Here is a 71,654-nt window from a genome sequence, read left to right on the forward strand (position 1 = left end):
CATATAAAATAGTTATTTTTTTATTTCGATTTTCAAATTTTGCGCCGTGTCGATGTTACCTTCTACTCTTTTATATACATGGCACACAATGTCACCCAACGCAAATATGAACGGCGTAACCGTATATAAAAAAGATCTAAAAGATACATATCAGGATACCCATAACATTTCACGATCTAAAAATTAATTACGGTTAGTGCATTTCTCCGTTCATATTTGCATTAAAAAACACGAATACACTCTCTTTAGTTGTATTGTTAACGATAATAAACAAACCACTGTTGCTACTTTTACTTCCTACTGATTATAACATTAACTGACTTTGTTTGTTTAAATGGACCAGCTGGTCAAACAGCGGCAACTATACCACAAAATTGAAAGACGGCCACTATATGACTGTTATAAATTCACTGAACCTTAAAACACTCTAGAAAACACTGTCGAACGGGCGAACAGAAAGGAGGCCAAATGAATGAAAATGTATCTTAGACACCCGGAAAAGGGCTTTAAATACGAAGGTTGTATGTGAAAACGGTGCATTCAATAAAAGTACGTTCAACGGGACACAAGTCCCAAATTCAGTAGTTTTATTATTATTTGGAACAATGACAAAAGTCTGATAGCATTTCAAAATAAGTTACTTATTCTTTATTTGCCCGGTCGTAAATTAGAGTATTGAGCTTCCAAATTATAAAATAAAACAAAACAAGCAAAAAACAAAAATTGAAAAAGACGAAAAATTCAAATTCAAAATGAAAAGTGCGCCTGAGAAAAAGTGTGAAACGGACGCACTTTTTCTATTTGACATTAAAGACGCACTGTATATTGCCTTTATCGAATGGGTTTAAAGGTTGGGTAAACTTAAATCCCAATTCAAATGATTGTTCAAATTAGTTTGTTATACTTCTTCTTTACAGAAAAAAACAAGGCATCAGAACAGTCGGAGCGTTTGCTGCGACTTAGCCCCGTACGACCCGTAATCCTATTTCGTCCGTAACCTTATTACGTCCGTAGCCGTAATACGCCCGCAACCCTAATACGTCTACAACCCTCTAATGCGTCTGTTACCAAAATGCAAGTCAAGTTGGGCATGGTCAAATTTACTGAAAGTGTTCATTTTTAAAATTGCGCATAGCGCAATTACGAAAGCCCGTACGAAGTACCTCTCAAATAAAACCAACAATTTACGATATTATTTTAGAAACCCAAAATTTTTTGCCAACTTTCCATTGGGTATTCAATTACCTCTCAAATGAAACAGAAACTAGCAAAATCGGTTGAGATTACTCAATTTATGTGCAAAAAGCACTTAGCGCCGAGTAGCGGCCTTAGTCCAAGGGCCCAAATTTGAAACTTTTTTCGCCACGTTCTTTTCGGTATTCAATTACCTTCCATAAAAAACTAAATCTAGCAAAATCGGATGAGATTTACTCGATTTATGTGCAAAAAACACTTAGGGCAGAGTAGCGGCCTTAGTACAAAGGCCCAAATTTGAAACTTTTTCGCCACGTTCTTTTCGGTATTCAATTACCTTCCATAAAAAACTAAATCTAGCAAAATCGGATGAGATTTACTCGATTTATGTGCAAAAAACACTTAGGGCCGAGTAGCTGCCTTAGTGCAAGGGCCCAAATTTGAAACTTTTTTTGCCATCATTCTATTCGTCATTCAATTATCTCTCAAATGAAACAAAAACTAGCAAAATCGGATGAGATTTACTCGATTTATGTGCAAAAAACACTTAGGGCCGAGTAGCGGCCTTAGTCCAAGGGCCCAAATTTGAAACTTTTTTCGCCACGTTCTTTTCGGTATTCAATTACCTTCCATAAAAAACTAAATCTAGCAAAATCGGATGAGATTTACTCGATTTATGTGCAAAAAACACTTAGCGCCGAGTAGCGGCCTTAGTCCAAGGGCCCAAATTTGAAACTTTTTTCGCCACGTTCTTTTCGGTATTCAATTACCTTCCATAAAAAACTAAATCTAGCAAAATCGGATGAGATTTACTCGATTTATGTGCAAAAAACACTTAGGGCCGAGTAGCGGCCTTAGACCAAGGGCCCAAATTTGAAACTTTTTTCGCCACGTTCTTTTCGGTATTCAATTACCTTCCATAAAAAACTAAATCTAGCAAAATCGGATGAGATTTACTCGATTTATGTGCAAAAAACACTTAGGGCCGAGTAGCTGCCTTAGTGCAAGGGCCCAAATTTGAAACTTTTTTTGCCATCATTCTATTCGTCATTCAATTATCTCTCAAATGAAACAAAAACTAGCAAAATCGGATGAGATTTACTCGATTTATGTGCAAAAAACACTTAGGGCCTAGTAGCGGCCTTAGTCCAAGGGCCCAAATTTGAAACTTTTTTTGCCATCATTCTATTCGTCATTCAATTATCTCTCAAATGAAACAAAAACTAGCAAAATCGGATGAGATTTACTCGATTTATGTGCAAAAAACACTTAGGGCCGAGTAGCGGCCTTAGTCCAAGGGCCCAAATTTGAAACTTTTTTTGCCATCATTCTATTCGTCATTCAATCATCTCTCAAATGAAACAAAAACTAGCAAAATCGGACGAGATTTACTCGATTTATGTGGAAAAAACACTTAGGGCCGAGTAGCGGCCTTAGTCCAAGGGCCCAAATTTGAAACTTTTTTCGCCACGTTCTTTTCGGTATTCAATTACCTTCCATAAAAAACTAAATCTAGCAAAATCGGATGAGATTTACTCGATTTATGTGCAAAAAACACTTAGGGCCGAGTAACGACCTTTGAGCCCTCCCAACAAGCCCACGTTGCATCTTACCCAAAAACAATGTTCAGCAACTTTGTTCTACTCGTCAATACCTTTCATTTGATATATCACAAGCAGCTATTGCGTGCGTATTTCGGTAGATATCGTCGAAAGACTGAAAAACACCAATAGGGCCCTAGCTCTGGAAGGGCCGACCCTACCATGCCCATTTTCGAACTTGACCTTACTTTTGTCGATACCAATCGGGGAAAAAAAGAATTTTGAAAAAAGGTTGTGATTTACTCTAGCTAGAGGGGTCACGGACGGACGGACGGACGGACGGACGGACGGACGGACGGACGGACGGACGGACATTTTTTTTATTACGGATTCGTCATCTATGAACATAACCAAATGCTTTGCCCTTACTGTCTGCTTCCAATTCGACGTGTTACAAACGGCATATTAATCTTATAAGCCCCCAGTACTTCGTACGGGGCTAAAAATTAATTGCCTAATATTTTTTGTTCTAAATTTTAATTTTTTTCCCATTTTGGTTTTAAAAATGTCTAATTTTTCAAGCCGTTTTAAGTCGCCTGAGCCGGTTTTATTACAACCTTGTCGACTGGCGGCTCGACTTGACCAAAAAGGCTCGACTTCGGCTTGACTGGCGGCTTATTTTCGACGGCTCTCATGTCTGGCACATCATCAGCAAAAAGATGTACCTTCGAGTACTTATCAGCTTGCGGTAGGTCGTCAATGAAAGTTGAAAAGAGGAGCGGGCCGAGAATTGAACCTTGGGGGTTGTGGTAGCACAAAAACGTAAGAACAACAACGGATTCCGCGCTGTTGTTCATCAAAAAATGAAAACCATCAAGAAAGACGCACATCCCTACTCATCCGAGGAGTTTGCGTCATCACCGAGCACAACTAGTCCATTTAAACGCATTCGTCACCCACTTCTACAGAGCAAAAAAATGGAAAACAGTCCATAAATCAGGGCCGACTGCAAAATCAGCGACGTCACGGAAAGAACGTTGGTGGTTGTTTCTTCGCCGTTTGTCGATAACGTTGGCGCTTTTTCCTTGGACTAATCGCGGCGTAAAATAAATAAACAAAGGGGCTTCCTTTACGACATTTCTAACCTTTGTTGAGCTCTTCATCAGGCAAAAATTAAAACAAAAATAAAAGAAAATTACTCATTCATCACACCTGACCATTGATGACATTGTCATGGAAAGAATTGTTTCTTTAACAAGTGAGAATGTCCAGTTAACAAATGCCAAAGAAAAACTGGAAAGAAAATGAAAACCCTGTTGTTCCGAAACCGAAAGACATCCTGCAAGGGAATGCTCCTTTGAAGAAAAGTTTCTCCACTACGCAAAGAATGACAGATACGTGTAAGATTTCATGATATAAAGAAACAAACAGCAAATGACCGCCAAATCGTGAAACCGCGAAATTTCGACAACAAACTCTTTCTTCAGTCATCTGCCATATTAACAGAAACATTTTGGTATCATGCCCGCACGTTAGTTAGCGGGCGTGACGCAAGTCCACTACCAAAAATATTTTAAAAAAAATTTTTTGAGGACGGCGGAGCATATTTACAGCAACTTTTTGACTTCTCCCCCTTAACTCCAACTACCCCTAAACTAGGATATCGGGAATCTTCGAATCCATACGAGTTCAACGAGCTATCACACGTTACTGCAGCTTCAAAATTGGCCGATATATTGAACTTCGAAATATTGATGTTTGTTTGAAAATAAGCAAAATTTCATATTTTCAGATAACTCAAATTGCCTACGTTAGTTAGTTAGTTAGTTAGTTAGTTAGTTCCTATGAAAAAGGACGATTTCGTAACTCCTAAACGTTTCTTACGATTTTCCTGAAATTTTGGTTATAGGTCAATCTCGGGCCCTAGATCAAAATAAGATACAATGCCATATAACAGCGTGTGTTGTCTGTGTGTGTGTGAAAAGAAATAATTTTTTTTCAGCTAGTAATTATGAATTATGATTGGTAAATGTTGGAAAAGGTGTTTTGATGGATTTGCGCTATTTTCGTCATGATTGATGTGTTCCGAGGTTGGTTCCTAAATTTTGGGATGACAGATGATTTCTCTGGCACTTCCTAACTTCCAACGGATTTTTCGATAGATTTTGGTTATTTTCGATATAAGTGAGGTGTTCCAAGGTTGGTTCCTAAATTTAGGGATGACAGATGATTCCCCTGGCACTTCTTAACTTCCATCGGATTTTTCGATGGATTTGGGTTATTTTCGATATAAGTGAGGTGTTTCGAGGTTGGTTCCTAAATTTTGGGATGACAGATGGTTCCTCTGTTACTTCCTAACTTCCAACGGATTTTTCGATAGATTTTGGTTATTTTCGATATAAGTGAGGTGTTCCAAGGTTGGTTCCTAAATTTTGGGATGACAGATGATTCCCCTGGCACTTCCTAACTTCCACCGGATTTTTCGATGGATTTGGGTTATTTCCGATATAGGTGAGGTGTTCCAAGGTTGGTTCCTAAATTTTGGGATGACAGATGATTTCTCTGGCATTTTCTAACTTTCATCGGATTTTTCGATAGATTTGGGTTATTTTCGATATAAGTGAGGTGTTCCGAGGTTGGTTCCTAAATTTTGGGATGACAGATGATTCCTCTGGCACTACCTAACTTCCATCGAATTTTTCGATGGATTTGGGTTATTTTCGATATAAGTGAGGTGTTTCAAGGTTGGTTCCTAAATTTTGGGATGACAGATGATTCCTCTGGCACTACCTAACTTCCATCGAATTTTTCGATGGATTTGGGTTATTTTCGATATGAGTGAGGTGTTCCGAGGTTGGTTCCTAAATTTTGGGATGACAGATGATTCCTCTGGCACTTCCTAACTTCCATCGGATTTTTCGATAGATTTGGGTTATTTTCGATATATTTGAGGTGTTTCAAGGTTGGTTCCTAAATTTTGAGATGACAGATGATTCCTCTGGCACTTCCTAACTTCCATCGGATTTTTCGATGGATTTGGGTTATTTTCGATATAATTGAGGTGTTCCAAGGTTGGTTCCTACATTTTGGGATGACAGATGATTCCTCTGGCATGTCCTAACTTCCATCGGATTTTTTGATGGATTTGGGTTATTTTCGATATAAGTGAGGTGTTCCGAGGTTGGTTCCTAAATTTTGAGATGACAGGTGATTCCTCTGGCACTTCCTAACTTTCATCGGATTTTTCGTTGGATTTGGGTTATTTTTGATATAAGTGAGGTGTTCCGAGGTTGGTTCCTAAATTTTGGGATGACAGATTATTCCTCTGACACTACCTAACTTCCATCGGATTTTTTGATGGATTTGAGTTATTTTCGATATAAGTGAGGTGTTCCAAGGTTGGTTCCTAAATTTTGGGATGACAGATGATTCCTCTGGCACTACCTAACTTCCATCGGATTTTTTGATGGATTTGGGTTATTTTCGATATAAGTAAGGTGTTCCAAGGTTGGTTCCTAAATTTTGGGATGAAAAATGACTTCTCTGGCACTTCCAAACTTCCATCGGATTTTTTGTTGGATTTGAGCTGTTGTCGAGATGAGTTGCTTACAAAACTAGTTATCCTTACACCTAAACTTCCAAAAGAACTGATATCCGCCAAAAAACCCTAAGGGGTAAAAGTGTGACGCAAGTCCTTGTTTCTACTTACAAAATAACTGATATCGCTGAGGGTGACAAAAAATTAAACCAAAAAATTTAAGATAGAAAATTTTAGAAAAAAATTGCGTCACAAGTGGCAGATGTTGAGGAAAATAGTCCAAATAGAGAAAAATATGTCCTGAATCATCTGCCACTTGTGACGCAATTTTTTTCTAAAATTTTCTATCTTAAATTTTTTGGTTTAATTTTTTGTTGATTACACTTTTGCGTTGAGGCGCAAAATGCGTCACCCTCAGCGATATCAGTTATTTTGTAAGTAGAAACAAGGACTTGCGTCACACTTTTACCCCTTAGGGTTTTTTGGCGGATTTCAGTAAGCACTATATTTGGAACAAAAACATCGTCGCATCCAGGTATTAATTTACCCATCAGTGTATCCGATATGACACGAATCAAGAGTTTTTCTTTTGACCGGACATGTGATGAAGCTACATACAATTGGCCATGTGCGAATGGAGCTTTCCTCAAATACACACCAACGTGCTCGAACGTTTGACCTTGCGATTTGTTTATGGTCATTGCAAAGGCTAATTTGAATGCAAGTGTCGTACAACTTAGTGATGATCAGTCTCGTACCGTTACACAATCCTTCTTCAGGATTAAGGTTACATAAAAGCTTCACTATGCACCCCACATTCAATCGTAATTTGAGTGGCGCTAGATTCGGTGGAGTCAACGTATTAAGCATAGATACATCGTAAGCGTTGTCATCATTCTGATGTGAGCCAAGTACACTGTCATTCCTGCTAACCGTTCACCCTCAATCGTACCATCATTTTGATTGATGTTGCGGCTATCAAATGTATCATACAGAATTAGAGTCCGGTTTTCTTTCGTTACTTGGCAGTAAAATCGTTCATAAATTTCAACTTTTCCAAAACTCTAAGGTTGAGCAACATCCCGTCTGAATCAATTTTCACCTGATTAATTTGTATATAAACAGGGACAAATGGATTAAAAACAAAATCGCTACAATTTTCAGATTCAGACAATTTTTATTTTCCTCTACTGGACTATACACATTTCGTGTGTTACGCAGACATAATACATTAATCTAGCCTAATAATCAGTCTCATGTGTAATGAAGTATTTCACACCTATACCAGATCAAACAGAATGGACTGCACACTCCCGTCATTCTGATTCATAAGGCTTTGTCCATCTTTCAAGCTCTTGACTATATGTATTTTCTCCACACACTCGAACACTTTCTTGCTTTTACTCGACACTTTTTTAATAAGTTTCAGCTTAGTTGTGTCGGTGGAATGTTCTATCATGTGTCTAGCTACACCACTACGGAGATCCGCTTTTCTTACACACTCCATGTGTTCGCCGTGACGTATTAAGAGATAGCGTTGTGTCATTCCTTTGTAATTGTATGGGCATCCAGTCAGACGGTTCTTAGATCTTCGAAAGATGGTGGTCCTTGCCGCCGCCGAAAAAATGGCTTAAGAACATTAGTTAGATTTTGGTTCAGATTTGGACTTCGTAGAATTTCGTCCACTTCCATTAGCTTGTGAAGTTGCATATACCTATATCATTGGTCGTATATTTGATTTTGTTCGTGCTAGTGCTGTAACTACCGACGTGCGCTAAAATCACCCGTCTGGAACACCACCAAACTCTCACTTCTGAACTTTCTTGAGATTTGTGTATCGGTTAGAGTAAATAGCGTCTTTGCAAACATTACGGATAATTGCAAAAAAAGCAAAATTTCGTATCCGGGTGGAAAGTAGCGATATTTTTGTGGAGATGAATGAATTGTCCACCGTAATTAAGCCGGAAATGATTTCGTGTTTGACTCCGACGTTACTATTCGTAGAATATGTATGTGTGTTGCTTGCATTAAACTATTTAGATTGGAATAGATTCCCTCTGCTTGATATCACTTTTTTGATGATTTGACTCGACAAACAATGATTGGGTTGTGGATACAATTTAATTCTCAAATTGCAATTTTCGTCGACCTTTAAATTTGAAAATTTATCCGGCTGAGCCGCTGATTTAATCATGCTAACCGCCGCCGAAACCTGGAAAGTATGTTATTGTTCTTGCTTGAACGGTATATATATCTTTTATTGATAAGACTGCACTCAAAAATTCTCTAAATAAAAGATCGTCTTGAAATAACGAAGATAAAAACGAAGAAATTGATTTTCGTTTTCGTTGTACACCCGATAAACTGAGATGGAAATGTATCTGTTTTTTAACAGATTTCACACACAACATCTTGGGAATTGTGTTCCTTCGAAAGTGAAGTACTAGAAGTCAGGACATGCGCCAGTTGTGTTTAACATCTAGTACTTCAAAGCACACATTGGTTGATGTGGAGTGGATAATTTTTATTTGAATACGATAAAAAGGCCTCCTCAAAGTTTCCTCATTTCCCACTTTTTTACCACTTCCAATAATTGTATCAAATGACATTTCAATACTCCCTCTAGCAACGGTACGGCTCGGTCTTCTAATCAAAACAAAAAATATTTTTTTAGTTCAATCCAATTTAATTCTTACATTTGATGTATTTTAGAGAAAACGATACAAACTTGGATAAGTGGAATAGATATCTCGTCACTGCTAATTTTGCGGTGAGCACGCTAGAGGAAATAAGGTATGACAAATTTACCAAGAGGTAAAACGTGATTTCTCTAAAATTGTATTTGTTCTTCAGGAACCTAATCAGTGAAGTAGAGACATTGAACGTTTCCACTGCAGAAGCTACTACATCATACACGATGACACCACCGACTGATGTAAGAACAAGAAAAAAACTGTTCTCAGGCCGCGCCGAAGTAATTTATAACTTTAACACGGCGATCTGTGAATTCCTGGCTGTAGCGCGTACAACAGCGACGTAAGTAGTATTCTTTCAATCGTATCGTCGTCCTTTGATCGGGCTTTACATTAGTATGTCTTGTATCAACTCAGAAAAACACTTTCATATCCTTAAACAGAATAGAAAATGCGTGTCGATCGCGAGATTTTATTTTTGGCTATCAGAGAAAGTTGAAGAGAATAGAAAGAATACTGCGCTAACTGCAATTAACGTATCAGAGTAAAAACATGTCCGTATTCTTAACATGAATAGAAAGAGTAATACAAAGGGTTTTGTGAAAGAAAATCTTTCGAGAATTTGTAGTGATTAAAGAAAAATGCAACCAGCAGGTATGAATAGAGATATTTTTCCCTTTATACTTGCTTGAGCAATAATTTTGGGAAGTTTTCAAAATTACTCCAGAGATTGATTAGATAGTAGAATATGTACGCAGTTTGTTGTGCCGCAGTTCTTTGAAGAAAACATCTGAAACAAGTTTACATCCGCTTTTACTATTAGTCTCCAAATGCAATAGCTTTATTTCAGAGTTCGAATGTCTAAAGTCTTTTCTGTTACTTCTGTTCTAAAGACCTAGAGCGATTGACTCTTTGGTCTTCAAAAAGTAAATTCCAATACTTGGTCGCTCTAGGTCTCTTAGAACAGAAGTTATAGCCAAACTCTGTTCTCGAAGGTGCCCCTTTGACATGAGAGCGACGGTATAATTCAATTATATAAAATATGTTTATCCTTTCAGCCGTTCGATCTACCCGAATGCTACGAAGCCGATCAGTCCAGGTGGAAGAACAGACCTACAGAGAGTTTTCAAAAAGGCTGAATTCTACTTAGGCAAAATTAAAATACACCGGTAAGCTCCATGTAACAGAAAGTTATTATTCAGGGAATCAGGGAAGCCCACTAAGACAACGAAATAATTGAGAGACCGGTACCCAAATTTTGTAAGGAAAGGGCTGGAGAGTTGCCTTGACCAACAATTATTTTATTTGAAAATCCACTGCGCAAAAGTTAAAAAATTAATTTTACCTTACCGAAAACACATGAAATATTGGTTCGGAAAAGTGTGAGACACCATTTCATAGGTGTTGAAAAAATGTAGGATGGCTGCAGCTGAAAATTTCTTTCTTTAACATTGCACTGTGTGTGTACGCATTTAAACTAGCTAGAAGTTTCCCAAATTTATTTTTTACACGAATTAAATTCGAATAATTTACAAACAATTACGTCGTGAAATTTCTTATTTTCCGAACGTTTTTTTTTTCTTCTGCACTTTCTTCTCTCCAATGAGCTTTGTGTTAAACTTTATAATGAGAGAAAATTAATTAAATTCATGTACAATCAGACGCGATTACCAGGTTAATATATGAATGAATGTAATTGTTTGACTAATAAAACAATGAGCTAATTGTATTCTGTTATCATGAATTCGATATGTGGAAATTATGAGATTCTGGCACATAATGCGTTTCTAATAGCATGACAGTAGTTTTTGTATCGATTTGCACAATGTTCCCATACTTTAAGCTTTTGTCAATGGAAGTTTCAATGTCAAGTGAAACAATACAAGTTATTCCCGGTGTAAACTATCCGACTCTGACTATCCTGCACATCGAGTCGTGAGATATTTTTATTATTTATATCAATATTGGTTTTAAACCAAAATAAATGTCGTGTAGCGTTCGAGTTTTACGAAAACTTTTTATTTCAATTTCATTCAATATAGTCAAGCTTTTTCACTGACAAAAACTGCAGTGCACACTCTCAATGGTTTTTTTTTTATTATTCTGACTGAATGTATCGATAGACCAGACAACAATCCTGTCGCCAGAGAATATATGTGTCGTTCGGCACTTTTTTTAAATCATTTATTTATCATCCCTATAATTGAGTTAATCCTATTACGAAATGATCGTAATATTAATTTATATTGGATGTTTTGAAAGTAATTCGTTGCTTGAGGTGACGACTTTTGGATGAAATCAAGCACACAACTGTGTTTTTTGAGAAATAAACTTCAGTAACTGTGCGACAATTGTATGTCGGCGAAACAGTTACGAAGCAAGCTGTTCGAAAGCGCAAGAATGAGTCGGTTTTTGTCATAAAATTGGTCTCGAATTGACGAATGACGTAGCTACATCCAATGTATTCTGATTTATTGCCTCACTCGTGAGAAAGTTGATTTCAAAATCAAATACACGAAAATTGAACCCAAGGGTGTTCTACATGCAATGAATCATTTTCGCAGGGGCTATGTAATGTTCAATTTTCGCATGGGACAGTGAAGCAATTCCGCGATTTTTATTGCGTACCAAATTTGAGAAAATATGTCTTTGTTCGATTGTTGATCTCATGCTATTGTCGTTAGTCACATGAGCATGTGACCAGAAACTACTTTATTTAACAAACGAGGGTGATGCTACGCAGCAGGTATAACTTGCAGGAAATCTAATTAGCAAAATGTATTGTCTGTAGGAATTTTTGAGGATTGGTTGTTGAACAAAAGGCAAAAAAACGTTTCCTTCATGTTTCAAATTTTGAAACGTAATTTTTTCTTCTCAACAAAAACAAACTTCGTCTACAGTCTTTCCGTTAGAAATTTTTATCGAACGACCCGTTGTTAGTCTAACGACCATCAAACGACCAATTTAATTTCTCGTCGATCGACCCAATGAAATTCTTGTCGAACGATCCGCGACCAATGGAACTCTTGTCCAACGACCAATGTAGTACGTCGAATTCCCACTCCAATATGAGTTGGGTTTACGTATCACATTAACATCTCCTGACATCTTCAGGATTTGATACTCCCACCATTGTCACGAAGTGTAATATAAATAATCCTGAATGCCATCAAGGACTTCAACAGATTGATCAACCAAAGCTTTGTGTTGACCAATAAATTTAATGAATCTGATTGGGTTTATGTATGACTACGTAACTCTCTTTTATGACCATGGCTCAGTTTTTTGCTTGAGTGACCGACCATGGATGTGTTGAATTTACTTCCCGAATTTATTCTTCGACCGGCCAAGTGAAACTTTCGTCAAACGACCTCTGTCATTTTCTTTTCATCGAATGACCTCGTAGAGTGAAAACACTCTTTGTTTTAGTCGTTCGGGATTTAGCAAAATATGCCAATGAATATCACTCATAGAAATTCTTTTTTAACAATTTTTTTCATTCACTTTCCAGAGAAACGATACAAAAAACTATTCATAAGATTGATGGCAACCACAGCACGCATGCTCGGAATAACACTCAGAGACAGAATGACGAATAAATGGATTCGACAACAAACCAGGGTCGTTGATGTCATGGAAAGAATAGCATCTCTGAAATGGAGCTGGGCGGGACATATTGCAAGAAGGACAGACGAACGTTGGACCAAAAAGATCATGAACTGGCGACCATATAAAAGACGAGGTATAGGTAGACCACCAGAGAGATGGACAAACGGAATTAAGAATATTGCAGGTACAAACTGGCAGCAAATGGCAATGGATCGTACGAAATGGAAAGAAGTTGGAGAGGCCTACATCCAGCAGTGGATAGAAACAGGCTGAAAAAGAAGAAGAAGAAGAAGACAGCACGCATCGGAAACTCGTCATCTCGGCTGAAGACAGGAATATTATTGATGTGGTTCGTACCAAAAATTTTAACGTAGATGAAGTTCAAGAAAGAATGTCAATTGCTGCCGATGAACTGGACCTGATTAACTACGTACGAGCTAGCGATATGAACGCAAGTGGCGCTAAATCGATCTTAGAGTCTCTTAATTTTTAATTGAGTTACAAACAAATTTTTTTTTATTTTTTATCGATGGAGAACCTAATTATAAGACACTTTGTCTCGTATCATATGCCAAAAACACGAAAATTCGAATCGAAATACAAAAATTTTTGAAGACATACTGTATTTCTATTCGAATTTTCGTGTTTTCAGTGACTTTCAAAATGATTTATAAAAAAAGTTTTAACTTTTTTTGGCATATGATACGAGACAAAGTGTCTTATAATTAGGTTCTCCATCGATAAAAAAAAAAAATTGTTTGTAACTCAATTGTTTATGATAAAAATTGTTTGACAACGGTTAAAAACCAGATAAACGAGCCATCAGAACAGTCGGAGCGTTTGCTGCGACTGAGCCCCGTACAAACCCGTATATCTATTGCGTACGTGACCCTAGTGCGTCTGTCACCCTACTTTGACCGTAAGCCTATTGCGCCGGTTAATGTAGTTAAAGTAAAATTATTATGTAATATGTACATCTTACAAATTGCGCATAGCGCAATTACGAAGCCCCGTACGACGTTCCTTTCAAATGAAACAAAAATTTCAAATCGCCCTAAAATTTTATTTTTTTGAAGGGCCTAGTATCGGCTTCAGTCCGAGGACCCAAATTTAAATTTTTTTTCAACTACATTCTATTCGGCCTTTGATTACCTCCCAAATGAAACAAAAATTACGAAAAACGGATGAAATTTGCTCGAGTTATATGTAAAATACACATAGGGCCCTAGTAGTTGCCTTAGTCCAAGGACCCAAATTTAAATTTTTTTTCAACTACATTCTATTCGGCCTTTGATTACCTTCCAAATGAAACAAAAATTACGAAAAAAGGATGAAATTTGCTCGAGTTATATGTGAAATACACATAGGGCCCTAGTAGCGGCCTTAGGCCAAGGACCCAAATTTAATTTTTTTTCAACAACATTCTATTCGGCCTTTGATTACCTTCCAAATCAAACAAAAATTACGAAAAACGAATGAAATTTACTCGAGTTCTATGTAAAATACACATAGGGCCCTAGTAGCATTTCACTTCTAAGGCCCTAACTCACGGTCCACTCACCCGATTTAAAAAAACTTTTTTTTCCTGGATTGGTATTGACAATACCTATCATTTGCCGTGTCATTTACATTTCCATCGTTTATTTTGCCATAAATATCACCAAAAGACCTTAAATCACTTAGGTGGCCCTAACTCACGAAGGGCCGACCCGAATATGCCCATCTTCGAACTTAGCCTCACTATTTCGACTATCTTTCAGGGAAAAAAAAATTTTTGAAATCGGATTTGATTTACTCAAGATATCGACGTGACAGACGGACAGACAAAATTTTTATTGCAGATTCGTCATCTATGAACATAGGCAAACACTTTGCCCTTACCGTCTGCTTCGAATTCCACCAATTACACACGGCATCGTAATCCTATAAGCCCCTTTGTACTTCGTACGGGGCTAAAAATATAAAACTGAAGGAGCAAGGAATAAATTTGACGAACTAAAATTTTCTTAAAGTCTCTGTCCTACAGATGGGGTGAGGTGTAGATAGCAAATTTAAGAAGATGCATTTTTTGTCATTTGCAACAAATTGTGGAAACCGACCGTCCCTTCGTTGACGATGAAGTTTTAAACTTACATTTTTTTTATCGAAATAATAGCCAAGAGTCGCGAACAGTAATATTCAAAAGTTTCAGAATATCGACTGCGGGTGGGCAAGGCACTTGTAGAAAAAGAGCTTTGTGTTTTATGGATCCGCCAAAAAACCCTAAAGGGTAAAAGTGTGACGCAAGTTCTTGTTTCTACTTACAAAATAACTGATATCGCTGAGGGTGACGCATTTTGCGCCTCAACGCAAAAGTGTAATCAACAAAAAATTGAACCAAAAAATTTAAGATAGAAAATTTTAGAAAAAAATTGCGTCACAAGTGGCAGATGATTCAGGACATTATTTTCTCTATTTGAACTATTTTCCTCAACATCTGCCACTTGTGACGCAATTTTTTTCTACAATTTTCTATCTTAAATTTTTTGGTTCAATTTTTTGTTGATAACACTTTTGCGTTGAGGTGAAAAATGCGTCACCCTCAGCGATATCAGTTATTTTGTAAGTAGAAACAAGGACTTGCGTCACACTTTTACCCTTTAGGGTTTTTTGGCGGATAGAAAATATGTTTCAGATAGAAAACATGTTTCAGATGAAAAACATTTTTCAGATGGGAAGAATGTGTCAGATGGTGAACATACTTGAGATGGGAAACATATTACAAGTGGGAAACATATTACAAGTGGGAAACATATTACAAGTGGGAAACATATTACAAGTGGGAAACATGTTTCAGTTGGGAAACATGTTTCAGTTGGGAAACATGTTTCAGATGGAAAACATGTTTCAGATGGTAAACAAACTTGAGATGGAAACATATTTCAAATGGGAAACATATTTCAGATAGAAAACATGTCTCAGTTGGGAAACCTCTTTGTTCTTAGTAACATAATATACAGTATTTCGACACAAAAAATGATTCCCATCTGAAACATGAATGCGAAACAATTCTTTTCATATAAAATAGTTATTTTTTTATTTCGATTTTCAAATTTTGCGCCGTGTCGATGTTACCTTCTACTCTTTTATATACATGGCACACAATGTCAGCGAACGCAAATATGAACGGCGTAACCGTATATAAAAAAGATCTAAAAGATACATATCAGGATACCCATAAAAATTCAGGATCTAAAAATTAATTACGGTTAGTGCATAACTCCGTTCATATTTGCATTAAAAAACACGAATACACTCTCTTTAGTTGTATTGTTAACGATAATAAACAAACCACTGTTGCTACTTTTACTTCCTACTGATTATTACATTAACTGACTTTGTTTGTTTAAATGGACCAGCTGGTCAAACAGCGGCAACTATACCACAAAATTGAAAGACGGCCACTATATGACTGTTATAAATTCACTGAACCTTAAAACACTCTAGAAAACACTGTCGAACGGGCGAACAGAAAGGAGGCCAAATGAATGAAAATGTATCTTAGACACCCGGAAAAGGGCTTTAAATACGAAGGTTGTATGTGAAAACGGTGCATTCAATAAAAGTACGTTCAACGGGACACAAGTCCCAAATTCAGTAGTTTTATTATTATTCGGAACAATGACAAAAGTCTGATAGCATTTCAAAATAAGTTACTTATTCTTTTTTTGCCCGGTCGTAAATTAGAGTATTGAGCTTCCAAATTATAAAATAAAACAATAAAACCTAAAATAGAACACTTTCTGTAGCAAAAAACAAAAATTGAAAAAGACGAAAAATTCAAATTCAAAATAAAAAGTGCGCCTGAGAAAAAGTGTGAAACGGACGCACTTTTTCTATTTGACATTAAAGACTTTAGTAACTGTGGATTTACATAGCAACGTTGCATCTGTCACTTTTACGTTGCTATGTAAATCCACAGTAACTCTAAAAAATCTTTACGACGTTCTAATTTAGTTTGAACGCACTGTATATTACTTTATCGAATGGGTTTAAAGGTTGGGTAAACTTAAATCCCAATTCAAATGATTGTTCAAATTAGTTTGTTATACTTCTTCTTTACAGAAATAAAAAAAAAATTAATTGCCTAATATTGTTTGTTCTAAATTTTAATTTTTTTCCCATTTTGGTTTTAAAAATGTCTAATTTTTCAAGCCGTTTTAAGTCGGCTGAGCCGGTTTTATTACAACCTTGTCGACTGGCGGCTCGACTTGACCAAAAAGGCTCGACTTCGGCTTGACTGGCGGCTTATTTTCGACGGCTCTCATGTCTGGCACATCATCAGCAAAAAGATGTACCTTCGAGTACTTATCAGCTTGCGGTAGGTCGTCAATGAAAGTTGAAAAGAGGAGCGGGCCGAGAATTGAACCTTGGGGGTTGTGGTAGCACAAAAACGTAAGAACGGATTCCGCGCTGTTGTTCATCAAAAAATGAAAACCATCAAGAAAGACGCACATCCCTACTCATCCGAGGAGTTTGCGTCATCACCGAGCACAACTAGTCCATTTAAACGTATTCGTCACCCACTTCCACAGAGCAAAAAAAATGGGCAACAGTCCATAAATCAGAGCCGACTGCAAAATTAGCGACGTCACGGAAAGAACGTTGGTGGTTGTTTCTTCGCCGTTTGTCGATAACGTTGGCGCTTTTTCCTTGGACTAATCGCGGCGTAAAATAAATAAACAAAGGGGCTTCCTTTACGACATTTCTAACCTTTGTTGAGCTCTTCATCAGACAAAAATTAAAACAAAAATAAAAGAAAATTACTCATTCATCACACCTGACCATTGATGACATTGTCATGGAAAGAATTGTATCTTTAACAAGTGAGAATGTCCAGTTAACAAATGCCAAAGAAAAACTGGAAAGAAAATGAAAACCCTGTTGTTCCGAAACCGAAAGACATCCTGCAAGGGAATGCTCCTTTGAAGAAAAGCTTCTTCACTACGCAAAGAATGACAGATACGTGTAAGATTTCATGATATAAAGAAACAAACAGCAAATGACCGCCAAAATCGTGAAACCGCGAAATTTCGACAACAAACTCTTTCTTCAGTCATCTGCCATATTAACAGAAACATTTGGTATTTAGTGTTGCTGTGGTGAATATTTTCGCGTACGTCGTTGTGTTCAGGGTCAGCTACTGTGCCTACACACAACCACGCGACATTAGGACAAAAGAAAAATTTCGTATCTGTCACATTCGCATCGCTGTTCGAAGGCACAGTTACTTTGAACACCGTGCATGGTTATAAGTTCAAATTTTTCTTTTTCTTTTCGGTCGCTCATACCAAATGCAATAAATATTTATTTACGTTTCTGTTGTGGACGGTATATTTTACGCAATTTCGTGAGTTGTAGCCCGAACGAAGCGAGGGCGACAAGCGAAAGTGTCTAACATAAACCGTCCACAACAGATGCGTATACAGCTGTTCATGCTGAGGGCCTAAATTACGAGAAAAATCCGTAATTTATGCCCAAGGCATGAAATGTATGTTATGTAATTAGGAACAAAAAGTAGCGTTTTTGAACCAGGTGGTGAAAGCATCCCAGGAGCTGCGTACTCTGTCTCTGATAAATCAACAATTAAATCGTGAGAATGTGTGATTGACCTTAATTAATGAGAATTCACCACATGCGTTTGACTGAATTTCTTCGAACCGCGTTTTGCCTCACGAAATTCGTTACATTCGCATTTTCATTTGAATTCAAGTTTTTCGATCGAACAACGATAACAGGCTATCAGTACATTTTCCGCTCACGTACACCACATTCTTTTTGCTTTGTCGACAAAATTTTGGAATTTTTTTAAAATCCCTTTACTGTGCCCTCATAAACTCATTAGCATTGCAATCGTCGTCTCGATTCTTGCTTCGTCACTTTTCGCAGCATTTTTTTCTTGTCTTCACATAATGGACAAATAACAGATATCACACACACACACATCCTTATTTTATCTCTCACTCATATATGTACAGGTGTAGTTGTTTCCCTTTCCCTTTATCATTTGGAGAAATAAATTTGTCTTCTGAAAGGTATATCGTTAGCACTTCATTTCTCGTCAAGATCGCCAACAGTGTAGTTGATTTCGTGTCAGTCAGTGTTAAAACTAAAAATGGATTCGGTAAGTTAATTTTTGTAAATTTTTAATTAAATTTAACTAAACTCGCTTCGCTCAATTTGTTAGTCTTCTTTAAATTGCATTTCTGCTTATATGTTTTTACAAAAATTCTTTTCAATAAATATATGACCACAAACGTGTCAGCTTTCAATGGAAAGAGGATTTGTTTGTGACGCGGGCGCGGCTGAAAACGATTTTAAACGATTTTTTGTTGTATTTTACCAACGCACTGTCTAGCACCGAAGCTGACTTTGACATCACTCAATTAGAAGGCCAAAAACACACCTGTTGAAGATTGGTGAAAGAAACAATACGATCGAGTTCATAGATTAATATAATCAATATAATTAAATAAATCACTAAAACTCAATTTTCGTTGATGGTTAATATGTTTGTCGAAATGGAGATTTTCGTCCGACCCAATACGACTTGTATTATTTGACTCGTTCGATTTGGACTCCGTCAACCACAATATTCAAGTCCGGTAAATTTTGCGAACGGTCAAACGGTCTTTCCGGTGTTCGTTGTCAGCTTGTTTCGATTAAGCCACTCATGTAAGAGAACGCCATCTCTCTGCATTAAATTCTGGTGATCATCGAACAATTCAGGTGCGTAGCACAGAGCCGCATAAAGTACCATTGAACCAAGGACATTCACTAGCAACAGACAGCTATGTAGATGATTCTAGTTCCGATCCTAGTGGCCGTACGTCAATTACGCATGTACCCAAACATAAGTTCAGTGGCATCATCTGAAAGGCCGATTCGTTGCTAGTAGGATCAGCAGTGTCAAAGGCACGCCTTGAGTTAATGAACATACAGGCAACGGCAACATACTTCTTCCTAAAATTCAGTCTGATCACCGTGAATGCTGCCCGAAGACATCTCATTGTCTTTCGTGTAAATTACCTATCTATTGTGAACTCTGACGTCCCAATGCCCGTATGCAAATTTCAATTGGTTTTTGCTTTTTTTCCACAGATAAACAATCTCAATATGGAAAACATGGATATGGATTTTGCAATGGAGAGCGCAGATATGGAAGTGGATATGGATTTTGACTTACCTAAAACAACAACATCGCTGCTCAGACTCGACGACATGGTTTTATCGAAAATTATGGAGCACCTTTCTGTCGACGATCTAAGCAATTTGGCTGAAACATGCGTGAGGCTGGCCGATCTTTCCGCGGAACACTTTCGAAAGCAACATGGATCCTTAACGTGGAAGAAAAATTCGAAGATCAGCTTAACTTCGTCGGAAAGGGTATGGGCTCGCTTTGGTGAGCACGTCAAAGACATCAAATTGTATTATTTTGACAGTGAAGAGCTGAACACGATCTTAATTATGCTTGCAAAACATTGCAAGAACGTGGAGGTCGTAACGTTGAATTGCGTAGACATGAAAGATCCTCACGTATTCGAGGAAAGTTTATTTGCTGAACTGTTCTCTCGGCTAAAAAAGTTTGAATTGGTCCAGTGCAGTTGGACGCGATGGTGTCCGTTGAGTTTGTTTTTCGGTGATGACAACTCTGCGTTGCAGCAGCTTTCAATAATAAGATGCTGCAAGAGTTCATCCGAAAAATTCCCGCTATCATTGTCAGGATTTACATCATTGACCAAATTGAATGTGCTCCATTCGTGGAATGTGCTGTCCAATGCGGAATTGGAAGAATGTTTTTCGTGCAATAAAATTGCATCGCTCGCCGTCAGTGATGTCGGTAACGTAAATTTATTTAACAGCGACGACGGTTTAATTGATGCGCTAGCCAATACGCTAGAAACGCTGGTCATCGACCATTATATTTTTGACTTTAGTAAATTATTGAGATTGAAGCGACTAAAATCTCTTACATTGCATTGTGGCACCAACACCAACATCGACAGTCTTCTACAAACATTTAAATGTGATAACGTTGTCGAAGAGCTTGTTTTTAACCGAATAATCATCACAGAAGCGACGGTAAAAGCATTAAGCACGTTTAAAGGTCTGATTAGTTTGCGGCTCAATCGTTGTCAAAATGCAGTTGATGAGAGATTCTTTCGATCGCTTCCGTCAATGTTTCCGCAACTGTATCAATTTGTGTATGCACACAGTGAAAACAAGGACGAAAATATCCTTCATGTAGTCAAGTCAATGCCAAAATTAGGTCGCTTGAGTTTGTACGGAGGTAGCGCGTTAAAAACAGAAACTTACTTCGAAATTGAGAAGATTGTAAATAGCGACTGGTTCCGGCCGAAGCTGGAATTAATTCCTCCTAATTTCAGTACATTGAAAGAACTGCGCGACATTGAGAGTATTCGAAAAAGTATTTTGCTCCGTATTGACGTCTATCACCGTTTGAATGCCCTTGTAAAAGTCTAATCTCCCATTATTCCGGCTGATGTTGTTGGTGCGTGATAATCTACAATTTACCATTTTATTCGGTTGGATTGGCTCAATTCAATGTACCCTTTAAAAGGCCAAAGTGTAATGAAGCACTCAAATTAAGAAGAAATTTTATTTTAAAGAAATGTTTAAAATCTCAAGCAAAAATTGTTTTTAGCAAAGAAAAAAGAAATTCTTAAGAATTATGGTCTAGTTTGTAAGAATTAGGATTTAGGAATTGTAATTGTAAAATTAAGATTCAATAAACAAAACAAAACTGAAGAAAATTGACTTTTTTCTTACTCTCTTAGAGTGGCAACGTCACCAATTTGACGTAATTTAATTGTAGCAAAGGTGTTTAATGCATACAAAATTGTGTAACAATTCCCTTGACACCAGAAAATGTCGAAAAGTGTCTGTTAACACCAGTTGAACACTATGACAAACGTTCTGATGACCATTTTTTCTGTTATACTTTCAATTTGACTGGTTCTTTATTGGTCGATGGCATTTGTGGTTTCTTCTATCGCCCAAAACCACTTATAGTGGAGGTGTGACGCAAGTCCTGTTATCCACTTACAAAAGAACTGGTATCGGTGCAGGTGACGCTTACAGCTTCGACTCGCAAAAAATTCTAGAAAAAAAATAACAAAAACATAGCTAATGCCGACCCGTACGAAACACCTAATTCGTATCAAAAGCCTTTAATGTGAAACTCTTTATTTCTCTTACTTCATACTCTTCTCTACTGAAAAGCTATTCGCACTTTAAAATCACTTACATTATCCACTCTTTGCCTTGTTATCTATCATAGCCTCCGGCAATAGACAGCCCCGTACGTAGTCAACTTTCATAAATTCCTATTTAAACAGCTGTATACCGCTATATTTACCTATATTTCACTGTAAATAAACATTTCACAGAGGAATATGCTATTATATAGCTCTATATGCCTGTATATAGCTCAATATAGCTGTATATAGGTATATATAGATGTCCATATATGGAATCCCTGAAACCCCTCACACTTAACACATTATTTCCATGTTAACAGAAACTCTCTAAGCATCATTTTTCCCACTTTATATCACTTTTAATAAAATCCAATATGGCCGCCGGCAGCCATTTTGTTAGGAAACCGAAAATAGTACTGACGCTTTACATTCGTTAATACCTTTCAAACAAAAAAAAATTCATGAAATTCGGTCAAAATTTACTCGAGATATTGACAAAATACTCCACGTTCACTGTACGGCCGAGTAGCCAGATAAGAGCTCACTCCAAGAGACCTAGCTCACGCTCCGGAGAACATAATTTCATAAACCTTTTTTTCCCTGATTGGTACGGTCAATACCTATCTAATAAAGCTAAAACAGACGAAATATGTTCAAATGTGGCCGACCTACAAGCAAAAACTGCTTGCCGCCCTGTGCCTGTTCCACACCAAGGGGTCTAACTCACGAGTCGGTCATCCGATTTCCATAAACCTTTTTTTTTGTCGATCGGTATTGTAAATACCTTTTATTTGACGTATCACTTACAAGTTTAACGTTTAAATGTCCGGAGATATCTTCGAAAAACCGTAAAGCACTTATTGGGCCACAGCTCGGGAGGGGTCGATCCAAAATCACTCATCTTAGAACTTAGCCTGTCTTTTGACATTACCAAACGGGAAAAAAAAGAATTTTCAAAATCGGATGCGTTTTACTCAAGTTATCGTGCAGACAGACAGACGGACAGACAGACGGACAGACAGACGGACATTTTTTTTCGCGGATTTGGCATCTCTAGACAACCACAATAGGTTTCCCCTTACTCAGGGAGTCCAATTCGACGTGTTACAAACGTATGCGTAAACCTATAAGACCCCAGTACTTCGTACGGGTCTAAAAATAACAAAAACATAGCTAATGCCGACCCGTACGAAACACCTATTCGTATCAAAAGCCTTTTATGTGAAACTCTTTATTTCTCTTACTTCATACTCTTCTCTACTGAAAAGCTATTCGCACTTTAAAATCACTTACATTATCCACTCTTTGCCTTGTTATCATATACAAATAAATTGCCGAGGGCAATATCGACAGCCCCGTACCAAGTCAACTTTCATAAATTCCTATTTAAACAGCTATATACCGCTATATTATAGATAGGATTAGATAGATCAATCTTAAGGCTGAATGAATCGTGAGCTGGAAGCCGAAAGAATTGGGGTTAAGGGACCAACGTTGAGGCGAAACAACACGATCAGGAAGCCCAAGGACAGAACGATCATAGAATTCTTATTAGCTACTAGGTTAAGCTTTTGAAGGACGTCTTTTTAAATACGCCAAAAACCTTTTGCTCAGATAGGTTCAAAAGAATGGGCAAAACTTTATGGAAAAGAATGTTCAAAAAGAGTAACACTACCTGTTGATTTTAGTTTTATAAGAGCAGCGAAATAAAAATGCGTCAGACACAATTGAATGCTATGACAAGAAGAATTTATTTGATCTTCTTTATTTCTTATGCAATTACAATAATGGCACTAACTAGGTCGCCCATATACACTGTGAATATAATGCTAAAATTATATCCAACACACTCTCTGAATTTTTGCATTAAAAAAAACTTTCAAACAAAATAAATTCAAAAAAAATGGAGCAACCTATTCACTGCTACAAAAAAAATTCAAGAAAATTACAATAATCAACCTATTCACTGTTCATCATACGAACAACTCATTCACTGTTCGGTGATAACAACAAGGCAAGCATGTACTTCCAACTAAAACGGGCTACCTCTCCGTGTATTTTGTGCTACAAAACAATCACTTAACTTTTCTGCCCGATCAACTGCTTGATCTCCATTTGTCTTCACTCTGCAATCTTTGGCAATCTTTGACAACGGAATTTGGTTACGCCATGCATTTTGGGACGTTTCGATTTGGTGAACAACGCATCACCACCATCATTGCTGTCTGGGTTTAATCGCGGATCTTGGAGCAATAAGGTCTTCACGCCATCAATTGTTAATTTCGTTGACGAGTTCTCGATTGCCATTACCAATGGCTTGCACTCTTCAGGTAGACCAGCCAACATAAGCGACGCAACTAGTTCATCGTCCAACTTAAGCCCCGTCCGTTTCACTTTCGATGACGTCATCATGATTCGGTTGATGTAATCTTCCACCGAAGCACAATTTTCCAACGTCAATTGCACCAGCTGCTTCATCAGCTCTACTTTCCGACAAAGTCCACTATCTTTGAAAGCACTCTGAAGATTATCCCAAGCAGCTTTGGCTGATTCTGTATCGATTATGTATGACAGCACCGTCTCATCAACCAACAAATTCAATTCGGACCATGCCTTAAGATCATTCTCTTTGTCTTTTTCTTCAGGCAATTTCTGTGTGTGTTTCCACAATCCTTTGATGACGAGATACGATTTCGCGTACACCTTCCAAGTGTCGTAATTCTGTCGACCCAGCAACTTCTTTACGGACCGATTCGTGTCTTCACTCGACATGTTAACCAAATACTCGAACACTAACCTCAAAACTTTATCCGGATATTTTCGTAATAAATTTAAATAATCCGACCGGAAAACAACTTTGAGAGTGTTCTACTGCTTCTTATCTTCACTAACAATACTTTATTTCGTCGATTTCGTGCTGATAACGTGTCGATTTTAGTTTTATAAGAGCAGCGAAATAAAAATGCGTCAGACAAAATTGAATGCTATGACAAGAAGAATTTATTTGATCTTCTTTATTTCTTATGCAATTACAATAATGGCACTAACTAGGTCGCCCATATACACTGTAAATATAATGCTAAAATTATATCCAACACTACCCCGTCGGGCACTGTGCACTTTGATAGGCACTGTGGTCCCGGAACGTGCAGAAATGTGCGGGTCAGAGCTCGGGGATTGCCGGGGGCGAGCAAAGTAAAGCTTTCATACTCACCCGCAGTAGCAAGCGTGGTGTTTTAATGCTAAAAACCTTCAAACGAAGCCACATATAATGCCAGAACATTGTCGTCAAGACAAAAAATGCAAGAAATGGAAGAAGAGCTAGAAAAGATAAAATGGGATGTTGTGGGAGCGAGCGAAGTGAGAAAACCTGGAGAGGAATGCCTGAAATTACAATCAGGGCATACATTCTTCTATCGAGGAAGTGACAGTCAGAGTTGTCGATCATCGTAACCCAGACCTTGTTTCATCTTCAAGAGAGCTGAGCACTTCTCGTTATTACTCACATCAAACAGAAGTTGAAGATTTATTCGAAAATAATCGCCAATATGAAGATGGAGTAATCGAAAAAACGGTTAAAAAATTGTCTATGCAGATTACGAGCGCACCTTTTGAACACAGCGAAAATTTGCTAGACAACGATCAGAATGCTTTAACATTCAGCGAAAAAGAATCTGCGATGGCTGAATACGATGCAGCACTCAGAGTCAATTGGATCGCCGAGGAAAAATAGAGAAAACGGGCAAATGGACTGAAGTTGTTCGTTTGAAAAATGGTAATAGACCGTGTTCATATGACGTAATTTATTTTTTACCAAATGATCACATAGAAAAAACGCTCGGAACGTGTGTAAATAGTTGAAAAAGTATTAGTTAGTATTTAATTTGAGTATGAAAGATTCAGAAAAATTTTGAAAATTTAAGCGCTTAAAAAGAAAGACCACATTCTGAATTACCAGAGTTAAAACTATTGGTGATAGTTTAAAATGGTGAACACATGAAAATTTTCGGAAAAAAACAGTTTAATATGAGCTATAGCGGATGTAAACGATAAAACTTTTTATCCAGAAGAAAGTGGTCAAAAATGAAATTCGAAATGTTTATTAACGAACGACGGAACGACATATAAATATGTATAACACTTGTTCGCACGGTTCCCCTCAACCGAAATAAAGTTTTATTTTTGGGTACCCAAAAAATGAGTCTTGATATGGATGAAGGGACCCCTAAGGACTATAAAACAGGTTTCCTTCACTCCAGGTCTGCTGATCTCCCCATAGTAAAATTTTCAATATTCGTTTTTTTGAGGCATCTATGGTAGGTTTTCAATCTTTTTTAGCTTATATTAAGATCCCTGAGCTCAGAAACAGCTCAGTGAGTCCGTCAATGAGTTTTATGGAAGAGAAAAATAATGCATTCATAGCCGCAACACTAATTTTTAAAATTTCGTCGATTCCGTTCTGCGACTCATAAATCGACTGCAAACCATTGACTAACATCTACAAACAAGTTCGGAATGTGGCTTAAACTAATCTACAGATGTCTAAACTTAAATACAAAGAAAGAAAATTTGCCAAAAAAATGTTTTGTGGTCGTTGCAGTATGTAAAACTTCGCCGATGCTGATTTTTCTTACTTTTTTCCCAAGAAAAGAACCTTCGAAAGTAAATAAAATGTTATGGGAGTGTTTAAATAAGCTGAATGGATCATGGACACTAAAACAAGAAACAGAATACGAGTCTAAAGATCACATTTCTAAGTTTAATCAATTAAACAAAGAAATTACATTTTCATGTAAATTTCAAATCATCCAGCAAAGAGTGAAATTATCTCGGATTATTCAAAAAACGGTTAGTAAAATATTCCTGGAGTTACCACATATTAAAGGGACTCATTTGAATTTGGCTTAACATAAAAATCAAAAAGATGGAGTGAGAGTACTTCCCGGTATACTAATATTACACTCTAGAGGTAATTAAGTAAATTTGTCAAAGGTTTACAAGGTTTTTTCAGTTTTATTGGTTCGAAGCAACATATTTAATTTGAATTTTAATAAAAGTTACCGAATTTCCTTCCATTTTAAGTTTCGAAGTTCGGCATACTAAAGAGTAAATACAATTTAGGAAAGTTTAATATAATTTATTTAATTGTGTGAGCGTTTGTGTTCGTTTGTATTTACTTCAAACGTCAAATTGCGACTTTTAAAACACTCCGATAACATTTTATTTACTTTCGAAGGTTCTTTTGTTGAGAAAAAAGTAAGAAAATCAGCATTGGCGAAGTTTGACATACTGCAACGACCACAAAACATTTTTTTGGCAAATTTTCTTTCTTTGTATTTAAGTTTAGACATCTGTAGATTAGTTTAAGCCACATTCCGAACTTGTTTGTAGATGTTAGTCAATGGTTTGCAGTCGATTTATGAGTCGCAGAACGGAATCGACGAAATTTAAAAAAAAAATAGTGTTGCGGCTTCGAATAAATTATTTAAAAAAAAAGTCTCTTCCATAAAATTCATTGACGGACTCACTGAGCTGTTTCTGAGGTCAGGGATCTTAATATAAGCTAAAAAAGATTGAAAACCTACCACAGATGCCTCAAAAAAACGAATTTTGAAAATTTTACTATGGGGAGATCAGCAGACCTGGAGTGAAGGAAACCTGTTTTATAGTCCTTAGGGGTCCCTTCATCCATATCAACACTCATTTTTTGGGTACCCAAAAATAAAACTTTATTTCGGTTGAGGGGAACCGAATTCGGTGAAATTCTAAAAACTCAAAACGAAATTTGTGCCGGTGTAGTGTGTGTAGTTGATGTTTGTTTCTATAATTAATTATTGAGTGATATGTTTATATTTTGCGTCTAAAGTGACCACAACAGTTCAATTAATCATTTAATATACATCTACACCGATTAAAATGTTGCGAAATAATAGAAAATTGACGTCAAAGTGAGTCTCCAAAATTTGCTTCAAAACGAACATGGCTGCCATACATTTTCAATGAAATTTTTACTTAGTGAATATTTTTGACATTTTTTTGTTCTTTCCTTGCAACATTTTAGTCGTTCAAGATGTCATATATGTTTATTGGATTATCACCGTCACTTTTGTTGTTACAGTTAAGCTAGACACTCACTATTTTTATAAATATTACCCAAAAATTGCAACACTACACAGCCACACAATTTTAAGGTTTTTTATAATTTCTCCGGACAGATTTAGACATTTTTGTATATCACTCGGTAGTAATAGCTTTGATCCTCATTTCTGACCACTTTCTTATGAATAAGAAGTATTATTAACAAAAATATTACACATTTTATATGCATTTTCATATAAAATTTTGAATTTTGCAAACTGACAGATGATCTGGTAGAAATTTTTCAGCCTACGCCACCACTAATTGCCTGGATTGCAATCGAAAATTGCAAATTAACATAGTCCACGCAAACGACAAATTCACAATTATCAAACGTTTAATCACTTACTCGTACTCAGCGCTTAATATTAATTTAAAAGAAAGAACCAAAATAATCAGACAGCCGTTCATCAAATCATTTGACATAAAAATAATAACAAACAAAATATCCCTATCAGCTGAGGAATAATATCCCATTTTACATTTTTTAGAGTTTCTGCTATGAAACAAATTGACCATCAGGATGGCACCGGGATGGCAATGTATTTCTTAAATAATTTAATAAAAATAAATATAAACATTTGTTCTTGTGGTAATCATGCTCAATCTGATTTTTATTGACGTTCGAAACTTTTTTGTCAAGATAGCACTCGGTCTATTGTAATTTTTGTTACGCAATTTCGTCGTTAAGGCCATTTTTGAATTTTAATCTAAGATCGCACGGTAGTGACAGCTTCTGGTAATGTGCTTCATATGACAAGTGGACAAAATGTGATGAAGTTGAAAAAAAAATGAGAAAACGTTCATCCAACTCACAAATGGCGAGATACACTCTGTGCGTGATTTTGATGTCATTGACGCTGCAGCTGAACTTGGTAATTCATTTTCTTTTTTTTAGTGTAAAAAATACGAATTCTCACAAACAGCAATTCTCACCCCAGATCGAACTGCTGTCGACTCTAACCGTGACGTTCTGTACGCACCGTGTGGTCGTGACGCCGAACTTGGTAATTCATTTTCATTTTTTATTGCAAAAATACGAATTTTCACGAATCGAAGCTCCCTCCCCAGATCGCACTGCAGTCGACGCCAATCGGGTGCCATATACACCGTGTCGTGACGCTCTATGAACATGTCCTTTTGAAGTTTATTTTTTGTTTTTAATTTAAGAAATAATCCCATTGGATGGGATGCAAATATAAGATCATTCGAAGCCTTGGAGAACTTCTAAGATTTTAATTTTCATACAAAGAAGCTGACCGTAACTTTGGACGACTTTGTCCAAAGTTTTCAACTTGTTTTCATGAGAAGTAGCTGACCCTAACTTTGGACGACTTTGTCCAAAGTTTTTAATTTATTTTCATAAGAAGAAGCTGACCGTAACTTTGGACGACTTTTTCTGAAATATATTAAATTATAACAGAAAATCATAAATTCACCTCTTTATTATTTCACCTTATTTGTGCATGAGGTTTAAAGAGAAATCCACCACAGTTGGCTTGTGTACAAACTTTGGACATTGGACGAAATTCAGCGACATTTTTTGCCACCATTCTATTCGGCATTCAATTATCTCTCAAATGAAACAAAAACTAGCAAAATCGGATGAGATTTACTCGATTTATGTGCAGAAAACACTTAGGGCCGAGGAACGACCTGTGAGCCCTCCCAACAAGCCCACGTTGCATCTTACCCAAAACCAATGTTCAGCAACTTTGTTCTACTCGTCAATACCTTACATTTGATATATCACAAGCAGCTATTGCGTGCGTATTTCGGTAGATGTCGTCGAAAGACTGAAAAACACCTATAGGGCCCTAGCTCTGGAAGGGCCGACCCTACCGTGCCCATTTTCGAACTTGACCTTACTTTTGTCGATACCAATCGGGGAAAAAAAGAATTTTGAAAAAAGGTTGTGATTTACTCAAGCTAGAGGGGTCACGGACAGACGGACATTTTTAGCCCCGTACGAAGTACTGGGGGCTTATAAGATTAATATGCCGTTTGTAACACGTCGAATTGGAAGCAGACAGTAAGGGCAAAGCATTTGGTTATGTTCATAGAAAACGAATCCACAGTAAAAAAAATGTCCGTCCGTCCGCCGTTGCTGAACATTGTTTTTGGGTAAGATGCAACGCGGGCTTGTTGGGAGGGCTCAAAGGTCGTTACGGTTCATTTCATTTTGTACACAAAAAATGAGTTCTGTACACAAAAAATGATTTTTATAAACAAAAAAAAATATTTTGTACACAAAAATGTTCATTTTGTACACAAGATTGTTTACATTGTACACAATAAATGTATTCTGTACATAAAATTGAATATTTTGTACATTTTCATTTTTAGCCCCGTACGAAGTACTGGGGGCTTATAAGATTAATATGCCGTTTGTAACACGTCGAATTGGAAGCAGACAGTAAGGGCAAAGCATTTGGTTATGTTCATAGATGACGAATCCGCAATAAAAAAAATGTCCGTCCGTCCGTCCGTCCGTCCGTCCGTCCGTCCGTCCGTCCGTCCGTCCGTCCGTCCGTGACCCCTATAACTTGAGTAAAAAGTGTCCGATCTTAAAAAATTTTTTTTTCCCTGATTGGTATGGACAAAAGTAAGGTCAAGTTCGAAAATGGGCATGGTAGGGCCGGCCCTTCCAGGGCTAGGGCCTTATAGGTGTTTTTCAGTCTTTTGACGATATCTACAGAAATACGCACGCAGTAGCTGCTTGTGATATATCAAATGAAAGGTATTGACGAGTAGAACAAAGTTGCTGAACATTGTTTTTGGGTAGGATGCAACGTGGGCTTGCTGGGAGGGCTCAAAGGGCGTTACTCGGCCCTAAGTGATTCACTATAAATTATCTCATGACATATGACAGATGGAATATTGGTTTCTTCGGCAAAGTCTTAGAGTTTTGAGAGTAGAAGACGGCTGTATTCATGAAAATGTCGAAAAGTTGGACCTTGGTGTTTCAATCAGGTTTTTAGAATTATCTCATGACATATGACAGATGGAATATTGGTTTCTTCGGCAAAGTCTTAGAGTTTTGAGAGTAGAAGACGGCTGTATTGATGAAAATGTCGAAAAGTTGGACATTGGTGTTTCAATCAGGTTTTTAGAATTATCTCATGACATATGACAGATGGAATATTGGTTTCTTCGGCAAAGTCTTAGAGTTTTGAGAGTAGAAGACGGCTGTATTCATGAAAATGTCGAAAAGTTGGACATTGGTGTTTCAATCAGGTTTTTAGAGTTATCTCATGACATATGACAGATGGAATATTGGTTTCTTCGGCAAAGTCTTAGAGTTTTGAGAGTAGAAGACGGCTGCATTCATGAAAAAGTCGGGAATTTGGAATTGGCTGTTTCAATTATGTTTTTGGGGTTATCTCTGAACCTACAGGAGTTATATTGCTACTTTTTGTTTCGTTTGTCAGATTATTCAATACCGAAAGAAAGTTGATAAAAAAAGTTGCAAATACGGGTTCCTAAAATTACATCGTAAACTTTTGTTTTACTTGAGAAGTACTTCGTACGGGCTTTTGTAATTGCGCTATGCGCAATTTTAAAGATGAACACTTTCAAAAATGGGCAATAATGTCAAGTACGCAATAAGGTTACAGAAGCATTTTGGTAACGGACGAATATGGGTTACGGGCTTATTAGGGGCTACGGACGTATTATGGTTACGGACGAAATAGGATTACGGGTCGTACGGGGCTAAGTCGCAGCAAACGCTCCGACTGTTCTGATGCCTTGTTTATTTTGTACCCAGAGACAGTTATATTGTACAGAAAAAGTATTTTTCGTACACATAAGAAAAACACTTTGTACTCTAGTATTATTTATATTGTATTAGGTGTTCGCGTGGTTTCTTTTCCGCAACAAAGTAGTGAATGGAAAAAACTAATTTTTTATAACTAACGACAAAAATAACTAACACCTTTCTGACTTAAGCACAAACAATTGGAGTCAAAAATTACTAAATACACAAATTACTCCCGTACAAAAATAATATTAATTTTCGGATAAAACACGTAGACAATCTCCTGAACATTCAAGGGGGGATACTCCCCCCTTGACCCCCCTTTGCGGGGGCTGCCGCCCCTCGACCCCGCTTTTTTATTTTTCCATTTTCTTCACGGCCTGCGGCGCTCACTATTCCCTAAAAATAATAATAGTATTTAAATTGTTGATGCTGCACTTATTAGTATCAAGTGAATTCTGGTTACTCTATTCCATCGAATATGGTCCACCTTTTTTCGAATATAGTCGATATACTATCGAATATAGTCGATATATTCTCGAAAACTTTTGATATACTCGAAATAGTCGATATTCTCTCGAATATAGTCGATATATTCGAATATAGTTATTTTTGTCATTAGTTGTTTTGATACATTAGTTGATATGGCCCTATAGTTATTTTTGTAGTTAGTTATAAAAAAATAGTTATTTCGACCGAACGCCGGTGAAAGAATAGGAAGTTTATGATTTATTGTGTAAAAGGAAAATATTGAGACTTTGGTGCCACATTGTGTAAAAGGAAAATATTGATTCTCTCTGTGTCGTATATCAACTTTCGAATGCTATTTACTTAAAGGTAAAATTCAATTTTCCCCTACATTCACTCTGTGATGCGTTACTTTGTTAAAGGAAAATATTGAGACTTTGGTGCCACACTGTGTAAAAGGAAAATATTGAGACTTTGGTGCCACATTGTGTAAAAGGAAAATATTGAGACTTTGGTGCCACATTGTGTAAAAGGAAAATATTGATTCTCTCCGTGTCGTATATCAACTTTCGAATGCTATTCACTTAAAGGTAAAATCCAATTTTCCCCTACATTCACTCTGTGGTGCGTTACTCTGTTAAAGGAATATATTGAGACTTTGGTGCCACACTGTGTAAAAGGAAAGTATTGAGACTTTGATGCCACATTGTGTAAAAGGAAAATATTGACTCTCTCCGTGTCGTATATCAACTTTCGAATGCTATTCACTTAAAGGTAAAATCCAATTTTCCCCTACATTCACTCTGTGGTGCGTTACTCTATTAAAGAAATATATTGAGACTTTGGTGCCACACTGGGTTAAAGGGAAATATTGAGACTTTGATGCCACATTGTGTAAAAGGAAAATATTGAGACTTTGGTGCCACATTGTGTAAAAGGAAAATATTGATTCTCTCCGTGTCGTATATCAACTTTCGAATGCTATTCACTTAAAGGTAAAATTATATTTTCCCCTACATTCACTCTGTGATGCGTTACTCTGTTAAAGGAAAATATTGAGACTTTTTCTGCCACACTGTGTAAAAGGAAAATATTGAGACTTTGGTGCCACATTGTGTAAAAGGAAAATATTGAGACTTTGGTGCCACATTGTGTAAAAGGAAAATATTGATTCTCTCCGTGTCGTATATCAACTTTCGAATGCTATTCACTTAAAGGTAAAATTATATTTTCCCCTACATTCACTCTGTGATGCGTTACTCTGTTAAAGGAAAATATTGAGACTTTGGTGCCACACTGTGTAAAAGGAAAATATTGAGACTTTGGTGCCACATTGTGTAAAAGGAAAATATTGAGACTTTGGTGCCACATTGTGTAAAAGGAAAATATTGATTCTCTCCGTGTCGTATATCAACTTTCGAATGCTATTCACTTAAAGGTAAAATTATATTTTCCCCTACATTCACTCTGTGATGCGTTACTCTGTTAAAGGAAAATATTGAGACTTTGGTGCCACACTGTGTAAAAGGAAAATATTGAGACTTTGGTGCCACATTGTGTAAAAGGAAAATATTGATTCTCTCCGTGTCGTATATCAACTTTCGAATGCTATTCACTTAAAGGTAAAATTATATTTTCCCCTACAATCACTCTGTGGTGCGTTACTCTGTTAAAGGAATATATTGAGATTGAGAATTTTGTGCCACACTGTGTATAAGGGATAATATCGAAAACTTTGGTGCCACATTGTGTATAAGGATTATATTTATTCTTTCCGTGCCGTACATCTAGTTTCTTGTTCTTATGCTTGTGTACGAAATCTATTTTTTGTGTACAATATGTATTTATATGTGTATGAAAAAAAAATTAGTGTACAGTATCACTCTTTCTTTGTACAATGTATTAATTATTATGTACAAAATATTTATTTTTTGTATTAATATTTATTTGTTATGTACAAAATTGACATTTTATGTACAAAATAAACATTTTTGTGTACAATTAATTATTATTTTGTGTACAAATTATTGGTTTTTTTGTACGAGAATTTTTTTTTTGTGTACAGATTTCATATTTTGTGTACAAATTAAATTAAACCGGTCGTTACTCGGCCCTAAGTGTTTTTTGCACATAAATCGAGTAAATCTCATCCGATTTTGCTAGATTTAGTTTTTTATGGAAGGTAATTGAATACCGAAAAGAACGTGTCGAAAAAAGTTTCAAATTTGGGCCCTTGGACTAAGGCCGGTACTCGAGCCTAAGTATTTTTTGCACATAAATCGAATAAATCTCATCCGATTTTGCTAGTTTTTGTTTCATTTGAGAGATAATTGAATGCGGAATAGAATTATGGCAAAAAAAGTTTCAAATTTGGGCCTTTGTCCTAAGGCCGCTACTCGGCCCTAAGTGTTTTTTGCATATAAATCGAGTAAATCTCATCCGATTTTGCTAGTTTTTGTTTCATTTGAGAGATAATTGAATGCCGAATAGAATGATGGCAAAAAAAGTTTCAAATTTGGGCCCTTGGACTAAGGCCGCTACTCGGCCCTAAGTGTTTTTTGCACATCAATCGAGTGAATCTCATCCGATTTTGCTAGATTTAGCTTTTTATGGAAGGTAATTGAATACTGAAAAGAACGTGGCGAAAAAAGTTTCAAATTTGGTCCCTTGGACTAAGGCCACTACTCGGTGGAACCCTAATACGTTTACAAGCCTCTAATGTGTCTGTTACCAAAATGCTAGTCAAGTTGGGTATGATCAAAACTGAAAGTGTTCATTTTTAAAATTGCGCATAGCGGAAATATTAGTAACGCTTTGCATTCGTCAATACCATTCAAACAAAAAAAAAAGTTCTTGAAATTCGGTCAAACCGTTTGGTAATGTCAAAATAGAGGCTAAGTTCGAAGATGGTCGATTTTGGGTCGACCCCTCCCGAGCTGGGGCCCCATAAGCGATTTAGTGTTTTTCGAAGATATCTCCGGAAATTTAAACGCTAAAGTTGTTAATGATGCGTAAAATGTCAAAATATCGACAAAAAAAAAGTTTATAGAAATCGGCTGACCGACTCGTGAGTTAGAGCCCATGATGTGAGCCAGGTACAGGGCGGGAAGCAGTTTTTGCTTGTAGGTCGGCCAAATTTGTACGGATTTCGACTATTTCTGTTTGAACGAACCAATCAGGGAAAAAAAAGTTTATGAAACTTGGTTGACCGGAGCGTGAGCTGGGTCTCTTGGAGTGAGCTCTTATCTGGCTACTCGGCCGTACAGCACGTTCACTGTACACTGTTTATTTTGACAATATCTCGAGAAAATTTTGACCGAATTTCATGATTTTTTTTTTGTTTGAAAGGTGAATGAAAGGTAAATGTGAATCGTCAGAATTACTTCCGGTCTCCTAACAAAATGGCTACCGGCGGCCATATTGAATATCTTGGGAAAAATGGTACTTAGAGAGTTTCTGTTAACAGATAAGTAATTTGTTATGTGTGTGGGGTGTTTCAGGCATTCCATATATCACGCATATGGACATGGTGATAGAAAAAGTTTCAAATTTGGTTTCAAAACTTCGTAAATTTTTGATTTATTTGAGAGGTATTTCGTACGGGCTTTCGTATTTGCGCTATGTTCGATTTTTAAGATGAATATGAATACTTTCATTAAAATTGCACGTGCCGCACTTGGGCTAGGTGGGAAGCATTATGGTAACGGGCACATACGGGTTATAGCTGTTTTTGGGGTGCGAACGTATTAGGGCTTCGGAAAAATTAGGATCACGGACGAATTAGGGCTACGGATGCACTAGGGTCACGTACGTAATAGGTTTACGGGTCGTACGGGGCTCAGTCGCAGCAAACGCTCCGACTGTTCTGACGGCTTGTCAATTTCACAAAGCTAACCTCAAAGCTCATATAAATTTTTGTAACATTGTGGTTATTTTTGTGAAAATGACATCTCAAACGACATTGACAATGATCTATTGAAATGGCAATTGTCAAAATGACATCGAAACCATTGTTTTATGATAATGAGATAGTCATTTACATCACAAGGACAAGGTCCGAAAGTAATTTTCCATGTGATGTATTGATTTTTGTATCCTTCCTAAGAGAGTCGAAAATAAAGAAACTTTCACTTGCGTGACAGTGTGTGACAGAGGGCGAGGGCGGAATCTAGGTCAGTGTTATGTCACATCGAATATTTTTTCCAATTCTTAAAATCACACCAATAATAATAAATCTAGAAAATTAAAAATTAATTTGAAAATTAAACTAAAAGACGAGGAGTTTCAAAAGGGAACAGTAAGAGAGTTGCCATTCGACCAATGCTGTCCATTGTTGATATACATAATACAAGATAGTACTTTTGAATGTGTTCCAAAAAGATTCTGCTAAAAAAAAGACGACGAAACATTAAAGAAATCGAGACCGAAAAGGTTATCGCAGCAGTTCGAAGCTCCTGTGTCAATGGTGTGGCGAGGGGGTGGAAAACGTTGTTTTTAGTGTGACATACTTTATGAACGGCCCTTGAGCAAATATTGTTAATCTGAGTGGACTGAGTTATTGTTTTTAAAGTGAGAGAAAGTTAGGAATCTGCAAATGTACATATCTAGGCTAATGAATTGACTGTAAAGTATGATGTTACATAAAAGATTTGTCACTGTCACTTTCGGGTCTGTCAAACCTGCGTGCGTCGCTTTGTGTACGTACAAGCAGCTACTTAAAATGTAAAAATTAAGCCTAACAAAATCTCTAGCTTGCATGTAAATTACAAAAGTTGCCGAGCCTTTGGTAATATTATGGACGGTACTATCACGGACCGATATCTTCTAATGTGCCAAAAAGACCTCCAAGCAATTTATTGGCAAAATGAGTTACGCCTACGAGGAAATTTCGGAAAAAATTAAGATCGAAACCACCAAATAGTTGTGACACTTGATCCACCAACTGGCAATTAAGTTTTTCCTTTTCCAGCTCCACTGTAAAACAATATTAATAATGAGTCGTAAGACTTAGTGACTTATTTTTGGCCAAGATATTCTTAAAATCGATTTTTCACCGTGGGGTACGTTAATGAGTAACCGTATACATCATGTATGATTTTTGGACAAATGATCAAAAACGTAGATTCCACATTTGTGCCACATGGCTTGGCCAAAAATAATAGTCTTATAAAATCAAGTAAGTTTAACGTACCCGTTTTGTCGTCAAGAGTTTTTGCTATTGTTACTCGAATTTCTGCAAATGCATTCGATTTTATTATGGTGATAATGAGGTCCTTCAATCCTGGAATAATTCTCAATAATTGACATACCGAAGCCGGTGGCATCACGTCTGTTTTGCTTATCCTAACGAAAATGATTTCAATATCAATAGAGAGTTTGCTTAAATCGCTTATATTTATAGCATATGGCAGTTATAGCTGGAGTCTGCTACGCTTTGAACTGACGTCGCGAGAAGTGACACCGAGTTTAGGGGGCATGGCGCTTGCCCCATGAGGGCAGCACCCCCATCAAATAAAAAGTGCAAAATTCCAACATATTTCTGGAACATTCATTATATATAAATACAGCTGAATACACGTCACAAACTCATCTAATGTCAATCCGAGACCAATCATAAATAACCACCGAATTCGATACTTTCGCCGCCTGTGTGGAACATATGCACGTATTTTATTGAACTAGTACGTTAAAAGATTTGAAAGGCTTTTTTTCGCACTCAGCATCATAACAATACGAAGTGTAGGTCTGAATTAACAGTGATCCGTTTTCATTCCGTTTTGCCTCCGTGTTCATGACAGTTGGCATTTCATGTATTTCATACAATAGAGAAATGACAACTGTCACGTACACGAAGCCAAAACGGAATAAAAACGGATGACTCTGAAGTCACCTTAACACCTTTTTAGACCCGTACGAAGTACTGGGGTCTTATAGGTTTACGCATACGTTTGCAACACGTCGAATTGGACTTCCTGAGTAAGGGGAAACTTATTGTGGTGGTTCATAGATGCCAAATCGTCGGGGAAAAAAATGTCCGTCCGTCTGTCTGCACGATAACTTTAGTAAAACGTATCCGATTTTGAAAATTCTGTGTCAAAAGACAGGCTTATTTCGAAGATGAGTGATTTTGGATCGACCCTTCCCGAGCTAGGGCCCAATAAGTGCTTTACGGTTTTTCGAAGATATCTCCGGACATTTAAACGCTATACTCGTAAATGATACGTCAAATGAAAGGTATTTACAATACCGACCGATCGACAAAAAAAAAGTTTATAGAAATCGGATGACCGACTCGTGAGTTAGACCCCTTGGTGTGACCTAGGTACAGGGCGTCAAGCAGTTTTTGTTTGAACATATTTCGTCTGTACCAATCGGGGTAATCAGGGTAATAAAAAAATATTATGAAATTAGGTTCACCAATTCGTGAAAATTAGTCAAAAAAATGTTATTATCAAATTTCTCTTTGTCCCTTGATGCTTACCAGAATTTTGATTTTGATCGAAACACATTATCTACGTCTGGTGTGCATTGAGCTTAATAAAAGGTAGACTTAAATTCGGTTCTTCGGATTTACAAGCTTTTTCCGAAAAATTTTTTAAAAACATTGCTAACGGCGACCCGTACGAAACACCTATTTGTATCAAAAGACTTTACTGAGAAACTCTCAGGGGCGGATCCAGCTTTTGCTCTAACCCAGGCGGATAGAAGACAAACAGGCGGCTTTTGTTTAAAAAAAAAAAAATTCTATGTAAAAATCTTCTTCTGACCCCCGGCGACCGCCTCGACCGCACATAGGTGGATCCGCGCCTGGAAACTCTTCATTTCTTTTACTTCATTCTCTACTGAAAAGCTATTCGCGCTTTAAAATCACTTGCATTATCCACTCTTTGCCTTGTTATCATATACAAATAAATTGCCGGAGGCAATATAGACAGCCCCGTACGAAGTCAACTTTCATAAATTCCTATTTAAACAGCTATATACCGCTATATTTACCTATATTTTCCTATAAATAAACATTTCACAGATGAATTTGCTATTATATAGCTCTACATGCCTGTATATAGCTCAATATAGGTGAATATAGATATATATACATGTCCATATATGGAATGCCTGAAACACCCCACACACATTTCCATGTTAACAGAAACTCTCTAAGTACCATTTTTCCCAAGATATTTCACTTCTATTATAATACAATATGGCCACCGGCAGCCATTTTGTTAGGAGACTGGAAATTTTACCGACGCTTTACATTCGTTAATACCTTTCAAACAAAAAAAAATTCATGAAATTCGGTCAAAATTTACTCGAGATATTGACAAAATACTCCACGTTCACTGTACGGCCGAGTAGCCAGATAAGAGCTCACTCCAAGAGACCTAGCTCACGCTCCGGAGAACATAATTTCATAAACTTCTGATTGGTACGGTCAATACCTATCTAATAAAGCTAAAACAGACGAAATATGTTCAAATGTGGCCGACCTACAAGCAAAAACTGCTTGCCGCCCTGTGCATGTTTCACACCAAGGGGTCTAACTCACGAGTCGGTCATCCGATTTCCATAAACTTTTTTTTTGTCGATCGGTATTGTAAATACCTTTTTTATGCCAAATACTGCGAAAGTTTGTATTTTCGGTCCTCAAATGGTGACCGAAAGTAAAAAAATCAGGCCTTGGGCCGAAAGTAAATGTCACTGTCATCATTTTACTTTCGCCCCGTGGGCTTGCGTATTTGCGGGCCGAAAGTAAATGTCACTGTCATCATTTTACTTTCGGTCCTCATATGTCTCGAAACCACATGTTCACTTGATTGAAAGTACGCATTGAGTGTAGTGTTGTGTTGACGATAGCCAAATGTTTTGTGAGCAAGTGAATGTATGTTTACAGTAATTTCATTTGTTAAATTGTTTTTATTTTTATACCCCTGGACCCCCGTGCTTTTCGGCATTTTGGTGTTTCTACAGCAAATTTTGTTGATAACTCAACAGTTTAATTAAAATTATGTTTTGTTTCGGACCGAAAATACAAATCTTCCGATTACTGTGAAGTTAGTACATGAGAGAGCCGAGTACATGAAAAGTGATCGGACCCCAAATTCTCTCAGTACTCCGAATATTTCCAATACTCCGAATACTCACAATCTCTCCTAATTAATAAAAAAAGCGCTCACCGCTGGGATTGAACTCGGGTCCTCTCACGTACCAGTCCACAATAATTCTTCCGATCTAAATCGTTCATACCCATTAGAAGGTAATTGTCGTACACTTTCAACGTAGCATATGTTCCATATATAAGATATTAATTATCAGATAAGATATTATCAGGCAGGCAGTTACCCATGTCTTATTATACTCCTTCCCGAGATATCACTCCAAAAATTTTGTTCCTTGGAATAATTGATTGGTCCAAGATGACCAGAAGGCAGGCAGTTCTTCTTCTTCTTCTTTTTCAGCCTGTTTCTATCCACTGCTGGATGTAGGCCTCTCCAACTTCTTTCCATTTCGTACGATCCATTGCCATTTGCTGCCAGTTTGTACCTGCAATAGTCTTAATTCCGTTTGTCCATCTCTCTGGTGGTCTACCTATAGCTCGTCTTTTATATGGTCGCCAGTTCATGATCTTTTTGGTCCAACGTTCGTCTGTCCTTCTTGCAATATGCAATATGCAAAATTAATAATAGTCTGAAACGCAAAGTTTTCGACACTTGTGTCCTTCCAGTGCTCACTTATGGAGCGGAAACGTTAACTTTAACGAAAGCATCCGAAGAAAAATTGAGAGTGACACAAAGAGCCATGGAACGGAGTATGCTTGGAATAACACTCAGAGACAGAATGACGAATCAATGGATTCGACAACAAACCAGGGTCGTTGATGTCATGGAAAGAATAGCATCTCTGAAATGGAGCTGGGCGGGACATATTGCAAGAAGGCAGGCAGTTACTCATGTCTTATTATACTCGTTTGAAAGCTTGTATCATAAGACATCTAGAAAAAAATTTTCAACCGAGTAACTGACTGCCTTCCCGAGATATCACTCCAAGAATTTTGTTCATTGGAATAATTGATTGGTCCAAGATGACCAGAAGGCAGGCAGTTAGCCATGTCTTATTATACTCGTTTGAAAGCTTGTATCATAAGACATCTAGAAAAAAAATTTCAACCGAGTAACTGGCTGCCTTCCCGAGATATCACTCCAAGAATTTTGTTCCTTGGAATAATTGATTGGTCCAAGATGACCAGAAGGCAGGCAGTTACCCATGTCTTATTATACTCGTTTGAAAGCTTGTATCATAAGACATCTAGAAAAAAATTTTCAACCGAGTAACTGGCTGCCTTCCCGAGATATCACTCCAAGAATTTTGTTCCTTGGAATAATTGATTGGTCCAAGATGACCAGAAGGCAGGCAGTTACCCATGTCTTATTATACTCGTTTGAAAGCTTGTATCATAAGACATCTAGGAAAAAAAAATTCAACCGAGTAACTGGCTGCCTTCCCGAGATATCACTCCAAGAATTTTGTTCCTTGGAATAATTGATTGGTCCAAGATGACCAGAAGGCAGGCAGTTACTCATGTCTTATTATGCTCGTTTGAAAGCTTGTATCATAAGACATCTAGAAAAAAATTTTCAACCGAGTAACTGGCTGCCTTCCCGAGATATCACTCCAAAAATTTTGTTCCTTGATTGGTCCAAGATGACCAGAAGGCAGGCAGTTACTCATGTCTTATTATACTCGTTTGAAAGCTTGTATCATAAGACATCTAGAAAGAATTTTTCAACCGAGTAACTGGCTGCCTTCCCGAGATATCACTCCAAGAATTTTGTTCCTTGGAATAATTGATTGGTCCAAGATGACCAGAAGGCAGGCAGTTACCCATGTCTTATTACACTCGTTTGAAAGCTTGTATCATAAGACATCTTGAAAAAAAATTTCAACCGGGTAACTGGCTGCCTTCCCGAGATATCACTCCAAAAATTTTGTGCCTTGGAATAATTGATTGGTCCAAGATGACCAGAAGGCAGGCAGTTACTCATGTCTTATTATACTCGTTTGAAAGCTTGTATCATAAGACATCTAGAAAAAAAATTTCAACCGAGTAACTGACTGCCTTCCCGAGATATCACTCCAAGAATTTTGTTCCTTGGAATAATTGATTGGTCCAAGATGACCAGAAGGCAGGCAGTTACCCATGTCTTATTATACTCGTTTGAAAGCTTGTATCATAAGACATCTAGAAAAAAAATTTCAATCGAGTAACTGACTGCCTTCCCGAGATATCACTCCAAGAGGTTAAGGTTAAGCATCAATCGGCGCAGTAAGTACTTGGGTGGGTTACAGCAAAATTCACAAGACTTAAAAAAAAATGTTTTTCGTTGCATGTGATCGATGCATGATTCAATATGCGTGCCTCAGCTATAATATAAAGTACGCAGCTATTTTTACTACAGTCGCCGTGATATACATTGCACAGCTAAAACGATCGAAGCAGGCTTTGCATTTTATAGTCAAGTGTATTCAAATAACACTATTCAATTAACGATTAACGATTCAAGTGACAAGACGTGTTTTTAATTCTCTGCGCTGAATAATTAATTTTTTTATTTAAACTTTTCTATTTTTACTATTTCTTACTTTTTATTATTTCTTACTATTTTTTACTATTTTTTACTATTTTTTCTTACCTAATATTTATAATAATAATAATAATTACTTAATAAATTTTGTTTAACATTGTAACAAATAACAATGAATAATTTGGAGGTTAAATTTGTCCAAGTAGTTGCAGAGTTATTCGATAACTTTGAACTGGTGAAAATTTCTAAAGGAAAGCAGTTCTGTAACACCACATCCAAAATATTGACAGCGATGAACCTAAAATATCGTCTTAACGATATGCGGAATGTTCATAAATTGTATTTAATTTGGAAGGATGTGAACATTGAAAAGGAAATTAGAAAACGAAATGAGGTTAGAACAACATCAACTAACCAAAATGTCAATATGGTTGAGTCAATTACTGAAAATGTACTCAGTGCTCCCATGCAGCAAAATACCAATGTGGAAGAGTCAACGACTACAATAGTCCCAATGTGGAAGAGTCAACGACTACAATAGTCGGCACTCCCACTTTTGATAATGAAAATTTGGCTGGGTCAATGTCACGAGACGGCAGTACCCCCAAAGATGAAAATAATGTGGCAGAGTCAACGACTACAATAGTCGGCACTCCCACTTTTGATAATGAAAATTTGGCTGGGTCAATGTCACGAGACGGCAGTACCCTCAAAGATGAAAATAATGTGGCAGAGTCAACGACTACAATAGTCGGCACTCCCACTTTTGATAATGAAAATTTGGCTGGGTCAATGTCACGAGACGGCAGTACCCCCAAAGATGAAAATAATGTGGCAGAGTCAACGACTGCAATAGTCGGCACTCCCACTTTTGATAATGAAAATTTGGCAGGGTCAATGTCACAAGATGGCAGTACCACCAAAGATGAAAATAATGTGGAAGAGTCAACGACTACAATAGTCGGCACTCCCACTTTTGATAATGAAAATTTGGCTGGGTCAATGTTACAAGACGGCAGTACCCCCAAAGATGAAAATAATGTGGCAGAGTCAACGACTACAATAGTCGGCACTCCCGTTTTTGATAATGAAAATTTGGCTGGGTCAATGTCACGAGACGGCTGTACCCTCAAAGATGAAAATAATGTGGCAGAGTCAACGACTACAATAGTCGGCACTCCCACTTTTGATAATGAAAATTTGGCTGGGTCAATGTCACGAGACGGCAGTACCCCCAAAGATGAAAATAATGTGGAAGAGTCAACGACTACAATAGTCGGCACTCCCACTTTTGATAATGCAAATTTGGCTGGGTTTATGACTGCGAAAGTCAGGACCCCTACAAGCAAAGATGAAAACGAAACTATCTACGTGGTGTATGAGCACACACTACAAGGTTTAGAGCAATTTATTTATAAAGGAATAATACAAGAAAATCAAAAAAACTTTAAAATGGCCACTAACAGCACACTTGAGGGATGTGTCGCTAAATTGCATAAGAATATTAATATTATCATAAAATCTCAGTTTGAGGAAAAAAAAAGAATATGTGGATGAGTCGATGAGCAAAATTGTGAAGACCTCACCACACAGAAATAATGTAAATACAATCGGAGAAATATCATCGATTATAGAGATCAGTACTTCCACATCACAAAGCAAAAATTTGAATGTGTCAATGTGTAAAGAAGTCAACACCCCCAAAGATATAAATCAAACTTTAGAGACAAATACTCCAGTTGTAGGTGCTCCCACATTTGAAATTGACACCACCAATATTGAAAATGTGAAAGAGACCTTAGAAGTCGGTACTCCAATAACATATTCGGAGTCAATATCAGAAAATGGCAGCCCCTTCGAAAGTGGAATTAAAAATGTGATAGAGTCAACGATCTTAACAACTCTTAATCAACAAACTGACTATTCACGTAGTGAAAGTGAAAAAAGTGAAGTCGAGTCAATGGCTAGCAGTTCTCCTACGCAACAAAATGAAAATATAGCCAAAATAGTCGATGCTCGCGTAACTGTTGACCGGAAGGTTGATGAAGAGTTCACTGAAGGAGCTAAATTTGAAAGCTCTGAGATTTTTGTTGATATATTTCAGGGTATACCGAAAATAACGTTATATGAAAAAAGTAATTTAAAGCTAGGATGGGGAAACTCGCCTCATGGTAACAATAATTTTGGATTGCGAAATCTTGGCAACACATGCTATTTGAATTCGATACTACAGGCACTCTTTAGTCTGCCGGTGTTTGTGAGATGGCTAGATTCAGAAGAATATGATTGTGATGGTGAAGACGAATATGTATGCATAATATGTATGCTAAAAACTCTTCTGAATTCAAGTTGCGATAAAACAGCTTATATATCGCAAATTCATTCATTCATTTTAAGAATTATGCACCCTGCATTTATAGCAAATCGTCAGGAGGATGCTCACGAGCTTCTATTGGCTTTACTTGGATTAATAAAAGAAACGTTGTTCTCACAAACTAAAATTCTGTTTGAAGAAGGAGACGAGTTGTCAAAGAGAACAAATCCGATCAATCAAATGTTTGGAGGATACATGGAAACTTCTGTAATTTGTACTGAGTGTTTCGTAGAGTCATTAACAATAGAACCTTTTGATGAGCTTTGTTTGGAAATCGCAAACGAGAACATAAATACAATAAACGATGCTGTAAAGAAATATTTTGAATCGGCTGTAATTGATGAATTTCCCTGTAAATGTAAAATCAAAAGTAAAGTTAAAGTTAAAATATTGAAAGGGTGTATGATTAGGACATACCCTGTTTCTTTATGTATTCAATTGAAAAAATTTGAATGAAAAAAATAACAAGAAAATTGAAATATGTGGGGAAATTGATCTGACTCCGTATGTGATTGAGGACGAGAAACCAGTAAAATATAAGCTCGTTTCAATTGTAAAGCATGTAGGACCCGAAATGCGTTCAGGACATTACACTACAAGTGCCTTTAAGGAAAACGGTTCCTTTTATTTATTTGACGATAATTACGTAAAAAAAATTGAATTTAATAAAGAGCTGTTGTCAGATTCATATATTTTGTTCTATGAGTTAAATGAAAATCCCGTTATTGAAAACACAGTGAACAATGATAGTTCAATTAATATTTCATTATCAGACATGAGTGACGTACCACCTGAAGAGTCCCACTCGGGTGAGGACCATGTTATTCATAAAGCAGATGGAAAATTTGGTTTTGACTATGTAAAAGAATCTAAGAAACTGTTGATCGAAGAAATGGATTGGTTAAAAATTTTTGATCAAAAGTCGCGAAAGTATAAAACCCAAACTTATGTTACTTATTTTGCAAACAGACTTAATGCTGAATACAAAAATGTTCCCTGCATTATAAAATCAGGAGGGAATTATTTTACAAAAACGGAATATGTTGTTCGTCTGGAATGTTCGTTACAAACTTGTGATCGAAAGTATAGACTCACGACCAACATCAATGAGACGGAATATCCGAAACAAATCACGGTCTCATATGTCAATGTTCCATTTACACATGAAGAAGAACATGCGATCACAAGGCATGTAAGAGGACAAGAACGACAAGAGTACATGGGCGCTTTGATAATGCAATATCCCGTTGAACAGAAACACAGCGAAATAACAAAAATAAGAGCTGACCCAAATAAATTAGAACTATATCAGAAAAACAATGGACAGGGTTTAAAGTCTGACTCTACCATAAGAAAAATTCGTCAGCAAGGATTAGCAAGGCAAGATCTTGATACTGACGATATTACAGATTTAGTTCTTTTGAAAGAACAAGAAGAAGATAAATTTAGGTCAGGCGACAAGTTTGCCTGCAACATTCAATATGTTAATGCTAGTCCGTTTGCAGTTTTTACCTTTAATAGAAAACAGTTCGATATTCTAGCAAGAGAAAAATTTGAAAGAGGTGAGCTTTCAGGATTCTCTGATGCTACAGGAGGCCTGGTTAGAAAGCCAAAACATATTACCAAAAAAATACTTTTCTATCTTTTCTCAATTCCTTTGACACCTGAAGATGAAAATGATGATGGAAAAAATTGTAGAGTTTTTCCCTTTACGCAAATGGTTGCAGGTGCACATGACCAAGTAAATATAGGCATTTGGTTAAAAGTAGTTAAACGTGAATTTTGTCTGGTGTATCCACATTTGTGGCCTATATTGACGTATGCTGTTACTGACTTCAGTCTGGCTTTAATTATTTCTATCTGTGTAGATTGGAATTGCTTATCATTCAGAGATTATTTACAAGTTGTTTATGATAATTTGTCAGACGTAAAGAAACTTAAAGAAAAGTTTACACTGATAATATTATGCTGCTCGCACTTAACTCACAATTTCGCTGATGATATTGACAATAATTTCGTAACTGACCATGCGAGAAAATTCATTAAAGAAATCATAGCTGGAATGTTCAACATATCGAAATTCGATGAATTGAAAGACTATTGGAGAAACTTTTCGATTATACTGAGAAGCAAATATTATACTAATGCCGTTAAAGATGCAACAATGTTTCTCGTGTCATACTTGTTAGATAAAGAAAAGAAAATTGAATTTGTTGACAAAATAAACCCTGACCAAAATGAGGAAGACGACGACGAAGCAAATGGTATCGACGAAGAGTCTTTGAAATTAAAGAGTAAAATACTACCCGACTACAAGGAAAGTCCATTCTACAAAGACTTTTCAAAATTAGAATTAGATAAAGACAACGAATTCCTTAAGGAAAATGGTTCAAATGAGTTAAACGAATTTTATTCTAATGGCTTCGCTGACATCTTCTTCTTCTTCTTCTTTTTCAGCCTGTTTCTATCCACTGCTGGATGTAGGCCTCTCCAACTTCTTTCCATTTCGTACGATCCATTGCCATTTGCTGCCAGTTTGTACCTGCAATATTCTTAATTCCGTTTGTCCATCTCTCTGGTGGTCTACCTATAGCTCGTCTTTTATATGGTCGCCAGTTCATGATCTTTTTGGTCCAAAGTTCGTCTGTCCTTCTTGCAATATGTCCCGCCCAGCTCCATTTCAGAGATGCTATTCTTTCCATGACATCAACGACCCTGGTTTGTTGTCGAATCCATTGATTCGTCATTCTGTCTCTGAGTGTTATTCCAAACATACTCCGTTCCATGGCTCTTTGTGTCACTCTCAATTTATCTTCGGATGCTTTTGTTAAAGTTAACGTTTCCGCTCCATAAGTGAGCACTGGAAGGACACAAGTGTCGAAGACTTTGCGTGTCAGACTATTATTCATTTTGCTTTTGAAAATTAGTCTGAGTTTTCCGAACGCTGCCCATGCAAGACCAATCCTACGTCTTATTTCTGCAGTTTGGTTGTCCAGACCTAACTTCAGTTTATGTCCTAGATATACATAGCTGTCGACTCGTTCAATGACAGTGTCACCAATTTTTATTTCTCTATCGTCCCCGATGTTGGTCATGACTTTTGTTTTCGATAAGTTCATCTTGAGGCCAACTTTGCTCGCCTCTTCACTTAACTGTTGTAGCATAAGCTGAGCCTGACCTAGATTCGCTGCTATCGGTACAATGTCATCAGCGAAGCGGAGATTGCTCAGGTACTCTCCATTTATATTTATTCCCATTTTACTCCAGTTTAACTTCCTAAAAATACTCTGCAGAATCGCCGTGAATAATTTCGGTGAAATGGTGTCACCCTGCCTTACACCTCGGCCAATTCTGAATTTCTCCGTGCTCTTATGAAGTTTTATACATGAAGTAGCATTTTTGTACACATATCGAATTGTGTTGGAGTACCTTGAGTCTACTCTACATTCGCTGACATAATGATGCGTAAATATATACCTATTTTACCGCTATGGACTTGTCTTGTTGTAAATGAAAGGAAAAGTAATGGTCGCGCTGAAGTTTCATTCAAAATATTTAAAAAGAGAATGCACGATTCGGTTAGACGTTTAGGAAATCTTCCGCTAAAATGCGGAAGATTTCTAAAAGAAATGCAAGAAGCTATTGAAGAAATGATTGGTGAATACGAATTAAAAGTACCTCGACGTAGAATGTGTACACCAAAAAGAAAAGCGGAAATTATAATGGACGGCGACAAAATATTAAAACAAATACGAAAAGATGTAACACGTCGAAATATTAAGTCCAGTAACACAAGACAAACTTCCTTTCGTGATAAACTAGACACTATAGACGAAGAAATGGAGGAACGGGGGAGAGACCCAGAACTTAGACTTGATGATTATGTATATTCTCTCCCAGATGATATACACAATGACGCTGATAAATTAGCAGATTGTATTGCTAAATATCAAGAAGAGGAAGATAATAAAAAGTTGAGTTATTCTAAAAAACGTGGTCAATTGGGTAAACGAACTCAAAAACGCCGCAAATTTGACAGCATTAGTGATACTGATTCTACTCCAAAACGTCGTAAATTCAATGATATCGATCTAAATGATCCCGATCCTCATGAAAATTGGAAAGGAAGGATGTCGAAATCCAGTCACACTTACTACGACCTTCAGTATTTAAAAAAATGTAAAAAAACCGGATTTCATAAGAGTACTACCATTTCACAGAAACCGGGTAAGAAACCACATAAGTTGAACAAGTTTCAGAATTGCTTAAAGGATGATTCACAAGCTTACATGAATTTAAAGTATCCATTTACAGTTGCCTATTTTAATAAATATTTAGTTCGTCGAAGTGATTATATTACGTTGTCCGACACTGAATGGTTAAGTGACGGTTTAATTGAATATATTTTTAAAACGTTCGAATGCAAATCGGAAGAAATGAACAAAAGTATTCAGTTTGAAGTATCTAGGTCGAGCCTTTTATGTTATCCGAATACAAGGAAATTAAAAATGCCCAAAATAGAAAAAAAAGTTTTGATTGCTGCACTTTTACGTGAGCGTCACTACACATTGCTCATTATTAACACAATCACGAAAACTTTTAGCTATCTAGACCCAATAAATCAGAATCCATCCTTAACAGTAACACATTTTGAAAATTTCAAAGACTTTATTATAAGACATAATGCAGCGTATCCACAAGTAATTCTTCCTGGTGCTGGTTGGACAATTAAAAATTTTACGTATCCATGCCAGAAAGATGATTTTAATTGCGGTGTATTTATAATTTACTATGCCAAAGAGTATTTTGAAAAAAAAATGTGGTTCAACTATTTCTGAAGAATTTTGCCCGAATACGTTCCGCGAATATCTGCGGCATTACGTTTTAAAGTCTTCGGCTCAAATGAGAAATAGATGTGTCGTATGTGGCATGCTTGTTCACAAAACTGAATATACCAAGTGTGATAATCCTACCTGTTCTCGATTAACTCACCTTTACTGTCTAAAAGAACAGAAAACTGCTGAAGAACTAAGTAACAAATTTTTTGTTTGTTACATATGCAGAGAATAACAGAATACCAATTACTGAGTGAAGAATTTCTTACCTAGCTTTGATTTAATTTTTATGCCATTTCTATTAAAATGTGAATGAAATAGGGGAGTAGGCCTACCGGGGAGACCTCTATAAAAAAAGCGCGTCAGCGATCTACCTCTAGGGTGATGTGGAAATGTTTGAATCTATGAAATTTTATCTACCTAGAACGACAACCCCCATATTAACCCACTAGGTCAAATTTGTTTGTCTCGATATATCTGTTCTCGGCAGATAAAATAGCTTACACACCTCTGTCTAAAATGTTTATTTCGACGATTTGGATTATGTACATAACTCGGTACATAACTTTCAAAGAGGTGCATAATCTACTATTAGAAATGAAAATAACAATACAGGAAAGACATTCATAAATAAACAGAGGAATTAGTATTTTTCGTACCAAGGCAGGAAATGACGATTTTTTTCAGCACCAGTTCTTAAGTTTTAGTTTTAGAAAATTAAGATGAAAAATTGCTGAAAAATCGTTAGTTCATGTCGAGGTACGAACAACGTTTTGTGCATCGGACAACTGTAATAGACAAAACACATCAATTTACTTGAAAATATGCAAACTTCAAATTCACCATATTACATTTGTTCAATCATAGTCATGGAAAAATTCATTCAAAACCGTTCTCACACGATAAATCGTAAATAAATCATGACAAAACATGTCGTTGTCGTATTTAGTTGTCCAGTGCACAAAATAAAAAGTTATAATTACAGTCCAATTCTCCACATGTATTAGGGAGATTGCAATTTTCACTTTGACGTAGAAGATGCAAATTATAAGTAATGACGTTTTACACAATATATTGAAAATCAATCTATAATTTTAACTTCACACGAAAATTCTACTTTTTAACTTTTTACCACTTGTTATGTAATAGTATGTGGAAAATTGGGTCGTGTGATGAAAAAATCTCATTACAATACGTGTAACACATCATGCTTTGTGCCAACCGAGAATTGAAATATTGAGTAATATATATATAATATTGAGTATATTCAGTAATGACAATTGTGAAGTTGGTTCACATGAATATAAGCCGCAGAGAATGAAGTACTATGGAAGAAATGTAGCGCCTCCACAGACCAACCCACTTGTCCCATTGAATAACTAATACGTGACTAAGGGATAAAAAGATGAAAAGTAGAGTTTTCGTGTGAATTTTGTTGATCCGAGGCGAAGCCGAGACTTTTAATTTTAATCCCGAGTTAAGTAATATGTTTTATCTGCCTAGAACAATAATTTCCCACTTATCCCTCTAGAGCACTTTTGTTTATCTGAGTAACTGAGATCTCGGCAGATAAAAAAGTGTATGCACCTCTTTACCAAAACTGTTATCTTGACGTGTGGTCATTATGGTTCTCGCCTTCGGCTCGACTAGCAATGCCCACACGTCGCGATAACAATTTTGGCAAGAGGTGCACGAGGTGCATGTAATATGCTGAGGATGTCGAAATTAGTGCTTGAAACATGAAAGGTACGATTTTCGACGCATGTAGCATAAAAAAGGAATAGAAATTTTTTGGAAAACATTTGTTTGGTGTCACCTTCTTCTATATGTGATTAGAACATAATAAATCATTTTCTTATCATTTGTCTTGACGACTTAACAAATGCAAAAACGAATTTACTGAATGTGATGATAGCTTTTGCTCTGCGGGTATAAAGTTGAAAGTGTAGATAGTGGTGGTGGTACCTTTCATCAAAGTCATTCGACTAAACAAGAACATCTTTTGAGGTGTGATCTGAAAATTAGTTTACTTCGACAATTTATCGAACTTGTGGTTCGTCTAATTATACAATGACGCCGCGTCCAGGTAGAAAACGGAATAGAAAGGTATAATTTGAGTATTTTCGCTGATTTCGCACACAATTTTCACTTAAAAAAACAACAACAAAATCTACCACAATACCTTGTGTGTATTGTTACAGAATAAAGGCGAAAATCTACAGAACAAAAAGTTGCACAAACAGAACGAAAACCCTGTGGTCAAGCGAAAGGATACGGTGAAAAAGGTGATTTTTCTTCATGACAAAATTTTAGGTTCGCTTTCATTACGATTATGTTTCAGTCGTCAGACAATGACAACCAAACTCAAAATTCAAACGACGAAAATATGCATGTACACGGTTCCAAAAATGATTATTTAAGTGAGGAGTCGGACCAAACCGCCAGTAGCGACACCGATGACACAGATAACCAGCCCAATGTAATTAAACGACTTCTATGTTTTATGCTTGAGACTTCCTAAGTTGTTCAGTTGCGCAATCGCAATTTGGAGAAACTAGTCGAAGAACTTGTCAGCAAAAAAATCCACGAACTACGAGAGAAACCATTCGAATGTCCTCGAAAAGGTAAATGTGTGTGCTGCGAGCACTACAAGAATGTGTCGAATAACAATCGAGGTGGAACCTCTACGAGTGGAAAATTCGCCGGGAGTAATTCGACAAGCACTTCAAACACGTATCGAGGCAATGGACGAGGTTGCTATCGCGGCTCTTATCGGGGTTGTTATCGTGGTCGCGGTCGATACGGAAATTTTGATGAAAATCGTGTTGACGGTTACTTTGATACGTACCATTAGGTACATGCATTACCAAATCACTTGATTTTGTGATAAAATATAAAGAATAAATGAAACTATCAGCTAGCACAGCTACCATCCTATTGAATTATACTGCTGCTAGAATTAACATAGAAAACCGGAGTCATAGTTTCTTTGAGAAAACACACGATGCAAGTGTCAACGCATGCGTGTTGATTCTAGCAGCAGTATCATGAGTTAATTCATTTTTCTGTCCCAGCTGTTTTATGACAGTACAGTCCAGGTGAACCGTTCAACTTGCACCAATTTTTTTTTTACCTGACATGTTTTCCACAAGCAATCGAAAAGAAAGTCTGAGTAACTCAGTCATAAAACGTTTTACAAAGAAATTCCATTTCTCTAAACAAGTACACTGGAAATTACCACTGATTGACTGTATTTTCGATGAACGACGAATAAACCAGACAGTGCCTCAGCTGATGCCAATCAAGAGTGTGCTCAATCAAGTCAAAGATGAACTGAACGTTTATCCGTTGAATGTGTGGAGCAAATTTACAGAAAAACGTGATCCCGGAAGCGCTATTGCATCGTACTTACGGAGTGAAGTGAAAGCAGAATTTGTGACTAGGGCCTGGTGTAAATTGTACGAATGTTTAAGTGACTTTCCGATAGTGAAAGTCAGTACAAAGGGAGAATTCAATTCGGTTCGTTACGTCACACAAGTACGTAATGCTTTGGTTGTACTAAGCCCCTATTTGTACAATTTTCCCAGGTTCATCTGTGCGAAGCACCTGGTGCATTCATTGCTGCCCTAAATCATTTTCTGAAGCTCAACTGTCCCAATTCTAAGTTCAACTGGCGTGCGACATCATTGAACCCGCACTACGTGGGAAATTCATTCGAAAATGCAATTGATGATCGCTTAATTATCCAAACTTACGACCAATGGGAGTTTGGCGAAGATTTCACCGGTGATATAACATGCAAACAAAATGTGGATCAATTGGTGGCACGGTGCAAAGAAATGGGAGAAGTAAATTCAATCAATGTCTAACACTAACGAGATCTTAACGGTCGTTTCTGCTCTGTTAAATTGAAGATTAATCTAGTCACGGCTGATGGATCTGTGGATTGCGTAGACTGCCCGAACGACCAAGAAAATAAAGTCCACAAATTAAATTTTGCAGAAGTGGTAGCAGCACTACAAATACTGGATATGGGTGGATCGTTCGTCTTGAAAATGTTTACATTCTTTGAATTGACAACCATTAGTCTGGTGTACTTCTTGGTAAATATATTTGACACAGTCGATATATTTAAGCCGGTCGCATCAAAACAAGGCAACTCGGAAGTATACGTCGTATGTATCGGTTATCAGCGCAATAATAGAAACGTCAGCTACGTGCTAGAAATGGCCAATCAAATGCCAAACATCGAAGTCCCAATGTTTCCCTTAGATATAATTCCAGCTGATTTCATTGAAGAGGTCAAAGAATGCGCCAAAATGTTTATGTTATTGCAGAAAAAGGCAATCCAGACCAACATGTTCCATTTCCACAATCCACAATGTAATCTGCAACACATACAACAGCTACAGTACGAAATAAAAAAGGAATTCTGCCGGCTATATCGCATCAAACCTATTTCCGATAGAATGAAATTACTAAATCTTAAGAAACGGTCGAAGAAGGGAAACGGGTTCGGACGTGATTTTGTGAGAACTCCAGATATCGAAAAGTTAATTGAGCGGATTGTGTTAAAGAAACTTGAAGACATGTACGGCGGCCAAAGATTTGTATGTCCACGAAAAGGAAACTGCAGCTGTTGCGATTTCTATGAATCAAGTAGTTCACAAAGCTGACTAATTTAAATAAAATTTCGACATTTTTTAATTTTTTATCTTACTTTACGTCGGAATTCAGATGTCTTACGATACAAGCTTTCAAACGAGTATAATAAGACATGAGTAACTGCCTGCCTTCTGGTTATCTTGGACCAATCAATTATTCCAAGGAACAAAATTCTTGGAGTGATATCTCGGGAAGGCAGCCAGTTACTCGGTTGAAAATTTTTTTCTAGATGTCTTATGATACAAGCTTTCAAACGAGTATAATAAGACATGGGTAACTGCCTGCCTTCTGGTCATCTTGGACCAATCACTTATTCCAAGGAACAAAATTCTTGGAGTGATATCTCGGGAAGGCAGTCAGTTACTCGGTTGAAAAAAAATTCTAGATGTCTTATGATACAAGCTTTCAAACGAGTATAATCAGACATGGGTAACTGCCTGCCTTCTGGTCATCTTGGACCAATCAATTATTCCAAGGAACAAAATTCTTGGAGTGATATCTCGGGAAGGCAGTCAGTTACTCGGTTGAAAATTTTTTTCTAGATGTCTTATGATACAAGCTTTCAAACGAGTATAATAAGACATGAGTAACTGCCTGTCTTCTGGTCATCTTGGACCAATCAATTATTCCAAGGAACAAAATTTTTGGAGTGATATCTCGGGAAGGCAGCCAGTTACCCGGTTGAAATTTTTTTTCCAGATGTCTTATGATACAAGCTTTCAAACGAGTATAATAAGACATGGGTAACTGCCTGCCTTCGGGTCGTCTTGGACCAATCAATTATTCCAAGGAACAAAATTCTTGGAGTGATATCTCGGAAAGGCAGCCAGTTACCCGGTTGAATTTTTTTTTCCAGATGTCTTATGATACAAGCTTTCAAACGAGTATAATAAGACATGAGTAACTGCCTGCCTTCTGGCCATCTTGGACCAATCAATTATTCCAAGGAACAAAATTCTTGGAGTGATATCTCGGGAAGGCAGCCAGTTACCCGGTTGAAATTTTTTTTCCAGATGTCTTACGATACAAGCTTTCAAACGAGTATAATAAGACATGGGTAACTGCCTGCCTTCTGGTCATCTTGGACCAATCAATTATTCCAAGGAACAAAATTCTTGGAGTGATATCTCGGGAAGGCAGCCAGTTACTCGGTTGAAAATTTTTTTATAGATGTCTTATGATACAAGCATTCAAACGAGTATAATAAGACATGAGTAACTGCCTGCCTTCTGGTCATCTTGGACCAATCAATTATTCCAATGAACAAAATTCTTGGAGTGATATCTCGGGAAGGCAGCCAGTTACCCGGTTGAAATTTTTTTTCCAGATGTCTTATGATACAAGCTTTCAAACGAGTATAATAAGACATGGGTAACTGCCTGCCTTCGGGTCGTCTTGGACCAATCAATTATTCCAAGGAACAAAATTCTTGGAGTGATATCTCGGAAAGGCAGCCAGTTACCCGGTTGAAATTTTTTTTCCAGATGTCTTATGATACAAGCTTTCAAACGAGTATAATAAGACATGAGTAACTGCCTGCCTTCTGGCCATCTTGGACCAATCAATTATTCCAAGGAACAAAATTCTTGGAGTGACATCTCGGGAAGGCAGCCAGTTACCCGGTTGAAATTTTTTTTCCAGATGTCTTACGATACAAGCTTTGAAACGAGTATAATAAGACATGGGTAACTGCCTGCCTTCTGGTCATCTTGGACCAATCAATTATTCCAAGGAACAAAATTCTTGGAGTGATATCTCGGGAAGGCAGCCAGTTACTCGGTTGAAAAATTTTTTCTAGATGTCTTATGATACAAGCTTTCAAACGAGTATAATAAGACATGAGTAACTGCCTGCCTTCTGGTCATCTTGGACCAATCAATTATTCCAAGGAACAAAATTTTTGGAGTGATATCTCGGGAAGGCAGCCAGTTACCCGGTTGAAATTTTTTTTCCAGATGTCTTATGATACAAGCTTTCAAACGAGTATAATAAGACATGGGTAACTGCCTGCCTTCGGGTCGTCTTGGACCAATCAATTATTCCAAGGAACAAAATTCTTGGAGTGATATCTCGCGAAGGCAATCAGTTACTCGGTTGAAAATTTTTTTCTAGATGTCTTATGATACAAGCTTTCAAACGAGTATAATAAGACATGAGTAACTGCCTGCCTTCTGGTCATCTTGGACCAATCAATTATTCCAAGGAACAAAATTTTTGGAGTGATATCTCGGGAAGGCAGCCAGTTACCCGGTTGAATTTTTTTTTCCAGATGTCTTATGATACAAGCTTTCAAACGAGTATAATAAGACATGGGTAACTGCCTGCCTTCTGGTCATCTTGGACCAATCAATTATTCCAAGGAACAAAATTTTTGGAGTGATATCTCGGGAAGGCAGCCAGTTACCCGGTTGAAATTTTTTTTCCAGATGTCTTATGATACAAGCTTTCAAACGAGTATAATAAGACATGGGTAACTGCCTGCCTTCTGGTCATCTTGGACCAATCAATTATTCCAAGGAACAAAATTCTTGAAATGATATCTCGGGAAGGCAGCCAGTTACCCGGTTGAAATTTTTTTTCCAGATGTCTTACGATACAAGCTTTCAAACGAGTATAATAAGACATGGGTAACTGCCTGCCTTCTGGTCATCTTGGACCAATCAATTATTCCAAGGAACAAAATTCTTGGAGTGATATCTCGGAAAGGCAGCCAGTTACTCGGTTGAAAATTTTTTTCTAGATGTCTTATGATACAAGCTTTCAAACGAGTATAATAAGACATGGGTAACTGCCTGCCTTCTGGTCATCTTGGACCAATCAATTATTCCAATGAACAAAATTCTTGGAGTGATATCTCGGGAAGGCAGTCAGTTACTCGGTTGAAATTTTTTTTCTAGATGTCTTATGATACAAGCTTTCAAACGAGTATAATAAGACATGAGTAACTGCCTGCCTTCTGGTCATCTTGGACCAATCAATTATTCCAAGGAACAAAATTCTTGGAGTGATATCTCGGGAAGGCAGCCAGTTACTCGGTTGAAATTTTTTTTCTAGATGTCTTATGATACAAGCTTTCAAACGAGTATAATAAGACATGGGTAACTGCCTGCCTTCTGGTCATCTTGGACCAATCAATTATTCCAAGGAACAAAATTCTTGGAGTGATATCTCGGGAAGGCAGCCAGTTACTCGGTTGAAAATTTTTTTATAGATGTCTTATGATACAAGTTTTCAAACGAGTATAATAAGACATGAGTAACTGCCTGCCTTCTGGTCATCTTGGACCAATCAATTATTCCAAGGAACTAAGTTCTTGGAGTGATATCTCGGGAAGGCAGCCAGTTACTCGGTTGAAATTTTTTTTCTAGATGTCTTATGATACAAGCTTTCAAACGAGTATAATAAGACATGGGTAACTGCCTGCCTTCTGGTCATCTTGGACCAATCAATTATTCCAAGGAACAAAATTCTTGGAGTGATATCTCGGGAAGGCAGCCAGTTACTCGGTTGAAAATTTTTTTCTAGATGTCTTATGATACAAGCTTTCAAACGAGTATAATAAGACATGGGTAACTGCCTGCCTTCTGGTCATCTTGAGAAGAGTAATACGGGAGTTTTCATTTTTATCTGTCAAACTTTTATTACTTACATGATTTATTACTTTATTACTTTGATTAAAGGGTTGCCGCCTTTTCTTCTTCTTTTTCAGCCTGTTTCTATCCACTGCTGGATGTAGGCCTCTCCAACTTCTTTCCATTTCGTACGATCCATTGCCATTTGCTGCCAGTTTGTACCTGCAATATTCTTAATTCCGTTTGTCCATCTCTCTGGTGGTCTACCTATAGCTCGTCTTTTATATGGTCGCCAGTTCATGATCTTTTTGGTCCAACGTTCGTCTGTCCTTCTTGCAATATGTCCCGCCCAGCTCCATTTCAGAGATGCTATTCTTTCCATGACATCAACGACCCTGGTTTGTTGTCGAATCCATTGATTCGTCATTCTGTCTCTGAGTGTTATTCCAAGCATACTCCGTTCCATGGCTCTTTGTGTCACTCTCAATTTATCTTCGGATGCTTTTGTTAAAGTTAACGTTTCCGCTCCATAAGTGAGCACTGGAAGGACACAAGTGTCGAAAACTTTGCGTTTCAGACTATTATTCATTTTGCTTTTGAAAATTAGTCTGAGTTTTCCGAACGCTGCCCATGCAAGACCAATCCTACGTCTTATTTCTGCAGTTTGGTTGTCCAGACCTAACTTCAGTTTATGTCCTAGATATACATAGCTGTCGACTCGTTCAATGACAGTGTCACCAATTTTGATTTCTCTATCGTCCCCGATGTTGGTCATGACTTTTGTTTTCGATAAGTTCATCTTGAGGCCAACTTTGCTCGCCTCTTCACTTAACTGTTGTAGCATAAGCTGAGCCTGACCTAGATTCGCTGCTATCGGTACAATGTCATCAGCGAAGCGGAGATTGCTCAGGTACTCTCCATTTATCTTTATTCCCATTTTACTCCAGTTTAACTTCCTAAAAATACTCTGCAGAATCGCCGTGAATAATTTCGGTGAAATGGTGTCACCCTGCCTTACACCTCGGCCAATTCTGAATTTCTCCGTGCTCTTATGAAGTTTTATACATGAAGTAGCATTTTTGTACACATATCGAATTGTGTTGGAGTACCTTGAGTCTACTCTACATTCGTCTAATGCGTCCAATATCGACCATGTTTCCACTGAATCGAAAGCTTTTTCGAAGTCTATGAATAGCAAGACTATGTCGATGTTGTATTCACGACACTTCTCAATAAGCGTTCTCATCACCTGCAAATGGTCGTTTGTGCTGAAACCAGATCTGAAAGCAGCTTGTTCAACAGGTTGGTAGAAGTCGAACTTGTTAGTGTTCCTCTTCGTAATGATTTTCATAAACAACTTGTAGAGTGTTGACAATAGGCTTATGGGTCGGTAATTTTCCAGCTTTGTTATGTCTCCTTTTTTATGCAGCAATGTAATTACCGCATTTTCCCAGGCTTCTGGTACTTCTTCCCATTGGAGACATTGATTAAACAAAGCCGTGATTGCCTTTAATAATGAGTCTCCACCTAGTTTAATGGCTTCCACTGGAACACCATCTTCTCCGGGAGACTTTTTGTTTTTCATCTCGGCTACTGCAGCTTTGACTTCCTCAACAGTTATGTCGGGCATATCCTCCGCCTTTTATTGCTCATTAATTAATTTATTACTTTATATAAGCGGTAAATTTCCTTTATATCACCGCTTTATATTATAGGGTTGCCGCTTTTTATTGTCCCCTTAATTACTTTATATTACCGCTTTATATAAGTGGTAAAATTCCTTTATATCACCGCTTTATATACGCGGTCGATTTCCTTTATATACGGGGATACCGCGTCATATACGCGGTACATATACTTTTGTGTTATTTTCATTTATTCTAGGCGGCATAGTCAAAATACCTTTTACTTTAGGCGGTGTATATCCTTTGCAAAGACTATTCACCGTACAGTACGTACATATTCTTCATGCATAAGCGGTGTTTCTTCTATGTCCTTTGTATTGAATAGTCTGAGAGAATATCGGTTTTTTTCTTTTAAAGTCGGTGTATATTCTCAGATGTGTTCCTAGAAGGAAAAATTGCCTGTGGAATAGTTTCGTGTGAACATTGCTTCTTTCTCACATTTTTTGTGATATTTTCTGTATAAAAAGGACTCGGTGCAGAAGGAACAGCACAGTCTATTTCTGGAGAGAGCTGCGATAGGTTGTACTTGTGTTTTGGTTTTTTGTTGTTATTATTTTTTTGAATATTTTGCGAAGATAAAAAAGTAGTTGGTGTTGTCTTGCTGTCATCAAATTGTTTTTGTCTATATTTGAGTGACACCTGGCGCTGAGAGTTTCTGGTAGCTGAAAAAGGTTTACGAAAATATAAAATCTAACTCGTTGAGAGAAAAAATCGGGTTAGAAAAATTAATTAGAAGACTAATTAGGGTGAGCAAAACAAAAATCCATCCAAGAAAAATTTTGGTGGAAAAAATCTCACAAAACGATTCTAACAAGAAAAGAAAAAATCGCATCAGAAAACTATTTAAACTAATTTGTGTTGAAACATCTGACTGTGTAAAAAATGGATGCACGGTACGATCATCCTATTTGTGAAGAGGTCGATGCGCCCACTGAGAGAGAAGACTGGTTCAATGAGTACTGATTCTTGGAGGTTGACTTGACTGAATGTTCGTCTATATCAGAATCTGACATGAGGGCCTATTATGAAGAAATGGGTCGTGTCATGAATAAACTTATCCTGTGGGCGAAAATGGTGCTGTGCAGTGTATTGATGGTGAAAGTTGTACTGTAGGGGGTACTTCCGCGTGTACTGGCCAATCTGGTAATGTTGAAAATACGAATGCAGCTGTAGATTCGAGTGGTGCGCGGTTGAGTAACCTTTACGATTGTGCACCTACTACTGGCCTATATATATATATATACCGGACAAGGAGTATTGAATATGCCTCATGAGAGAATGTCGGTTTTTTCTTTAAAAGTCGGTGCATATTCTCAGATGTGTCTTAGAAGGAAAAATTGCCTGTAGAATAGGTTCATGTGTTTGTTCTTTCTCATAGTCTTTGTGATATTTTCTGTATAAAAAAGACTCGGTGTGGTATGAAGACCCTATTCAAAGCACCTAGCAGGGTAATAGAGGATTTTACACGTCAAATAGAGTAGTTTTTTGATACCAATAATATCATTAGCAGCCTTAATGGTAATTTTGCAATGACATTATGAAAAAAAGGTATGGAAATATTCACATACTGCGATTAAAGTACTACTTTATTTTTTTTCTATTACCCTGCTAGGGGCTTTGGCCTATTTCTAGATGTGTTCTGTGAAGGAAAATTTGGTTTATGAATAGTTTCATGGGAACGATGGTCCCTTCTCACAGTTTTAATAATATTTTGTCTTAATAAGGCCTCTATGTCTTTTCTGTTGCGGCAATTTGTACTTGCCTTTTCGTTTGATTTCATAAATGTTGTTGTATTGTTATGTTTTTTGTGACAAGTGGAAAGCCAATAAAAATTAGCTGACAAAGCTTGCGGAGAAGTGACATTTAGTTGGAAAAATTTTGTAGGATCAGTTTCTATTGTATTTTCCTACATCATTGTGACTCGAAAAATGAGATCGATTACATCATAACTGGCTGTAAGTCAACCGTTAAGAACGTTACGGTCCTAAACAATTTTTCAACCGGTAGTGATCACCGAATGGTTCGTGCAAGAGTCACGTTAAATACAAGATTTCAAAGATCACAACTAGTTCAGAAAAGTGAAAGGATTGACGTACAACGGCTTTACACACAAAATGAAGAATTTGCTACGAAAATGACTGCCGAATTAGATAACGTCAACAATCAATGTGAAACATTGGACGAATTGAATACCAAAATCGTCGATACAATAATGGGTTTCATGAAATCCAAATGCAAATCCGTCCAAGGGAAAGAATCAAAACTCAGCAGAGAAACATTAGACCTGATCGCAAGCAGAGCAGAGTTGGTAAAAAACGGAGGACGAGATTCGGTGGAATACCGGAACCTGTCTAAAAGTATCAACAAAGCAAGGAGATCAGATGAAAGAAAATATAATGTCCAATTGGCTCAAAACATAATTGAAGCTAACTGCAATATGAAAGTCCTACGAAGAAAAATGACAAACGCCAAAAAAGAAATCTTCAAATTACGAGACAAAACAGGAACGATCCAAACGGATCGAAATGCGATATTAAACATTGCAACAGAATTTTATGAGAATTTGTTTTCTTCAGCAAGACAGAGCCCAACGGAAGAAACCGAAGATAGACCAATAATAAGAAACGTGGGATCGGAGGATATGCCCGACATAACTGTTGATGAAGTCAAAGCTGCAGTAGCCGAGATGAAAAACAAAAAGTCTCCCGGAGAAGATGGTGTTCCAGTGGAAGCCATTAAACTAGGTGGAGACTCCTTATTAAAGGCAATCACGGCTTTGTTTAATCAATGTCTCCAATGGGAAGAAGTACCAGAAGCCTGGGAAAATGCGGTAATTACATTGCTGCATAAAAAAGGAGACATAACAAAGCTGGAAAATTACCGACCCATAAGCCTATTGTCAACACTCTACAAGTTGTTTATGAAAATCATTACGAAGAGGAACACTAACAAGTTCGACTTCTACCAACCTGTTGAACAAGCTGCTTTCAGATCTGGTTTCAGCACAAACGACCATTTGCAGGTGATGAGAACGCTTATTGAGAAGTGTCGTGAATACAACATCGACATAGTCTTGCTATTCATAGACTTCGAAAAAGCTTTCGATTCAGTGGAAACATGGTCGATATTGGACGCATTAGACGAATGTAGAGTAGACTCAAGGTACTCCAACACAATTCGATATGTGTACAAAAATGCTACTTCATGTATAAAACTTCATAAGAGCACGGAGAAATTCAGAATTGGCCGAGGTGTAAGGCAGGGTGACACCATTTCACCGAAATTATTCACGGCGATTCTGCAGAGTATTTTTAGGAAGTTAAACTGGAGTAAAATGGGATTAAAGATAAATGGAGAGTACCTGAGCAATCTCCGCTTCGCTGATGACATTGTACCGATAGCAGCGAATCTAGGTCAGGCTCAGCTTATGCTACAACAGTTAAGTGAAGAGGCGAGCAAAGTTGGCCTCAAGATGAACTTATCGAAAACAAAAGTCATGACCAACATCGGGGACGATAGAGAAATCAAAATTGGTGACACTGTCATTGAACGAGTCGACAGCTATGTATATCTAGGACATAAACTGAAGTTAGGTCTGGACAACCAAACTGCAGAAATAAGACGTAGGATTGGTCTTGCATGGGCAGCGTTCGGAAAACTCAGACTAATTTTCAAAAGCAAAATGAATAATAGTCTGAAACGCAAAGTTTTCGACACTTGTGTCCTTCCAGTGCTCACTTATGGAGCGGAAACGTTAACTTTAACAAAAGCATCCGAAGATAAATTGAGAGTGACACAAAGAGCCATGGAACGGAGTATGCTTGGAATAACACTCAGAGACAGAATGACGAATCAATGGATTCGACAACAAACCAGGGTCGTTGATGTCATGGAAAGAATAGCATCTCTGAAATGGAGCTGGGCGGGACATATTGCAAGAAGGACAGACGAACGTTGGACCAAAAAGATCATGAACTGGCGACCATATAAAAGACGAGCTATAGGTAGACCACCAGAGAGATGGACAAACGGAATTAAGAATATTGCAGGTACAAACTGGCAGCAAATGGCAATGGATCGTACGAAATGGAAAGAAGTTGGAGAGGCCTACATCCAGCAGTGGATAGAAACAGGCTGAAAAAGAAGAAGAAGAAGAAGAAGATTGTGACTCGTATACAGCGCCGATATCGTCCATAGAACCATGGTTCTTTTTCTGAAACTGTGAGAAACTGTCTTTAAAATAAAAATATTTGAATATAAAACGACTCTGTGTAGGGAGATCGGTACAGTTTTGTTCTGGGGCTCGTAGAGTCAGGCTGTTTGCATTTTCACCAAACTAAAAAAAATCAGTGGTGAGAACGAGGCGTACGATTCTGACAATTTGGAAGGTATGGACAAATTTTCTGATTGCAAAGACTATATAACTGCACTACTATACAGACGATCAGTGAATATCCTGTTTTTCATAAGCTGTGTTTCTTCAATGTCTTTTGTATTGAATATTCTTGAAAGAATGTCAGTTTTTTTAATTCGGTACATATTCTCAGATGAAGGAAAAAAATGCCTGTGAATGTTTGTTCTTTCTTAGATTTTTTGTGATATTTTCTGTATAAAAAGGAGACGGTCCAGTATGAACAGCACAGCCTATTTCTGTGTTCTGTGAAGGAAAATTGAGTTTATGAATACATCCATGGGAACGATGGTTCTTTCTCACAGTTTCGACAATATTTTGACATAAAACGGACTCTATGTAGAAGGACCAGCACAGTCTATTTCTGTTGTGGCATGCTGTCCTTGCCTTCTTGATTGATTGTAGAATTGCTGTTGTCTTGTTACGTTTTTGTGACAAGTGGAAGTGGAGGGTCAATAAAAATAGGTTGACAAGGTTTACGGAGTGACATTTAGTTGCAAAATTTTTTTGTAGGATCAGTTTCTTTCGTATTTTTTCTACATCGTGACTCGTACACATCGCCGATATCGTCCATAGTTCCAAGTAAATAATGGTTCTTTTTTCTCCAACTGTGAGAAACTGTCTTTCAAATAGACATATTTGAATATGAAATGACCCTGTGTAGTGAGATCAGTACAGTTTTGTTCTGGGGTTCGTAGAGTCAGGTTGTTTGCATTTTTACGAAACTAAAAATATCAGTGGTGAAAACAAGGTGACAATTTGGAAGGTAAGAAGAAATTTTCTGTTGTAAAACCTTATGAAGAACGGTAAAAAGGGGGTACTGATGAAGGAACATCTTTCTAGACCTACACTTTGACCGTACTACAGCTGAGTCAACCACTGTAATCGCTTTGTTGAAATTGGTCAAAGATACAATGAATACCATTGTGCTGCAGCATTTCTTGGAAATCAATAATTCAGCAAAAAATCGGAAATTTAAAGTCTGCACAATGGACAAATTGGAGAATGTTATACTGTCGGAAAAGGATGAGTACGGCTTCATAATCAACCTTTCGTCATCGTATTCGCCCGGTACTCACTGGGTAGGACTTTATGTGGATAAAAATCGTAAAGGTTCATTTTGCGACAGCTTTGGATTTCCCCCATACATCTATGACATGACAGATTTTTTTATCAGAAATTGTTCAACTTTTGAATCAAACGAGCAACAGCTCCATCAACTTGAATCAAAAGTTTGTGGTATGTATGCTGCGTGTTTTGTCCTACATATGTCAAACGGTGGTTCAATGAAATCATTTATCGATAAGTTTTCTTTAGATTTACATCTTAATGACATTTTCATTAATAAGAATTTCAATTATTATATACAAAACTGTGTTGTCAGAAACTTTTTGGCACAAAAAAAAGCGGATCAAGCAATTAAGAAAAAAAAACTTAAGGAAAAAGATTAAGTTTTAAGTAGTGAAAAAATTTGATTCACAAAATTTTATTGGTAAAACTGTGTCAATAAAAAATCGGATATTGATTTACTGGTAAAATTGTACTTTATTAAAATGAAAACAAAGAAATTAATTAAAGAGCTTAACTGTTACATAATCACTGACAAGTAAATTATTTAAAAAAATCATTGTTGTAGTTGTTGGTGTTGTTCCAGATAAAATCTTAGTACTGCTACAACTTCGTCGTATGTGTATGTACCATCTTCATCGGCTGAGTCGGTAGCTTGACTTTCGGTAGATTCTGGTCCTCCTGAGTTATTGTCTCCTTTGTCTTCTTCTTCTGCATCCTCATCATCTTGATCACTTTCAGTACCAACATTGTCGCTTTCTTGATCACTATCGCATTCTTCAACTTCTTCGTCACTGTCGTTTTGGATATATTCTGAATGTTTTCTAGAAATATGCCTTTTTAAGTTGTAAGTGGTGGCAAGAGCGCTCGAGCAATGCGGACAGGTTACAGCCATTCTTTATCTTTACTCGTCACCGTTTGGAGTAAAACTGAGGTAGTATTATTCTGGAACTTCTTATTTATTACAACGATGCTTATGAAACCGAAGAATTGCTTGAAGCTCTTTATATGTATAACTTTGGAGGTCTCTAAGAGTCCTATCGCGTAACATCCCGTTTCCAGTTGTCAAGTCTGTTTCGAACTGTTTTGTTTTCATTTACTTTCAAAGTGTTATTCGCTGGATATACAATCAAAGGTGGTCTGCCCAGACGTCTAACATTGCGGGATGCTCGAGGTCTAGGATCGATCCATACGTTTTCAGGAGTACCGTACAAATATTGTACTTCAGGTTTAGTTACGTTTACGTGTTTCTCGTAGTGGTGAGAATATAAGTAGAAATGACTTATAAACTCTTCACCGCATATTGGACACTTCATTTTTCTTCGTGGAGCGTTGTGCCAGGTACAAAACCCAAAGTCCTATAATCTTTACAATTTTTGTAAAGATTTTTATTTATATTAATATCCCGTTCTCGCTACTCTGTCAACTGTACCATACCTTATCATTCTTCTTTCTTCTTTTTCAGCCTGTTTCTATCCACTGCTGGATGTAGGCCTCTCCAACTTCTTTCCATTTCGTACGATCCATTGCCATTTGCTGCCAGTTTGTACCTGCAATATTCTTAATTCCATTTGTCCATCTCTCTGGTGGTCTACCTATAGCTCGTCTTTTATATGGTCGCCAGTTCATGATCTTTTTGGTCCAACGTTCGTCTGTCCTTCTTGCAATATGTCCCGCCCAGCTCCATTTCAGAGATGCTATTCTTTCCATGACATCAACGACCCTGGTTTGTTGTCGAATCCATTGATTCGTCATTCTGTCTCTGAGTGTTATTCCGAGCATACTCCGTTCCATGGCTCTTTGTGTCACTCTCAATTTATCTTCGGATGCTTTTGTTAAAGTTAACGTTTCCGCTCCATAAGTGAGCACTGGAAGGACACAAGTGTCGAAAACTTTGCGTTTCAGACTATTATTCATTTTGCTTTTGAAAATTAGTCTGAGTTTTCCGAACGCTGCCCATGCAAGACCAATCCTACGTTATCATTGACTGAATCATATCTAGCTGTAACATTTCATTTATAGACAAATCTCCGCGATACTTGGTTTTTGCAACCCTATTTAGTGTTACTCTGAGATTTCACTAGTTTTAGGATAAAATATTTTAGCACAGACGAGTTCAGTTAAATGTTTCAACCCAGGCCTATCACTCCGACGGCTGAATGCCAAATTTTTGTTTCTTAGCCAATCAATGAGAAACGCTAAGATGGCCTTTTTGTCGGCATTGTGTACGTCATCACTAGTACAGGCCAGCTTTGTAAACTAGATCGTGTTCTTTCGCAATTAAGTCGTCACTATCAACCGGAGCCCCATTATTCAATTCATTGCCTGGACCAAGATATTTGTGCCCGGAAACAAGAATATGTTACCAAATGTCATTCTCATCAGTCTTTAGTAGTTGAAGCTTTCATTTATCTTTAACACTTTTTGTGTTAGAAAATTATTTTTCGAAACTTTTTTGTCAGAATTTTTTTTCAACATTTTTTTTACAGAAAATTTTTTTGTCAATATTTTTTTGTCAGAATTTTTTTTTTCAACAATTTTTTGTCAGATTTTCTTTTTTTTAAATATTTTTGTGTTTATTTTTCAACTCTTTTATGTCAAGTGAGAAGATTGCGCCGCAATGAATAAACTATGTGTGTGTTGTACACACACCGACGAATCACTCGGTAATGAGCTGCTGATTGATTGTAGCTCTTTATAAAATGAAACTTGTCCCCTTCCATCGTTGAAGAGGTCAAAGACCAACCCCGTCCCCGGCCACATGCCTGAAGAGTGTATATATTATTGGCCGGGGGACGGGGTTGGTCTTTGACCTCTTCAACGATGGAAGGGACAAATCAGCAGCTCATTACCGAGTGATTCGTCGGTGTGTGTACAACACACACATAGTTTATTCATTGCGGCGCAATCTTCTCACTTGACATAAAAAGAGTTGAAAAAATAAACACAAAAATATTTAAAAAAAGAAAATCTGACAAAAAAATTGTTGAAAAAAAAAATTCTGACCAAAAAATATTGACAAAAAAATTTTCTGTAAAAAAAATGTTGAAAAAAAAAATTCTGACAAAAAAGTTTCGAAAAATAATTTTTCTAACACAAAAAGTGTTAAAGATAATGAAAGCTTCAACTACTAAAGACTGATGAGAATGACATTTGGTAACATATTCTTGTTTCCGGGGCACAAATATCTTGGTCCAGGCAATGAATTGAATAATGGGCTCCGGTTGATAGTGACGACTTAATTGCGAAAGAACACGATTTAGCTTACAAAACTGCCTGTACTAGTGATGACGTACACAATGCCGACAAAAAGGCCATCTTAGCGTTTCTCATTGATTGGCTAAGAAACAAAAATTGGCATTCAGCCGTCGGAGTGATAGGCCTGGGGTTGAAACATTTAACTGAACTCGTCTGTGCTAAAATATTTTACCCTAAACTAGTGAAATCTCAGAGTAACACTAAATAGGGTTGCAAAAACCAAGTATCGCGGAGATTTGTCTATAAATGAAATGTTACGCTAGATATGATTCAGTCAATGATAAGGTATGGTACAGTTGACAGAGTAGCGAGAACGGATATTAATATAAATAAAAATCTTTACAAATTGTAAAGATTATAGGACTTTGGGTTTTGTACCTGGCACAACGCTCCACGAAGAAAAATGAAGTGTCCAATATGCGGTGAAGTGTTTATAAGTCATTTCTACTTATATTCTCACCACTACGAGAAACACGTAAACGTAACCAAACCTGAAGTACAATATTTGTACGGTACTCCTGAAAACGTATGGATCGATCCTAGACCTCGAGCATCCCGCAATGTTAGACGTCTGGGCAGACCACCTTTGATTGTATATCCAGCGAATAACACTTTGAAAGTAAATGAAACAAAACAGTTCGAAACAGACTTGACAACTGGAAACGGGATGTTACGCGATAGGACTCTTAGAGACCTCCAAAGTTATACATATAAAGAGCTTCAAGCAATTCTTCGGTTTCATAAGCATCATTGTAATAAATAAGGAGTTCCAGAATAATACTACCTCAGTTTTACTCCAAACGGTGACGAGTAAAGATAAAGAATGGCTGTAACCTGTCCGCATTGCTCGAGCACTCTTGCCACCACTTACAACTTAAAAAGGCATATTTCTAGAAAACATTCAGAATATATCCAAAACGATAGTGACGAAGAAGTTGAAGAATGCGATAGTGATCAAGAAAGCGACAATGTTGGTACTGAAAGTGATCAAGATGATGAGGATGCAGAAGAAGAAGACAAAGGAGACAATAACTCAGGAGGACCAGAATCTACCGAAAGTCAAGCTACCGACTCAGCCGATGAAGATGGTACATACACATACGACGAAGTTGTAGCAGTACTAAATTTTATCTGGAACAACACCAACAACTACAACAATGATTTTTTTAAAAATTTACTTGTCAGTGATTAATGTAACAGTTAAGCTCTTTAATAATTCTTTGTTTTCATTTTTAATAAAGTACAATTTTACCAGTAAATCAATATCCGATTTTTTATTGACACAGTTTTACCAATAAAATTTTGTGAATCAAATTTTTTCACTACTTAAAACTTAATCTTTTTCCTTAAGTTTTTTTTTCTTAATTGCTTGATCCGCTTTTTTTTGTGCCAAAAAGTTTCTGACAACACAGTTTTGTATATAATAATTGAAATTTTATTAATGAAAATGTCATTAAGATGTAAATCTAAAGAAAACTTATCGATAAATGATTTCATTGAACCACCGTTTGACATATGTAGGACAAAACACGCAGCATACATACCACAAACTTTTGATTCAAGTTGATGGAGCTGTTGCTCGTTTGATTCAAAAGTTGAACAATTTCTGATAAAAAAATCTGTCATGTCATAGATGTATGGGGAAATCCAAAGCTGTCGCAAAATGAACCTTTACGATTTTTATCCACATAAAGTCCTACCCAGTGAGTACCGGGTGAATACGATGACGAAAGGTTGATTATGAAGCCGTACTCATCCTTTTCCGACAGTATAACATTCTCCAATTTGTCCATTGTGCAGACTTTAAATTTCCGATTTTTTGCTGAATTATTGATTTCCAAGAAATGCTGCAGCACAATGGTATTCATTGTATCTTTGACCAATTTCAACAAAGCGATTACAGTGGTTGACTCAGCTGTAGTACGGTCAAAGTGTAGGTCTAGAAAGATGTTCTTCATCAGTACCCCTTTTTACCGTTCTTCATAAGGTTTTACAACAGAAAATTTCTTCTTACCTTCCAAATTGTCACCTTGTTTTCACCACTGATATTTTTAGTTTCGTAAAAATGCAAACAACCTGACTCTACGAACCCCAGAACAAAACTGTACTGATCTCACTACACAGGGTCGTTTCATATTCAAATATGTCTATTTAAAGACAGTTTCTCACAGTTTGAAAAAAAGAACCATTATTTACTTGGAACTATGGACGATATCGGCGATGTGTACGAGTCACGATGTAGAAAAATACGAAAGAAACTGATCCTACAAAAATTTTGCAACTAAATGTCACTCCGCAAACCTTGTCAACCTATTTTTATTGACCCTCCACTTCCACTTGTCACAAAAACATAACAAGACAACAGCAATTCTACAATCAACGAGAAGGCAAGGACAGCATGCCACAACAGAAATAGACTGTGGTCCTTCTACATAGAGTCCGTTTTATGTCAAAATATTGTCGAAACTGTGAGAAAGAACCATCGTTCCCATGGATGTATTCATAAACTCAATTTTCCTTCACAGAACACAGAAATAGGCTGTGCTGTTCATACTGGACCGTCTCCTTTTTATACAGAAAATATCACAAAAAATCTAAGAAAGAACAACATTCACAGGCATTTTTTTCTTCATCTGAGAATATGTACCGAATTAAAAAAACTGACATTCTTTCAAGAATATTCAATACAAAAGACATTGAAGAAACACAGCTTATGAAAAACAGGATCTTCACTGATCGTCTGTATAGTAGTGCAGTTATATAGTCTTTGCAATCAGAAAATTTGTCCATACCTTCCAAATTGTCAGAATCGTACGCCTCGTTCTCACCACTGATTTTTTTTAGTTTGGTGAAAATGCCAAACCCCTGACTCTACGAGCCCCAGAACAAAACTGTACGATCTCCCTACACAGAGTCGTTTTATATTCAAATATATTTTATTTTAAAGACAGTTTCTCACAGTTTCGAAAAAGAACCATGGTTCTATGGACGATATCGGCGCT

The 71,654-nt window shown here is 37.1% G+C and overlaps 1 protein-coding gene and 2 long non-coding RNA genes across 3 annotated transcripts; 2 read left to right on the forward strand and 1 right to left on the reverse strand.

Moving 5' to 3' along the window:
* Positions 1 to 25,269: 25,269 nt before the first annotated feature.
* LOC119074276 lies at positions 25,270 to 29,363 on the forward strand. Its single transcript, XR_005087169.1, has 4 exons — positions 25,270 to 25,610; positions 28,689 to 28,848; positions 28,915 to 28,980; positions 29,045 to 29,363. It is a non-coding gene; the product is annotated as an uncharacterized LOC119074276 (long non-coding RNA).
* A 7,614-nt stretch (positions 29,364 to 36,977) lies between these two features.
* LOC119074278 lies at positions 36,978 to 52,870 on the reverse strand. The gene is made up of 3 exons (XR_005087170.1): positions 52,861 to 52,870; positions 37,393 to 37,580; positions 36,978 to 37,170 (listed from the first exon to the last, which is right to left on the reverse strand). It is a non-coding gene; the product is annotated as an uncharacterized LOC119074278 (long non-coding RNA).
* Positions 51,974 to 52,918, forward strand: LOC119074277 (phosphatidylinositol 3-kinase 1-like). Its single transcript, XM_037180297.1, has 4 exons — positions 51,974 to 52,099; positions 52,195 to 52,278; positions 52,335 to 52,472; positions 52,524 to 52,918. The coding sequence occupies exons 1-4, from the start codon at positions 52,064 to 52,066 to the stop codon at positions 52,845 to 52,847; spliced, it is 582 nt and encodes a 193-aa protein (XP_037036192.1). The 5' UTR covers positions 51,974 to 52,063; the 3' UTR covers positions 52,848 to 52,918.
* The last annotated feature ends 18,736 nt before the right edge of the window (positions 52,919 to 71,654 follow it).

Source organism: Bradysia coprophila, unplaced genomic scaffold (assembly GCF_014529535.1).
Source record: "Bradysia coprophila strain Holo2 unplaced genomic scaffold, BU_Bcop_v1 contig_150, whole genome shotgun sequence".
In the NCBI taxonomy this organism is placed as follows: Eukaryota; Metazoa; Arthropoda; class Insecta; order Diptera; family Sciaridae; genus Bradysia; species Bradysia coprophila.

Excerpts from the sequence above, each read along its gene's own strand:
- LOC119074277 (XM_037180297.1), top strand. The coding sequence starts at position 52,064 with ATGACGCCGCGTCCAGGTAGAAAACGGAATAGAAAG. Across the intron at positions 52,100-52,194 it reads GTAGAAAACGGAATAGAAAG|AATAAAGGCGAAAATCTACA; the intron begins GTATAATTTGAG and ends GTATTGTTACAG. Across the intron at positions 52,279-52,334 it reads GAAAGGATACGGTGAAAAAG|TCGTCAGACAATGACAACCA; the intron begins GTGATTTTTCTT and ends ATTATGTTTCAG.